Source organism: Fundulus heteroclitus, chromosome 10, assembly GCF_011125445.2.
Source record: "Fundulus heteroclitus isolate FHET01 chromosome 10, MU-UCD_Fhet_4.1, whole genome shotgun sequence".
NCBI lineage: Eukaryota > Metazoa > Chordata > Actinopteri > Cyprinodontiformes > Fundulidae > Fundulus > Fundulus heteroclitus.
In genome coordinates this window covers 15,768,332-15,827,777 of record NC_046370.1, presented here as the reverse complement: position 1 = coordinate 15,827,777, position 59,446 = coordinate 15,768,332, and the positions used below count along the sequence as shown (strand labels likewise).

General features: G+C 40.1%; 1 protein-coding gene across 1 annotated transcript; it reads right to left on the bottom strand.

Annotated features, from left to right (window-relative positions):
• Nucleotides 1-1,484: 1,484 nt before the first annotated feature.
• Nucleotides 1,485-49,964, bottom strand: si:ch211-216b21.2 (heparan sulfate glucosamine 3-O-sulfotransferase 3A1). The gene is made up of 2 exons (XM_012871683.3): nt 49,220-49,964; nt 1,485-3,365 (listed from the first exon to the last, which is right to left on the bottom strand). Exons 1-2 carry the CDS (start codon nt 49,726-49,728, stop codon nt 2,744-2,746), a joined length of 1,131 nt encoding a protein of 376 aa, XP_012727137.2. The 5' UTR covers nt 49,729-49,964; the 3' UTR covers nt 1,485-2,743.
• Between the last annotated feature and the right edge of the window lie 9,482 nt (nt 49,965-59,446).

Here is a 59,446-nt window from a genome sequence, read left to right as displayed (position 1 = left end):
CTTCAATTACTTGATACTGGTTTCCCTAAAAAGTGTGTTCCTGGTCTCCATGAGCAAAAATAGCTTCCAGCACACCCCAGAACAATAATCACGAAATTCTGCCGACAGCAGAGACACGTGTTTATACTGACGATGAGCAGCAGGCAATAGCTTTAATGTTTGGTCTTTAATGTTGCCGACCTGGTGTCCTAATAAATCCCACGCTTCCTGAGGTGGACAGAAAACAGAGTAGACACACGCCAGTATTTTCATATCACGTCTTTTATTCAAGCAGTGCCTTAATAACCCAAATGTTGTTTAAAAGAACGCGACAGACCCAAGCAGCACATTTTAGATGGGTACATCCCTTTTTAACCTTTCCCTTACTATTTTCTGACACTCACCCCAAAAACATACTGATTGTGTGTATTTTCAGGCATATCGCAACTTCAGGGGTCTCATATTGCGGCTAGTTAGAAATCAGGAACACAACTGAGCCCTTGTTCTCTTGTTCAATGGTTTATTAAAACAGACCTCCACACGAGCCCGGTTCAAAGTAAAAGACAACTGGTGGCATCGAGCGCGTTCACTTCACCAGGAGGCATGTTGAAGAAACCCGAGTCACAGTTTTGAAAGGCCTTTTTCGGAGGTCTTCCCCCCCCCCCCCCCCCCATTGGAGTCGGTGTTGGTTAAGTAACACTGAATGCTCTCTTTGCCTGTGGCTTCATTAACTGAGGACGGGGAAACGGCCCTTGAAATAACAAAGTCGCCGCTCTGGAACCGAGCACGAAGCAAAGTGTTCCCGCAACACATTCATCTCCGTATATCATTCAAAAACATACAAAAATGAATAACCTGGAAGTGAGGTGTTGAAGAAAATACAAAAAAAAAAAACATATAGCAAAACTCCAATGGAGAGGCTTAATAATCAGAGAAAACAGTTGCTGAGTTAATCAAAACATATAGATACCGCGTATACACTTTCTGAATAAATACATTTTCAAAAATACAAATACATATCTTTATCTGTTCTTATTATTCCCACTAAGAACAAAGCAAACTGTAAAAGCTTTAATATTTAAAGGAAAAAAACAACAACAGGGAACTCATAACTTCACCCCTGATTTCAATCGTTTAGAAGAACTGCATATACTAATACTCCTCATCTCTGCCTCACTCCACTGGGCTTTCAAACATTTCTGCAGATGAAATGGAGCGACGGGACTGGAATCTTTGCAACAACAACAAAACATGCAAAGAATAGGTCAGAAGAATTTTCTGATGATGGAAACATTGCATATTGTTTTTTTTTAATCCGTAGCTGTTGCATATTGCTTAAGTTAGTGCTGATTGACGAGGACAGGAGCCCTGATGGTAGGAGAATGACACCTAGAGAATGCAGTTTATATATATATATATATATATATATATATATATATATATATATATATATATATATATATGTGTGTGTATTAGTATGTGACTTTTCCAATTCACATGTCTCCGTACAAAAAAATTTGTGTTGAATAACTTATAAAAGCCAAGATGATGATGTAATGGTAAATTCACAAAGTATTTAACTGGGGGCACACCTGTAGATTTATCTAAAGGCAACACTTCATTCTCACCCTGCTTCCTTGTGTAGAAATGTGCATCTTAACCCTTGAAGAAAAGGCATGGCGCTGGTTGAGGCTGGTAAAACATTGTTTTCTGTACGAACAAGCTTGAAGCTTCAATAAAAACAAAATCAAAACCATATTTAACCAAATTCACTCATTGAAAAACATTTTAATTATGGTAACGTGTCAAATAGTGTGATAACCTCAACATCTTACTACTTGGATATAACGTCTGTTGTTATATATGGAGGAAAAAATAGGACTGTAAACTGTAATGTATGAATGGGGCTCGCAGCATCAGGTTTTGTGAATGTTTTGCTGCAGGAGGGACTGGCACACTTCTCAAACGAAACCATCATAAGGAAAGAACATAGTGAGGAAATACTGAAAGAACACCTCAAGACATCAGCCTGAAAGATCGGGTGCAGACGTCTCCTCCAAAGGGACAATGATCTGAAGCATACCACTAAATCAAATTACGAAGTGACCCAAGGGCAACAAGTTATATGTTTTGGAGTGGCCATCATAAAGCTCTGATCTCAGTCCCACAGAACATTTGTGGACAGAGAAGAGTAAGGCAACCTGCAAACCTGACACAGTTACGTCAGATCTGTCGGGTAAAATGGGTCAAAATTCTAGCAAGCTATTGTGAGAAACTAGATGGAAAAATACCCAAACTCTCTGACCCAAGTTTAAAGAGCAATTCCACTAAGTATTCAAGAAATGTATGTATATTTCTGAATGCAGATTATTTTTTCTTTTAGTTCTGAAGGAATTGGAACACTTTTTGTTATTCTAAATCACCCACAAAAGAAAAAGTTTAGTCTGATTTAAATTCATACAGTGAGAAAGAAAAAACACGTATTTTTTTATACTGCATGTAAAGTTTAACGTTGGGATTCAACTACTGTATGTACAACACAAGTGTATCTATATTTAAATTTTGGGGGAATAAAAAAAACTTTAATATCAAAGTAAATTTTAACTTTTTTTAATAAGGAGACAAAACTAAATTTAGTTACACGTTTACCCTCACTGCGATCCAACTTCAATCACAAAGTGTCAAATTCTCATACCATCAAGTTTATGTCTAACACCCCAAACTGGATTTCTGTCACTCCACCTTATAAAACACAAAAAGACATTCAGTTATCCCAGCCAAAAAAACGTCCCGTCATCTGGTAGAACTTCATGTTAAAGGGCCTGTAGAAGTCCCGTAGCCTCTGCACCACCTCGGGGTCAATGTTCGGATGGGTTCTCCCTTTGGTTTTTCCCAGGCAGTGGGGCTTGCTGCTGCCCTCCGCCTTCTTGAGGCACGGAAACCCCTTGGTCTGGTTGAAGTAAAAGTGTTTGTCCGTGATGATCCTCTTGAGGCCCAAGAAGTCCTGCACGCGGCCCAGCTCTCCGGCCGGGTCGCTGATCAGACGCTCGCCGCTAACAAAGAGGATCTGGTCCATGGGGAAGTACTGCAGCCAGTTGTCCAGGTGCTTGGCGTAGATGCCGATCTGGATCGCGCTCCATGAGGTGTCAATGAGCCCAGTAGTCCTGTTTTTGAAGGTGAGACTCTCAAAGGAGGGGATGTCAGGCTTCTTAGACAGAGTCTGCGTGTAGTCTGAGATAGCTCTGGTGACAGGGTCCCTCACTACCACGATCAGTTTGGTGTCCCTGGACATGGCGGATATCCTCGCCGGAGCCTCTCTGGTCACGAAGTAGCTGGGTGTTTTCTCCATGGTGATCTGGCCCTCCAGGGTTTTTGGCATCAGATCCCTAATAGAAGGCAAAAGAATGAATATGTTATTAGTTTGAGCTGCAGAAGATTAATGTATAAAGGTGATAGTTTTGAATCCAAACTTGCTGTTGATATGTTTATAGCACAACAAAACTAAGCATTTGATGAACTAAAACACATATTTTTCACTGTTTGACCTTTCAATCAGCAGTCAGAGCCAGTCAAACGCATATTGGCCAAGGAGGGTGGTTGATATTAAGTACAACTGAAAAAGAAGGCATCGGCCTTAAAATGGTCCTATCATACTTAGTCATAAAAAAATAAAACAGAACTGAGGTAAAATCACTTTGATCACCTTATGTGTTCATCATTTTCCATCAACTGTGTACCACGGCATCATGAGTAGCATAGACCAATTCTGATACCGAAATTACAAAACAAAGTTTTAAAGTTTCCTGGGATAACCTCCGTTTGGAAATGTTGGGAGACTTTAGAGTTAGGAATGATCTACATTATCTTGAATATAAACACAGAGAATGCTACAAATGTTGCCTGTGCTAATAACTAATAAAAGATGCTAAAAACTGGTTAAAATGTCAAATCAGGAATATTTTTGGCCTATGTTTCAAAATGTTATCAAAACCTTGTTTTCCTCACACGCGTGACATAACGTGTCACTGCTAGTAGTACAAATAATTAACAAATGCATGATCTACATTCTGATTAATTTGGCCGACTAGGGCTGGATGATAATTCAATAACGATGTATATCAATCGATAGATGTATGGTTCAATATAAAAAACGGGTCAATAAAAGAATAGTGCATTCTAGCCTATCATGTAGATTAATACCACAGTCATTGCATCCTCCAAACCAATCACAAACCCAGGAAAGCTCCATCAGCCTTCAGAGAGTTCGGAGAGCACTTGTTCTTTTTTTCTTTTTTAACACTTACAGTTTTTGTAAAAAGTTGTTTGAATAAAGGGTTGTGTTTGAATCCATTTATCTAAAAATAGGTCATCAAGCAACAGCATAAAATAGTCAGGGCTGCACTTAAAATGTATATCTTGAATTTTTTTGATAAAATCGATCAATATGATTTCTATTTTATCGATATTCTTTTTTTTCTATATCGCCCCAGCCCTATGGCTGACCACTTGGTGGTACTTATTGGGCATTGCTGTTTCATTCCTAGATGATTTGATATTTAACTCTGGAAAAAAATAAAGTGAGATGGTGACGTCACAGCAAAGGTAACGTATCTTATCCTGATGCAATCCCACTCTGTTAATTCCACACCCTTGATCCCCCGTTCATATCCACTATTCAAATTGGGCATGCACCAAGAAAACACATACTCGTGACAGGATTTGATGTGACACAGAATATTGCTTAATAGTCTCCCTTTTAGACTTCCATAACATGTATTTTAGTATGCCAGAATATATAACAAGAAAGGAAATGTGATAGTTGTAAGAGTAATTATCATGGTGCAGGCATGCCAGCACAGGAATGTGAAACAATTAAAGCAAAGTCTGGTATTGGATTATTTTACACTGTTTAATGACGACAAGAATGCAAAGATACATTTCACGCAGTTCTGTTTTTAAATGCAAACACTCAACAAGCTCTTTGGATTATCACCTAAATAGCACCCATTCAGCTGTGCTGCATGGCGGAGCAGAGTCAACTTCTCAACCAAAACTTGCTGATGTGCTTGGGAGGCGATGATGTCATGACAGAAAAGTTAAGGGAATTAAGTGGAAAAAAACCTGGAATATGATTTTAAAAAAAAGACATGTCAATAAACACGTTTTATGGAGAGGATTATAAGCGTTTCACTTTTTTTTTTCTCTATACGGTGCCCTAATAGGTTTCTGTTTCTTTAGATTTTATAATGTCTAAGTTTAATAATATGTGAGAAAACCAAAATGTGTTGTTTATTCAGTCAGTATTTAACACAAGTGGCACAATAAATTGTTAAAATTTAATGATTTGAACTTTTTTAAATTTTAGCCCTTCTTGTTATGGATAGACCCTCTTGATACAAGAGAACACTCAGGTTTTAAGTTAAACGCTGCTTATTAATTAATCGCTAGTCAATCAGTAAGATCAATCAACATTAGATTAACTCAATCAATATCTTGCATCCTTATTTAATACTTTTTTTAAACACTCACAGAGTAATTACTCTAAAATGCTCTAAATGAGGTTCATTGCAAAAAGAGTCATTACAGAGGATGAATGTCTCGTTATATTTACAGCACACAGATGATTCAGTAAAAGAAAGTCTTTTGGATAAAACAAAATGTGAGCGTGCATACATTTTGAGAAATTTAGCACATTTCTTTTTGCCCCAACTCTCTTCTACTGTTTTTCTTTCACCACATTCCCTCTGCGCGGCGGCCGTAAGGACAGTGACCTTAAGCAAAGCGAGTAAAAGCAGCCCATGAATGATTAACGTGCCTCCCCCTCTACCATTTAGAGTCTCTGCAGAATACAGCTTTAAAATTCACCAAAGTACAGAATGCAAGCGTCAATTATTCATCTGCTTGCCCGGTGTTGCTTGAAGTGAGGACGGGCAGCGGCTAAGTGGCTCAGGCCGCTCCTGGGTTAGATGAAAAAGTTTGCACACCTGTGAAACAACTGCAGAGATCACAAGACAGAGGAGGACGTGTGGAAATTCGGCAGATTACACAACACTTCAGCGGGTTGTTTATAGGATCAGCCAATGATCAAAGGACGGCTTGTGCCTGCCAGTCAGGATGACAGGCGCAGTTCTTTCCTGTTGTTCTGAGGCGGCTACAATCATGCTCCGTTTAACATACATGGAGGAAAATGAGGCGGAGGCCAATGAGATGTTTGCTGTGGCTGAGCTTTGCACAAACAAAGACGTTAACTGTCATGGTGAATGTGACGCCTGGTTCTGCTTAAGGCTCCGCTCGGATACTGTTTGTAATTACTCCCACCCCCCCCCGGGGCTGACGCATACACACTTTCTCTTCATCTGAGATGCTCTACGGCAGCGTTGTACCAAACATAACTTTCTGAAGCTGATTTAGCGTGGTACTGTTCTCTTAAGATAAAAAAACAACAATTAATTTAAGTACATTCAAGCTTGTTTCTGCCTTTCTCATCCCGGTTTTGTTTTTATCTTAGACTGTAGTTTTGCTTCATACTGTGTAGGTGTTGGCTGATTACTTGGATCAGGTTGCATTAAGCCTTTGAAAAGCCGCAAAAAAAACTGGTTTAAAGTCATTTTATGAGATGTCAAGAGTAAGTTTCCAGTTGTTTTAAGTATAGAGTAACATTGTCCTTCAATCCCATAGTTGCTGCTGGGCACTGCAAGTCAGCTGGCTTCCTTTGCTTATTAAAAAATACAAAGTGTACTGCTTAAATATATCTTCAGTCATGAAAAACAAAAGCAATAATGGCTTGAAAAACAAAAGACCGCCTCCGAATGAGCACTCTTTGTATGTTTATTTACAGATGCATGATAGGTTGTTGCATTTTTATTTACAGTACAGCTCTTTTAGAATGAATTAAACATAAACAAACACAAGATTTTTTTTTTCAATAAATGTGATGAATATTTAATTTGTGTTTACATATTTATACCATGATACAATACTGCACAAAATTGTTCTTGTAAGTGATAGTGGAAATGTTTTTGGAGCTGGGGAGCAAAATTGTAATTTACAATTCTGGTTAGTGACATCAGCTTCGAAGCATAGAAGGGGATAATATTGTAATGACTAATTTGGCCATTCAATTTCCAACTGCTGTGCATTTTGTTCCATTACCATGACAATAAGTTCAACTGAATGGGTTTATGAGGTTTAGTCTTTGGAGAGAAAACTTCAATTGACAGTTCATATCAGCCAGTAAAAACCTTCTCTGAGTGCATCTCTTGTATTTGAATAATTTAATTATATTAAATAGTATAATTCGGACATGTGTAATATGCTGGACATCTATTTGGGAAAATAATGATATTGGGCCTTATTCCTTTGATACGATTAATATTAACCTGGCAGCAACATCTGGTTAAACGAAGCTGTAACAACACAGCAGCTGTTCTATGTCAAGTAGTGATGTCACGTAGTTAGTTATTGCTCAATACACCAAGTGCTAAGCACAGCGTTGTTTCCCTCAACTTGTCATGTGTCAGGGCCAAAATGATACATTAAATGCTTTAAAGTTTCTTCACAATTTTTTACTTTAAAGTGCATTTATATGTGTGTGACAGATAAACAGCTGAAAAAGTTCATTATGCATTTTATGTGGACAAGGGCTAATTCCACTGGGAGCTGATAATGCCATTTTAATGGGTGGTACAACTGAATTGTAATGTTTGCAGACATGTTATTAGGGAGGTTGAACTGCCTAGTATTTTGAGGATATAGAGACCATTTTAGGTGATATACCTTGTTCTACCTCCTCAAAATGATGCAAAAGTGATGCAACGTGCAGGAAAAAAAAAAGTCAGCAAAGGCCTTTTATCTTCTGTTTCAGAAATTAACTGAATTCCACAATGAAAACTGGCAACTACAACCAAGGACTTGTGAAGAAGCATAAAACCAATAGTAAGCGTCCAAAATATTTTGGACGTGCACAGGGAAGTATCATGGAGTGAAGATATAACACAGCTGCTTAAACCAGAAGCGCTCCGCATTCACAGGCGCTGAAAAGAAAGGAACGCTTCCTTTGAGGCAAAACGTATCTAAAAGCCAGGCGTCGATATCACAACACGGCCGGTCCTTGTGGCTCAGCGTGCTGAGTCGGTCTTCTCTTTAAGGAGCCGTTCACGAGATCAGCAGAAGGGGAACAGGAAGGAAGTGGTCGATAAGAGCAGCAGCGTCGTCGAGGGCGCACCGATGTCTCGACATCAGCCTGCAACGCTGACCGTCTCCCGACCTCGAGAGCCCTCTCGGTATCTGGGACGTCTCTTACAGCTGTGTAAAAAAGCCAGAGAGACACGGCTCCTTCCCCTCTCACATTAGCTCTGCCTCATCGCACTAGCAGAGCACAGCACGATGGTGCTTTAAAACAAAACCAACGTCACCTGGGACTTCAATGGCTACTAAGCTGCTAAGCCGACGATAAAGAGCGGGGGAGACTAATTATTGATAAACTGGGACTCGCAGACGCCGACATGTCTGAATGTCTTCCTGCTTATATTGTAATCATGCTGATTTGGGAGCGACTCGAGTTCCAAAACATTGAGAAAAAGTAAAACTGCAATGAAAAAAAAGAACATTATTGTGTTATAAAAAAGATATGAGCCTGTCCAAAAGGAAGCATCCATATTTGATGGCGTGCGTCCAGCTGGCTCCGCGGTTCACGCTCTCTCATCGGTTGGTGTAGTGGAGCTGGGGGACTCGGGAGGGATTCTTAGGATCAGAAAGTATGTGGTATGTTGTGATCAACACAACACGAAGACAGCCTTGTTGGATGTCAGAGTATGGAAGTCGTAAACTACTCGTGTATTCCGCTTGATGTAAGTTTTATAGATTTGGGGGGAGAGTCGTGCAGTTCTGGAGTAGCTACAGTCATGGGAGAAATCGGCTGAAACACAACTTGTTTGTCTTGAAGACTGAGCATGCAGCGTTACTCAAAGATATTCACACCCCTAAAAAACCTTTTGTCCCAACCACTAACTTTGCCAAAAACCCTAATATTTATGGAAAAGTGATGAGAAGAAAGCCATTCTGGAGAGAAATTTATTAGAAGCAGTTTGCCACACATCTTAGAGGGGACAGATGATTCATTGGGGGAGAGGAAACACATTTTATTTTATTTTATTTTACTTTTATTTCCTTTTTTTGTCTTCTAACTTTTTGGTTTTTAACCAAAGCATCCTGTATTGATCCCCACAGTGACACGGTAGTAGCAGTATGATGCTGTGGGGATATCTTTCTTCAGCAGGGACAGGAAGGCTGAGCGCAGTTGATGGCAAAGAGGGTTGGACACCCTGAAAATGGGATGACCCAGGACGAAAACATACATCAGGTCAACCCTAGAAATGCAGCCAGAGCTACTGGAATGCTATAGATAAAAAGTGTTGCAGTGTCCAACCAAAGTACAGACCAAAGTCAAATAAAAATCACTTAAAAAAAAACTCTTAACAGATGCTCCCCTTGCAGTCTGACTGAGTAATGCGCAAAGATGACACAGACGTACCCTAGAAGCTGTAATTGCAGCCAAATGTGGTTCACAATTTGGCCTCAGGGGTAGAACACAAATGATGCCCACCACGGTTGGCATTTTATCTTTATTTTCTTGTAAAAGCACTACTTTGTGTGGGTCTATCACAAACTCCAAATAATATACACTTAAATTTGTTGTTGGAAAGTGACAACATTCAGAAAGCCTTAAGAACTATCAATATTGTTGGACGTTTGCAAGTAATTTTTTAGTAATGCTGCATCAGGTCTTCTAAAATAATCCGTACACGTAAAATTGAACAGTAGGTACATCTCTGATGCATGTCCAACGCTTCAGTGTTGCGCTTTAAAAGAGGAGCAAAGGACACTTCTGTTTTTGTTTTGCTGAAAGTGAATTAAACTTGAGTCTTTCTTTCCACTATGCAGCAGCAGCAGCAGCGAGCGGCCCATTCTGAAGAAAACCTCAGCGGCTTTAGTGCTGTAGGTGATGTAACAGATGACAACATGTCCAAGCGCCCGAGATTTACTGCAGCTCCAGAGTCTGCTTTTGATGTCTTTACAGCGCTGCTAAAATACAACTCCCAAAGCCCGCTGACGCAGGAAACATAGGCGGCGGGATCTGTTCGAGACACGAGACTCGAGGCCCCGAACTGAAACGTAGCAGTCTTTGATTTAAATCACTTTTATTGCTTTGGCAGAGGTGTAAAAGCTGAAGTGAAAAAAAAAGGCAAATATTAAGAGTGCCTCAGATGTTTAGATGGAGTAAATAATTTGTGTACCTGAAAGAACATTACAAGCTTTAATTATACATCGCTCCTTTTTATATAACCAGCTATTTGAATGCCAAGACACTTCCCCAGCAGCTTTATTCCCTATTCCAAAAGCAACAGGCACTACATCACTCAATGCATCCTTTGTAAGCTTGTCTATAAAGTAAGCACCTTGAAATAAAGGCTCTGACGCATCGTTGCTTTTCCGAACCAACGACTTTTACTTGCAAACTAACTCCCTCTGCAGCCACGGACAGCCTGTGACTCATGTCTCGCCGCGGAATGAACAAAAGCGTTGCAGGATGACGTTTTTTTTTTTTTTTTTTTTTTTTTTTTCTGAAACTGAAAACCATGTGCATGCATAAAACAGCGGCATTTAATGAATTAGCACTGAGCAAAACCGCATCAGCTCCGACTGGTCTCCCGTTCTTGTTGGCTTTGACCTTTTAGTGAGCAGTTTGGAACTTAGCCAACGTCTGTCAAGTGAAAGGAGTTGTAACAACATAGAGGCAAGTGGGCATGAGGGCTGGCTACAACCCCCCCCCCCCCCCCAAATCTTTGGTTCATTTTTCTTCTTCCAGCGGGGAGGCCTGGCAGGCATAAAAACACTCCCACGGTGTGGCCCTGCCATCGCCACCAGATAATAATCTTGTAATTGGCTCAATATTTCTGCTGCTTTCAGGAGATGGAAGGCGCGGCGCTGCTCTCGGTGGCTCGGACTCGCCAGACATTTTTCCAGGTCAACGGATGCAAGCGGAGGTCAATGGGCGAAAGGAGGAGGAGGAGGATGCAGGGGATGATTTAGAGTAACGAGCGATGTGCGGATGGTGGGGGAAGCCCGCTCGTTTCAGCTTGGAGCCCCGGAGCTTTCTCAGCCTTGCGTGGAAACGCAGCGCCTCACCTGCCGCGCGAGCTGTAAACATTGACCGCGCTGCCACATATAAAGCTGCTCAAAAGAAAATCGGCAACGCCGTAAAAGAAAAACGGTCTGCCCCTTTGCGGTTTCTTTTTTTGTCGTGTTTTTTTTATAGTCACATTTGATGGTTCAGAACATCTAAATCTAGTATCAAGCAATTTCATTTAGAAAGAGTAAAAAGCAACCAAAACCAACCTGGCTCTGTGTGAAAAAACTAATTGCCCCTAAAATGTGATATCTGGTTGCGTCACCCTTAGAGGCCACAACTGCCATTTAGCGTAACTGGCAGTGAGTCTTTTACATCACTGTGGAAGAATGTTGGCCAACTTAGCTTCGGAAATTAGTTTTATTTCAGCTACACTGAAGGATTTCAAGCATGAACGACTTGTTTCAAGTCACGGAAAGGCATCTCAATCAGTCCCGTCTTTTACTAGACTGCTCCTAAACCTTGTTTATGAGTTAATCAGAGGCGGAGATGCTGGCGTGCTTTGGATTAATGTCCTACTACTGCATCGCCCAAACGCACTTGAACTTAAGGTCACAAACTGATGCCGGGGTGTTCTTTGCAAAATGCGAGAAGGGCCCTTGTTTTCCTTCTTGGTAAGGAGTGATTATCTCCTTAAATCGCTCCTATGGAGGTCGTTTCTTATTGTTAATCATGAACAGGCAAGTGAAGTCTGCAGTGCTTTAGATGGTGTTCTGGGTTCTTTGGTGACCTCCTGAATGAGTCGTTGATGCAGACTTGGAGAGATTTTGGTATGTCGGACACTTCTGGTAAAATTCTCCTCTGTTCTATTTTCCTTTGACAATGGCTCTAACCCTTAATAACAACTTTATGTGCATTGCAATTCAGACTGGATGGAGGAGGCTCTAGTGTAAAAGCATTTTGAAAGGCTGGCATGATTAGAAAAGACCCATATGTTCAGCTAAAAATAATAATATATAAGCCTGCATTTATACCCGACATGACTTCATAAATGCTATTACAACAGTTGTTGGAGTTTCACAAAACTCTAACTCCTAACATTTTTTTTTTCAGAAAAATAAATAAATATCTGTTTAGGGAACTGCAATTAATATGAATAGCAGCCTCAATTATGCAACTGATATTTATTTAATAAATAATTGGCAAGTTTAACACTCCCATTTGGTCTTAAAACTCAGTAAACTCTGGTGCTCAGCCTGATGTTTTCATTTTATAAACTATACAGCACAATGATTCTAAAATGTGTGGTGTGGAAAATTATTCATTAGGCTCCAACAGAAATAAAACATGGCTTGTGGGAAATGTAGGGAGTTGGTACACAATTCTGACTCTGCAGATAAGAGTTTAAGTAGGAGGACATGGTGGACTCTTTTCCTCTAGGAAATGGCAACCCAGATCAGCGCAGGGGACTGTTTGCGATAAGACTGTGGCAGTAAATAAAAATGGCAGCTTTTAAACTACAGGAAATGTGCTGTCAGACTGATGAGTTGTTATGTTTCAAATGAGTCAAAAAAGATATGAATGGGTTTCATGTAGGCGTTCTAATTGGGGGAAAACAGGAAATTTGGCTGAAAATGGAAAATAAAAAACGATAACAAGGTGAGGTGACTGGTTTGGAAAAGCTCGTAAGCATTAATAAGCTGACATATTCCATCTTCTGTTGAGCAAAGATAAAAAAAAAAAAATTGGTAATGTAAAATTAGCTGTACTTTTTTTTAATAGCCTTCACACTCAGGTCTAAAAATACATATATAGTATCCTGTCCCAGTTTCATTTAACATAGTAAGAGTGTGGCTCCATTTAGAAAGTTTATATATTCTTTTTAGTATTTCACTTAAATCTAAATAACATAAAAATTAAGACTTGGAAGACAGAAATACCTCACGTCGAGTGATTACTGGGCATTGGATGATGTAATAAAATGTTATCATGCACAGTGATAAATCATTCTATTAAGCCGATTAAAACACATTTGCAAGATGGAAATGTGTCCGTCCATTGGCCTTTGAGGCTTTTCTTTTATTTCTTTCCGTAGAGGAACGACCACGTGATTTCGTAAAACATTTATAGTTAGCTTTGCCGTGTGTTCTTATAAATTTGTCAGCAGTATTTTTACAGAATCTGTCTTCTTTTTCTTTGCAACTAAGTGCCCCCCAAGTATATTGCGTAAGGGGGGGGGGGGGAAGAAGCTTTATCTTTATGGCAACGTGTTGAATTATTCACCCGCCTCTGTGGAAGAGTGACAGAGGGATGCAGAGTGGTTGGAGGGATGCGTTCAAGTCAGCTTGAAGCCTCTTTTTAGGCTTTCAGATCCAGGCCGAGTGTCAAATGTCAGGAAGGTGAGGTTCGAAATAGAGTGACAACAGCCAGAATGGTGGCCAAGACTAAACAAAGTTTTAACAGGATAGGATTCACTTAGAAAAAGGCCTCGCTATGATCAACCCAATCAGTTGAGAGCACGTGGTTGACGTTTTCTTTTGAAAATAGAAATATGCCAGCATTGCTGCAGAGGTTGGTGTGGGGGGGCAACCAGCTGAGGAGCACAAGGACAAGTTTTTCCAAAAAAAGTAAAAAACAAAGCAACTGGACTTTCCGTAGTTGAAGACATTTTCGCTTCCTCTCCAGGAAGCTTTCTCAAATCAAAATACTACTGCCTAACAAAGGCCTTGTAATGGCTTAGATAACATGCAAATTCAACAGAAACAGGTCCACCCCTTAGTAATGGGCGGTCGTTAAAGTCATTAAGCCAGCAGATTGAACCAAAACTGGTCCACTCCTCTGTAACGAGGAGTCGTTAGGGTCGTTATTGGCTTGGCTTAAAGGAACAATGTTTTGATCACCCATATGAGGGTGAGAACTAAGGTGATGATTGGCCGGAATTAATCCTATAGCTGTGTTGTAAGTTTTTGAGAGTTGGAACTTAAGGCATCCTCCTCTTGTTTTTCTCTCTTAATGTAGATGGCTTCCTTCACACCCCTTTCAAAGCATCTGTCTTCTTTGTCCAAAATCTGGACATTTTGGTCCTCAAAAGAGTGTCCTTTGTCCTTAAGGTGTAGGTGGACAGCAGAGTCTTGTCCTGAGGAGGTAGCTCTCCTGTGTTGAGCCATGCGTCATGTTGTCTAAACCATTACAAGGCCTTTGTTAGGAAGTAGTATAAAGCTTGGTACTGCACATTAATCTGCTCTTTAATCTTAAGACTTTTTGAATTGAGAAAGCTTCCTGCAGAGGAAGCGAAACGTCTTCAACTACGGAAAACGTAGAAAAGTCCAGTTGCTTTGTTTTTTTGGAATGACCATGACCTGGATGACTGAGAATCTTCACCAGCACAAGGACAAGTTTTTCTTGTCGACAGGCACAGTGGTGGGAGTGCCATCATTTTATGGGTACCTGTGTGGCGGCAGTTGTGCGGAGCTACAGGACATTGAGGGAAACATGAGTGGTAACATACTCTGCGACATACTGCAGCAGAGCATGATCTCCTCTCTTTGGAAACTCAACAACTCCAAACACACCTCCAACACATCCTCTGCCTTGCTTAAAACGCTGCGGCAAAAGCCGCTGGACTGGACAAGCGTGTCTCGAGACCTAATCTCTGCAGACGGAAGGTGGCGGAGCACAAGGTCTTTAACATCCACCAGCTTCATGATGCCGTCATGGAGGTGTAGAAGAGAGGAAACCTGTGAAGGTCTAGTGAACGCCGTGCCCCAGAGACTTAAGGCTGTGATGGAAAATAATGGTGGCCACAGAAAAAATTGATACTTGGCACAATTTGAACATTCTCACTTCAAAGTTTACTCACTTTTGTTCCCAGCAATGTGAACATTAATGGGTGTGTGTTGCGTTATTTCAAGAGGACAGCAAATTTACACTGTTGTACGAGCTGTACACTGACTACTCAACAATGTGTCAAAAATATTTAGAAAAATATAAGGGGTGTACTCACTTTTGTGAAAATTTGTAATTCGACATAGGAACAGGGATCAAAAAGTAGAGAACATAATATGCCCCTAAGTAGGATCTTAGCGTTCCACCACTTCAAGGATATATTTACGTTTCAACGGGTACATATGCCATATTGTCAGTCAAGTTAAAGAAACATTTACTTGTTATGAATTCACTGAACCTAAATGCTGAAACAACTTTGTATCGCATACTAACACATTTGTGGCACGAGTTGTTTTGAATTACTAGTCAGCCAACATTCTTGCTGTACATGAGATTAGCTTGTTAGCTTCCCAACACAACTCAATACTCAAGGATTGGGTTTCATTTTCAACAAGCTTGTGGTGATATATATTGTTCTACTCCTGTTAATGGCAATTATTACAGGAGATAGACTAGTTTGAACTAACTGTTTAATTGGTTGACGATGTAATCCTGGTGTGTCAGGCTGGAATGACTACAGAGGACTTACCGCTGTTTTGTTTGGGAGAAAAGAGGGGCTGCGTTAAAAGCCTGAGAACACCATGCTCCAAAGCAACAACTTAAATGATCTAAAACACTATTTCCTCAGGAGGAAGGGTCACTATTCTTAGCAACATCCTGAGGAAGTAATGTGGAAAGAGTACTCAACATGTCTGATGCAGACATACAGTTGTCAGAAATCAGAGCAATGACCACAGAATTCAACTAGACCAGCAGAGTTCGTAAAATATATTTATTAACAAAATCCAAAGACCAAAAGGCATAGAAACAAACATTCCAGTTGGGCAGACAATGCATGAACAACAGAAACAGGTGGCTCAGATCTCTGGGGACAAGGGGTCAAAAACCAAAGTAAACCAATAAACCGAAACTTGCAGGAGGAGACTCACCCATACTCAAACACGACCTGGCACTGATGTCGGGTCTCAACAGTTTATATGAGGATGAAGCAGGTGAAACCGGTCATAGATGATTGCCAGCAGGGGTGAGTAAGGCAGTTGCAGAGTAAGTAATTAGACCAACATCAGTGCAGAGGCTCAAACAGAAATAATCAGAACCAAACCTAAACTAAGAAGCTAACAGGACAAGTACAAACTCAAGCAGCCGATAAACCTCAGACAGGGGACTAAAAAATAACTAACATAGCCAGAACAAACCAGAACATTACACTTTGAAAGACAACGCAATCCTACCAAACAAGGAAATATATGTGACTTCTGCATAATTACCAGAACAAAACCCAGAACATTACAACAGTTTGAAAGACAACGCAACCAAACAAGGAAATATATGTGAACTTCTGCATAAAAAACCCCCAATAATCTCTCTCATAATTCTGGAATGAAAAGAAAATATGTAGGTAGCCCTCGCTGACCTAAACCAGGTGCGGTTAAACTGCCATATGATCTTGTGAGATGCATCTGAGTTGGAAGCTATATGAAATCCTGAGTTTAAATTACCTGAAAAAAAGGGAGCTGATTATGATTATTGCCTGAAGGGTCTGAAAACCCAGAAATGTGGATTAATGTAACATTAAACTAAATTACTATAAATGTTCAGCGCTCCATATAAACCTAAAGGAGCTCTGTATTACATGGACTGTCATCACATGAGTCTTTAAGGCTTTTCTCAGAAAGCACTGCTATTACTTTTTCATATTTCTCTGACCCACTTCGGAGTTACAAGCAGCTCGAGACAGAGCTCGTGGAAATGACACTTCAGTGGGATTGGCTTTGGATAAAAGCTCTGCTATTTTTTTCATTCTGCCAAGTCAGTTTTTCGGGACTCAGCAGCTTATAAAAGATAAGACACCTAAACTTGGCTTTAATGCCAAAGCTAATTTTCAAAGGTATTGTGGTTGGGAATGATCTCTTATACACCAGAGGTGGTTTCATTAGAAAGTATTAGGTCAGTCTGTAGCCCTCCTTATCTTTTTCTATGGCTTTTAGTTTTGAAACAATCTGGAAAATGAACTCCAATAGGACTCATTTCAATGGGTATTTAAATTCTTTATTTAAGCCTGATCTGAATGGAAAACTTAAAAGCCCTGTGTCAAATTTGTGAGAGCAAAATTAAATGTGAATTAGTTCAGCCCCAAATAAAAGGCTTTAAGGAGTCTACTTTATGATAATTAACCATGACAAAAGACTTGGGCTTTTGTCTTTCGGATCATTGCCATAGTCATTTCTAAGCAGCTGAAACTTTCAATATAAACATTTCAGACATTACAGATGGTACACAGAAGCTTGCTACAAAGATATCTACTGGAAGTCTACATTTCTCCAGGCCCAGATCTCACCTGAATGCCTCCACTGCTGCTGTTACAGCAGGCGGTTGTATTGAAAGACAAAATAACACAATTATGAATAAATATCCCAATAGCTTGTGATTTAAAGGGGACATGTCATGCTTTTAAGTTCTTCTTTTTCACATTTAGGTCATTTAGTTGTGGTCTATACAAAGTGGAGCTGCAATGCTGTGGTCTGAATTCCTCATTACTGTTGCCCCACAGCCCCTCTTATGCCCAAGCTCTGAGGTGCGTTTGAGAGCAACTCGTTTTGGTGCTGTCTCTTTAAATAAAAATGAGGCACTTCACACCCGGCCCCCCTCCAGGTCGCAGAGTGTTTCACTCACTGTGCAACCAACAACTGAACTTTTTTACTTGTCCACTTGTGGCTTTGGCATCCTTGAGCTTAGACTACAAAATCCCTCTGAGAAATAAAAATAGAGGAATCACAAACAGGCTAGTCAGACGTCCATGACCTTGTTTAGCAGCTATGCAGCAAATACAGTGACATAGTTGTTCAAAAAACGTAATAGAGAATATAGAAAACTGAATTGAAAAAAAAATCCACTTTTCTGCATTCCTTGATACTCCAACTACACAGCAAAATGTATTTAAAGGCTAAACAATTGGATCTTGCATGATATGTCCCATTTGAATAATATAAAAAGCAAACCGAGTTTTGATCCTTCTTGAAATACAGCGGCAGAAATGAGGAGCTGGCAAAAACACAATCCTGTTAAAGTTCTCTCTTTTTTACTGCCACAGAATAAGAGGCTGAAATCTTCAAGGTCATTTTCCCTACTCATTCTGGTGACACTTTAGTTACAAACTACTACACATTTCCTCTTTGCGTTTAGGTGTAAATCCTCTTTAATTAAGAATCAACTCCGAGAGAAAATTCTACTTCAGACGGACACTCAGTATTACTCCTTCCAGATGCAGCTTATTAAACAGCCTTATGAAATAAAATATTATGGGTTCATTACTTTTTAATCAGACAAGAAACACGAGAAGTCTCAAGAACACTTCTTATGTCAACAACTATTGAAACAGAACCAGAATAAAGTTTTTACAAGCAATCATATATCAATAGCTGTAAAATCTTGCCTATTATTGAAGCTAAATTAAATATTTACTAATGAAATGAAAGTGCTCTGAGCTGGCTTACATTTTTTTAATTCTTAGTCTTAAGCTGTAGTGTGAATTTGTATCCTGCTACATATTAAGCTCTTCAGTGTTTCCTTGCTGACAAGGGGAATTAGATATATTATAGTATTTCCTCTACAACACCCCTACTCATATCTGGTCTACAGTGACAAATTCTTATACCTCTTTCACTTTAACCTTTTGACCGATCTTTTAACGTGCTTCATCTTTTTGTGTCTTGGTTTTGTTGGGGTGTAAAAGTCTGTCTTAGCCCAGATTTTAGATCCTCTGAAAACTAGTGACTTGAAATATTACAGTCTGTCTTTTGGATAAATCTTTCCATAGAAACAGCACTCAGAAAGGCAGGTGATGATTTAATACTTGCTGTAGACTAAGGCTACATTCACACAGCAGACAAACATGACCCAAATCCAATCTTTTTGCCCATATGGGACCCCTATACGTCTTTTTCATGGCAGTGTGGAGAGCCCAATTCCATATGTGGTACTAAATAGAATACGTATGGGATGTTTTTCAAAATGTCCGTAGTTAGAACAGTCATGTCGCATTTCATCTGTCTTTTACGTCACTGCCGTAGCAACACATCCATACACACCTCTCTACAGCAGTATCAGTCACGTTTTCTTCTTCCCTTTGTGTTGTTAGGATGTGGTCTTAATATTGTTGACTCCCATTGCTCAACAATTTCATAATAATACAGAGGTGCTTTTATCTGCGATTACATTTTTTTGTTTGTTTGAACGATGCTGCTGTGTGACAACTCCTTCTGCTATATCTGTGCATGCTTTGGGGCCTTGTAGCATTCAGACAGAAGTGTAATGGCAGTCGCATTTAATAAGCGGTCTGAACAACCACGCAAAAAAAACAATTCAGTAAAAAGTCAGATCTGAGCATCAAAACTTGGCAGTATGAGCCCTCATTAATTGCATTATTACTGGTTCTGTATTTTGTACAATACATCATTGTATATTAATGAAAAAGACTTGGTAATTACTTTGATATCTCAGGCAATGTGTTGCACTGCTTAAAATCTGCTTGAAATATTTCAGTGTGTCCAGTTTCATTTTCAGACTGTATTCCTATTTCATATGGGGTCCCACAGGGGCCTGTATTAGGTCCACATTTGTTTTCCTTGAGGCTTGTGTTACTGATATGGTTTTCCTAATGATTTATTGCTCCTTAATGCAGCTAAAATTGAAATGACGTTCATTACTCAAGCTAATCTAAATAGCATTTTAAAAATCTGACTGTATAAATGTTCTATTTACGGTAGCAATCGGCTAAAAAAAGAATTGTGCTTTAATTTGACCTTCATATAAAGGAGGTGATTAGGTCAACCTTTTTTTCTGATTAATAATTCAAAAATACAATTAATACTATTGTTTAAACATGTTGAGATACAAATTGTGTAGCACCAAGTGATATAAACAACTAAAGTTTGACTGACAGAATAATAAAGAAATCACAAATGATTTGAAAGGGCTCTACAACATATACATTTATTGAATAGCAATATCACAAAAAAGTGCTTGGATGGCACTAACTATTCACTAATTATACAAGTATACATTCAGGCTCTCTATGCCAGTTTGATATCTGGTGATGTTTGTTGGTTAATGCAGCTGGAAACATTTTTAAGCAGGCATTGACGTAAAGAAATTACAACTAAGTTTTTTTCTTTGCCAGAACAGCATAGAGTATAAGTTGCAACATTTTCAACAAAGGCTTGTTATTAAGATACATACATTTTATTTTTTTCTCCCAGTTGCTGGATGGAGTACTCAATATCTGTTTTTGCGACAAATCCAAAGCGGATATATACTGCATTTCCACTGTTTAGTTAAGTACTTGTTAGTTTATCGCAAATCATACTGTCTCCCCAACACTCACCAACATGCAACCATATGCAGTCCTGTCTGAAAACTTTGCACAGTGCTGTACAAGTGGGTGACACGAGTCTGTTTTTCCTCATCCTTATTATCATAAAATATAACGGAGGGGATGAGGAGGATCTGGGTGTGGGTGGTGACTGTTTGTTTCTGTGTGTGTGTGTGTGTGTGTGTGTGTGTGTGTGTGTGTGTGTGTGTGTGTGTGTGTGTGTGTGTGTGTGTGTTAGGTGCAACATCAGACAATTTGTCTCCTTATTTTACCACACAACGCATGTTTGAACAAAATGAAAAGCTTGTGGAGACAATGTCATTTTCAATCCTACAATCTCTCAACTTCACAGTGGCTGCTTTTATCTTTAGGTATTTTCATCTCACATCCACAGCACAGATAAGCATATCAATGCATTGATAATAATACAGTGGCGCATCTACACTCAAAATCAATGTCCGGTAGGACACATAATTCAAAGACAAAATCTGACAGGTTGAGTCTGGATGGTGTACTTCTGAGAGCTTCGAACCGCCTGGGACTTTCTAAAATAGAACCACTTCTTAGAGGGCTTCATTGTTCTGCTCAAACGTTGGCATATAGAAGCCAGAATTAGTCAGGTAGCTTCTTAGCCAAGAGCGCTGGAGTTAGACGGGCTGTCAGATCGGTTCGCTGTGAACTCAGAACATCATTCCTCTCAGACGCTGTTGTCTACCTCACAGCAGCGAGCTGGTTTAGGTTTCAGCTTCCATCCTCCTGAATTTCATTACAGTTATTGCTCTCCTACAGTATGGTGTTTCTTGATCTATAGGCAGAAGGGGGAGAAAGGCGGGAGAACACGATTCCAACTTGAAATCTGATAGTTGTAGCATAATGAAACCCAAATATTTGACAGTCAAATTTAAACATTTTTGTGAGCATGTGGAGTCAAGAGCAGGAGCTTAACTAAAAAATTAGGAAGATAAGAAAACAGCCTCGCACTCAAGCAGTAAAAGCTAAACCTGAAGATCAAGTTTCTGCTCTGTTTAGACTGGGGTGCAGAGGGGGGGGGGGGGGGGGGGGATATTTGATGGAACTAGGGGTTACGTGTACACCAATATTACAAAGTGTAAAATTGATTACTGTCTCTTCTTCTCTCTACCTCCTCCCTCTTTCCTCCTGCCTGCGTCCTCCAGCTCCAAGGCTCAGAATACAAAGCGCCTGGCACATCACAGCGATTTCTCATCTCAAAGCCAAGCCACGGCCAAAGCACACCGGGGAAGCTTGAACCCCTTTCTGCCATCCCTCCACCGCGGACGAAGCGGAGCGGGGCCGAGATTAGCATGTATAAATGCTCCCCGACTTTATCTCTTCTTCTGATGTGAACACGCTTGAACACTCTCAGCGAGCTTTCGCTAAGATTCTGCTCCCAAAGACACAGGCAGGAACGGATCAAGATTACACAGCCTGGTGGCTTTTTTAATATTTGATGGGAATTTTGGGCTTCTACTTCAAACTTCCTTGGAGAATAAATAATCAGCGCAGTGATAATAAGTTACCCAAATGATTTACGCTCACTGGGGGTGAGAATAAAATGCAGCTCAGGAAGGCGTGCAGGGAGGAGCCGGGGTTAAAGAGACGGCGGAATGCGTTATTTCTATTCTGTGTCCCCTGCATTATCCATTAAATAAATAGCCTGGGGAAAATGGAAGTTCACGCAGCTTGTTTCTCTTGAGGCAGCCCTGCTGCGCATAACGAACAGGTGATGCAGAGGTGTTGTGACCACTGTGCTATCAAGAGTAGTTGCCTCAAGCTTGTTGTGGCTGTGTGTACTGCCAGCTAGGTTGGTTAGGACGGAGGGAGAGGTTATTGCTGGAAGAGAAGGTGAAAAATGACCCGATGTGGAATGTCACAGGAGCTAAAGCGACACAGAACGGCTAAAGTGCAGCCAGCGGTTGCCCGGGGCATGGCGGTGACCCAGAATCCATCAAACCTCCAGCGAGGAACCCAGAAGGCCACATCACGGCTCTGCTAAACCGGCCTCGCAACACCTCCTCTTTCTCCCCGGGCTCCAGGGAGGTAATTCTATCTGGGAAGCTGAGTTGAAGGAAGTTAATATAAAGTGCAACAGAGAGGTGCGGCGTCTGAGGAGCCGCTGACAACGTGCTAATGTTTTAACCTGTCAGCTCTCTGTGAGGAAAGACGAATGGATTTAGAAATAGAATGCAATTGCAGGGCAGATCCTTGTTTCTGGAGTTCGGACAATGGACGTACTGTATGGATGTTTTTCCTCTGTGACTTTTAGGGGCTAAAAAGACATTAACTAAGATTTCTCATGTTCAAAGAGCTTTTTTTTCTTCCTTCCTTTGAAATTTTATACATTTATTTTAATATATCACCCCCATAACTCTAAGCCCCAGTATGGCAACTCAAAGTTTAGTTTAATCAGCTTTCACATGTCAGCATAGCTACCCAAGATACCTAATGAGAGCAGATGTGTATACCAGTTACAGCATACACACCCGCTCAAACTGGTAAAAAAATGCAAGCTCAACAACAAGCTTGTCATTTCTCCTGATCTTACAAGCCATAATCTACCTAACCATAATTTACCTTTAGCTAGGGGTGGGTGATATAAAGATAATAGATTGTGACAGATTAGAGCGTGTCGGCGGTCTGCCAAAAAGGAGATTGTGGGATCATGTACAGTGCGCATCCTATTTAATTTTCCTGCTCATCCCTCAGCTTCCTGAACTAGCTTCTATTTTGTAGGGATGAAACAGTTACTGGTATAAATGATTCAAATCATTGAATTCTGTAGTAATATTCCGCCTAACCGTTTCAAACTGAAACCACCATTAAAACTTAAAACGACGTCTAAAACGTTTCACTGCATGCAGAAGCAGAAAGCAGGGAAAGAAAAACAGGGACATTCAATCGTTAAAGAGCACGAAGGGTTAAAAGTTTTCATCCAAACTTTACAATTACAGAAGGAATTCCAACAAATATCAAGTATTGACCTCCTAAATTATTATCAAACTGATATTTAAAAACTCTTTGAGAAAAAGATTCCTTTAACTCAAGTAAGTCATGCTGACAAACATTTGCCATCCATGTACCTTCAGTACCATCTTGCTGGTTTCAACAATTATCTTCGCACTGGTCAGGAATGAAAAGACAAAACCAGTAATGCTCTAAATACATTCATGAGTTAAAGGGTTTAAAAGTGCATCGTATTAATATTTTACCTGCAGTGTCAAATGATAAAGTGACTGAAAGCCTTTTACACATGAACGGCTACAGATTAACGCTTATCTCCGTTAGGAACGTTTCCATTTTTTACCCGCGAGCTTGTGATGCATTTATGCAGCATTACGGAAGTAGAGACCATGCAGCTGTTTTCCCGTAATAGTCAATAACGAATGGTCCAATTCTCACCAAGGCCCACCTGATTTCATAGCCAGCCCCATAACCCCAGCTTGTGCGAGCAGGTGATTGCTTGTAGGCTGCAACCCTGGAATATTATCCACAGAGATGGTAAATGAGGTGTTCCAAGGGGGAGGGGACACAGCCTTGATGATTCATGTTATCAATCAGTGGGTTATTTTTCAATATTTCACACTGATGTAATTGTCCACAAAACACATTAACATTGAGAGAGTGCTCCGCTGAGGGATAATGGCTGCATGTTTGCACTGTTACCGAGTCGAACTCCTCCATCCTTGAATGACAGATGTGCCTTAAATGCAGATAACGGCTGCGGCGTGAAGTAATACGGCCGGTCCAAACCACAATTAGAAAATAAATAAATACAGCATAAAGACAATAATGAGGAGGAGCTGAGCGTTCAATTATTCACATGTACAGACAATCCCAAACAGCAGCGGCAAGCCAAAACGAATATAATGCATATTAATGCCATTCATATTCATGACAGTGGAATGGAGGCTATTATGAGCCACTTTCAATCACATTTGCATTTACATTAGAAGCCTGCGGTTCAAATGTAAACCTAGAAAATAAATACGGGCATTGCCAACATTGCTCCAAACAATGTGGTTTTACTTTATGAGTAACACCTGAAATGTAGCAAAGATCAAGCACGCGTACGGTCTCGCTCTTAGCAAAGAAAATCTCTGCATTTGTGAAAATTAACCCTGAGATTTAAAAGCTCTCTCCCAAATTAACCCCCCCCCCACCCAACCACAAAAAAAAAACATGCATTGAAGAGGGCTACATCAAGCGCTGGATTTGCACACTGCCAGTAGACTGCCAAGAGTGTACGGCTTTGTGGATGAGGGGGAAATCCCTCCTGCTGGATTTACGCCCTGCCCGAGCCAACCCGGTTTTAAAGCAAGCCGGGTAAAACAAAGAGAGCGAAAGAAATGCGGGAGCAAAAAAAAAAAGAAAAATAATATTCACTGCTGCCGGGCTGTATGGAAATGATCATGATGTCATATGTTTTATGTCAGAAACAGCCACTGAATCTGTACATGTATGCTAAGCCTTTCCATTTGTGCTCAGGGATGAAATAAGAAAGAGCACTATCAATGACAGCAGGTATACCTGGGAACTCTTCGTAAAATAAGCTCAGCTATACATCGGTCTCTGGAGGCCAATAAACCCACGAGTATTGACTTTGAAACACTAACACCAACCTAAGTGTATTTTATGGGCCATAACAAGGATCCCTTTTTAAATAACAGCAACACAGCTATAGATGTAATGTCAACACCGATGCTACACATAGCTTTCATTAGGACACCACTCAGCATGATGTCTGTACTTTGCTCTTATTGAAACCGTTCTTATAGTCTGGATTTGAAATACAGTAGACCTTTGCTTGTTACGGTTATCACACTATGCCAAATGTTTATAAGTTGCGCCTACAAAACCTCAAACAATTTATTGAGTACCAAGAGATAGTGCAGTGACCTGAGTTTTCTGCAGATGCCGTACTGCCCATTTCCCCACTTGTCTGGTCAGCTGACTGAATGAAGACTGGTACACTTTTCCAATGCTTCCAAGTAAGATAAACTCAGATGTTTTGAAAGTCCTACACATGTGACGCACAAGGGTAGTCAATAGCTGTCTTTCCATAAAAAAACTTTATGCACATTTTGAAATATCGCATTAGAAAAGGTTGATGGAAAAGGCAAAACTACATTACTCAAAAAGTTTTTTTTAAACTTGCTTGAGCTGGCCCGAAAAAGTGTTACTGCGCTAAATGGGAGATGAAAACACATTTGTCGAATAAGTTCTGACATAGCGAACATTTATCTCACAAGAAGGGCGTCTTCCTGGATATTCCTATAATGCACAAAGAATAGCATTTTTTTTTCTCTATGTCTCCGAACTGCATGTAAACATCACCAGTACATGCTAGTTTGCAACCTCTACTTTCTATTTATTACAGCTATGTGCAGCATTAACGTAGCCTGGTTAATTTGCCAGTTGCGTAAAACATGGCTAATTTGCATTTTTTTAAAGGTTAGCTCAAAATCTGCGTGACGATCAGATGGAAGCATAGCTATTGTTTTCAAATAGCTTAGATAGAACACTCTTTGACCACTCTGTCAGTGTGATTTGATTAAATTTGAATTTGTAATGTGCCTTGAGATGACATTTGTTGTGAATTGGGGCTATATTAATAAATCTAAATTGAACTTAATTGGTTAAAAGAGCCTCACCCATCAATCCTATTTTGGTACCTCAATCCTATTTTGGTTCCTCTGTTTTAAAGCCATCATTGGAAAGCTACATTAAGATTGACATTTCTGTAAAACAGCTGACTGCAGGCTAGCTGCAACAGTAAATAGCTGTCCAAATAACGAGCTAATATCAGCTAGTTATACTTGTGTTACCCTCTATGGAACAGTAAGGAAAAATGCTCTGATACTCTGCATCATAAACACTTGAATAATGCTTCTAAATTTAGAGGTTGTTTATTTAAGTTTGTGTATCAAATAAAGGTTGTAAATAACAATGTTATAGCAGTAATACAGATTCTTACACTATTTTAACAGCAGTAAGGATTATTGTGACTTTCTGCCAGAAATGAAAACAATTAGATCGTATTTTCTTCCTTTTCGATTTTTATTTAGAACAATGAAAGTGTGTGAATCTCATACTGGTCGTGCTAAGCATATAGAGCCACGTAAGCGCTGACAGTTTAATTTTCGTTACTCACATACAATTTTCGAAGTAGAACACCAAAACTCTGTACGCAAAACTGCATAAAAAGAGTGTTAGTGTTGTACTGTCAGATGGAAAAAATGTGTAGTTTCAGCTAAACTTGGGGAAGCGTTGAGCTGTACAGGCTGTGCAATGACAGCAAGCCTCCAGGACACGATGTGGGACAGAGCTGATTCATATTTACTAAAGAAAATGGAAAAACAATTCGGCAAGACTCCTGCTTTCCAGTTACAACAACCACATCCAGATGTTGCCAGTTTTATATAAATCTAAATGTTTACTAAACTTTACCTTTTAGGCACAATTTTACCTCACAGAATAGCTTTGTTTATATTATCAATCAGCAAGTAATCAAAATTGGCCCGTTTTCCATTAATTGGCTTGGACTCATGACTGGGATGGCAAATACTTTTAAAAAAAAGCTGCTGATTGAATGTATAAACCTGACAAATCTTACTTTTTGTCTAAACAAACAACCAATACAAAAAATTGGGGCAGTAGCTTTGATTCAGATTAGTTTTTTTGTTTTTATACCTCCATTTTGTATTGGATTATAAACTACAATTTCCATCAGATTTACCCATAGCTCTTTTGTTTCTGTCAGTCCTCAGAAAATAAATTGGAATCCAAAAGATTACGACAACGTGACAAGATCATCCCTATTTATGCATCCAAAGATATGTCCCTACCTTTTTGCTGAGAAAATGGTTGACTGAAAATTATTTTTAGTTTTGATCAATTGAGTAGCCACAAAAAAACATTCAGATTTTTCATAATTCATGGCCAATCAGGGGGAAATCACTCAACACTTGTCTTTGACCGACTGATTGAACTGTAACTGAATTTAGAGTTTTACTAATGGGTCACCTATAGAACACATTTAACACAAACTTCAGCCAATTTGCCTATTGAAAATTTAGATAATTTAGTCATATTTTTTTGCTAAAAGGTGGATAAACTATACTTAAAGTTACTCCACTGAACAAAGATTTTAAGAAATGGTTAAGAAATACACATAAGGTTACAGTAAAGTGATGAAAACATTACATAGTGTCAAACTTTTTCCACTGCCCTTTATAGGGTCTTACCAGAGTGACAAGTTCCGCCTTTGTTCCCGTTTTCTTTTGGCTCTCCAGCAGAATGAAGGGTGAGAGAATGTGAAAAAGCAGTGACTCCCGATGTGTAGGTTAACACGTAAACTAGTGGGGTTGTTGCACTCCCATTTGTTTTAATCAAACTTCTCTAAATTGTTTGTGTAATGAAATTACTGCCGGCAGGGAGGCCTGGGGGGGATATCAATTAGCCAGATAAGCAAATGAAAATAAATCACTTTTTATCAAATGTGCGGAGGGCGTGCGTGTTTGTCCTGTAAACACAGGAAAGGTTTTGTTCAGCGTTTTGTGTCCCCATAAATCCCAGTGACAAACATTAGTTTATTTATAGAGCTGTGGGAAAAGCTCATTTACATCCGGTTTAAAGCTAAATATAAAGGATCACAGCGATAAGTATTAATATTCTATTTTTGACTCGTTGTTGCTTTGGATGATTTATGCCCACGGAAAGGAGTTCAGTTTAAGTTTTTTTCCCATTTCTTATTTCACCAAGATTACAGCGAAGACCACAGAGCTCCAGATAAAGGATGACAGATGAATTCATGATGGATTCAGATTACTGCTGGCACACTTTTTTGTTTGTGTGTCTTTGGGGGTGGATTTATTGTACAGGACTATTGTGAGGTCTGGAAGTTCTGGTCCATTTCATGCCTCAGACAGAGAAAACAAAGCCACAAGGCTGTGTTTGCTTTGGGGTGGAGGGACTTCATGCCTGGATTGAGGATGTTGTCAGGAGGTGGAGAGGGCCCTTTGGAGTACTTGTGAATCCATCACAGCACCCCCCCCCCCCCCCCCCGCTCCACCCTCCCTGCAGAGGGAGCGCAGTTTGAAGATTTGGAAGGACGAGTCAATCAAAAGCTCCCCAGCTGCAGTCGCCCGGGGTAAACAAGATGCTGAAGTCTTTGGAGGTTGTGGGGCTGTGGTGGTTGACATGCTTCTTTAATATCACATGAAGTGTTGGGACACCTGCATAAAAACAGACTGCGGTGGTGGTCCTGACTTTGGGAAATGGGAACAGAGAGTGAGTTCCAAGTACTGGGGGCCGTATGTTTCAATCCCTTGAGAAGCATTTTTGAAAACAAAAAGAAAAGCTCTGAACTATTTTGTCCCGGCCTTGTAACTGTGCAATCGGTTGTCCAATCAACATGTCTTCTGGATCTGGAGAAGGCTTAAGATCCTGTGCACCGAGGTCGGTCGGATAAGTTGGACTGCGCCACGGCTGCCCCTTGCCCCCGATATAAGTCAGCTCCTCTAAGTATGACGCCGTGGTTCTTATCCAGTGAAAAGGCGGACTGCTCCATCCAGATGTGGATTAGTCTGCATCGACTGGAGGAGCTGAAGTATCTTGGTGATTTGTTCATGAGTGACGGTCCGACGGAGCGGGAGGACGGCTGAAGCACTGGGGCCCCACGTGATGTAATGCTGGAGCTGCTCCTGTCAGTGACGGTGAAAAAAAGAGCTGAACCAAGAAGCAAAACTCAACTTAGTGGTCCATGACAGGTCATGGCAGAATGAACAAGATTCCACATATAAGCGTCTACAATTTACCTTCCTTTGTAGGATGGTAGGGCTCAGCTGGGCTAGCTTTAGCTTTAGAGAAGGAACTCCATCAACGAGATGTGCACCTCCCATATGAGGTTTGCCTATAAATCCTCAAATGGGAGAAGACCACCAGGGTAGACCCAGAACATGCAGGGAGGACCACATATCCCTTCTTGTGAGGGAATGTCTTCTGATCCCCAATAATGATTGTATTTGGAGAGTGTCTGGGCTTCCCCCCTGGTCCAGATAAGTGGAAGAAGCAGCCTGATGAACGGATGGCATTTGGTCAACCCCAATTATTTTTAGATTTGTTTTATAAATAAAGTTGATTTGACTTGATAAAGCTAATTGGTTTCATCATAGGATTTGACATGCATCACAGTAAACTGCTAATGATCAAAGATACATGAGTGACTTGATACATTTTTATTAATAATTAAACCAAGATTTACTCAGATTCATTCTTTTGCTTCCGAAGCATCGGAACATTAATAACTTGATGATTTATGACTCGATGAGAATGAGAATGAGAACTATCAGTTTGTTTTAAGAATGTAAGACTTTGTCTTACATTTCAAGAACAATAAGCCTCAAGGCAATATGAAAAATCTGCCCTCCAATAGGTGTCTGCCTGTCGGCCATTTTAAACACTGATCAGTTAACACAAAATATATTTTCCAGCTTATAAAGGATAAAAGCAAGTTAAAAGTGTCAAGAAGGGCCTTAAAACTGTCCGTAAATGTGAAAAGGTGAACTTCCACATAGAAAAGTAAACAAACACCGATCAGAGCACTTTGTAACCCGCATGCAATAAAACACAGTGTTTCTTCAGGAATATTAGTTGGGTGAATTAAACTGCTCTGGACTAATGAGGTCCTAAAACCTCCTGCACTTCCTGTACTTATTTTGCCATACTGACTGCAGTCCTCCTTTCCAAACAGCAGTAGCCATTTGCCGGGGCAAAAAATGCTGCTCCTCAGCAGGAATGGCAGCAGAAGAAGAATCTCGCTGCAGTTCATTTACAAACGTAACTTTCATACAGACATTTAAAAACTGTTGCATCTAAATTTGAACAAAAAAATTGCATCTATTCATGGCGGCTCCACCGATGCACATGCGTCAGAGACACGTGTCTCTGAACCTGAACAGGCACAGCTATCTGTTTGGATCAGAGTTTACAAATCTATAAATCCACATGCTTTTAAACTTTCCATCATAAAGAAAGCAGCAATCCTTCAAAAAACAATAGGAAGGGCCAACATATACATCATTACAGAGCAGTATTAATTCAGCAGCTTTCCTTCTGTGCTTAATATTTCTTAGCTTCTGGGCTTCATGTGCCTCAGGCACATTGCCACAGATCTAGACACAAATTTGGAAATTGAAACTATGAATGAATGCCATAGTGCTATCGTCCACAGTTCAGGCCAAGATATTGTCCATATGACTGACATATATTGGTTAAAAGTAACCTTTCAATATTGCCTAAATGTTTCCATTGACTGGAAGTAACTTTAACGTTTTGGAGTGTCCAACCCAGAGTCCCGCCTTGAATCTGATAGAGAATCTGTTGAGGGAGCCGAAAATTAGGGTGATGGCAACAAGACCTTCTAACCTCAAAGACTTACCAAAAGGAAATACTGAAATTACCAGTAGAAACATGAAAAAAGCTGCCCAGCAATTATAATAGGGGCTTGGATGCTGTAATACCAGCAATTTTCTATTGATTAAGAAGGATACTGATCATTTTTGACATGCCATTTTCTGGGACATTTGTACATAATATTGTACATAAACACTGACATTTGTACATCTGTACGTTTTCAAAATCTTACATTGATTTATTAACATTTTAAAGATATCCTGCCAAAGGTATGAGGAATTTGGGGCTTAACGGTATGGTTCAGTTGTTTGTGGACACTTTTAAACTGACTCACCACATGGTTTATAAAACTTTTAAATTAGGTAATGTTTTTTTTTTAAATAAAATACTTGAGTGGATGCATTTTCTGTCTGATACAACATATGGTAAAGACTTGATAAGGCCTTTTAAAAAACAAAACAAAGAGAAGTCCTTAATGGAAGAACGCTTCAGTGCTGGTCTGAGCTGTCCTTCATTTTAAATATCCCTTCACTCGAGTCTTTATTTTTCAGAATTAGATTGGAGAAGAAACAAAAGCTGCAGCAATGTTGAAAATAATGCCCTTAAAGAGGTCTGAACACAAATTTAACAAAATCATGAAAGCTTTAGTGATTGGAAATTGATTTAATGTGCAATTAACAGGCATGGGTAAGAGTCCTTTATGGTTTTCTTTATATCCGTAATGTTGAGTTATAACAACATTTAGTTTCCCTTTAGGTTTAATAAAGTGCTTTTGAATGTGAAATGAGTTTGAATTTAAATAAAATACCAATGAAAGTCCTGCAGGGGGCGGAGCTCCTCCCTAGCGTTTTGGCCCGCTAGCATCACACGTGTCTCTGTTTTACAATGAAATAATAATGGTATGAAAACTAAAGGAGGGCCACCCATTACTATTGCTAAGGCAGTGCTTTCTGACAGTACTTTATGCACGCTTACAAGCTAGCTAGTCATGTGTGTTAGACAGCAGAGAGCGGGGTAGCTATTGGTGCTATTAGCTCATTTTATTAGCCAGCTAATATCAGCTTCTCAGTCTCCCATTGTAACACTCTAGAAAGAGCAGAACCACAAAAAATATTCTGTGCATCAGGAATATCTGCTTAAAAAAATTACTAAATTCAGCTGGGTCTATTTCATTTTTTGCTCCAGTCTGTGCAAGAAAGTATTTTACAAATATCTACCGTTTTAGCAGACACCAACTTACTACTATGTTACAAGTAGAATAAGGATTCTTGATTTTTCTTAGTACATAGCTGAAATAAGTTATTTGTAAATCATTGTCATGAGTACATGAAACAGCTCACTCCCATTTTAAGTAGAATATCGACACTGTGTGCTAAAATGAATTAGATTAATTTATACATTTTTGTTTGAATTTATTTATCTAATCCTAATGTTAAACCACTAGATTTTTACGCAAGGTTGTCATACTGTAGAAAATCTCCAGGCAGCCCATGTAATTCATGTTCTCTCTGGCATGCTGCTGTTTGTAGATGAGGATCTCTGGCCAATTGTTGTGAGGTGTCAGTTGTTGAGTGCAGAGTAAAAGTTAAATAAAGCATACGTTGTAAATATATTCTTTAAAAAACAGCTGGTTTATCTTCTGAAAATGTCATGTTTTTCAATCCTTTTGAATGTATGTGTGTTTTAAACAAGATACGTAGTTGAGCTAAACAGGAAGCTAAGGCCCGGATGACAGCTATCATCCTCTGGGTACATCGGAAGCAAATAATCATTGGTCACTTCCCTTTGAGACATGGCTGTTATACCCAGTGGTTTCCCAGACTGCTATGGAGGGGGTAAAAAAAAAAAAAAGTTGTAGTAAAGTGTAGCACAGTAAGCAGAAGGTAAGCCAAATGTCTCAAGCAGGTAGAAAGAATTCCACATGAGATGACAGCAACGTTAACGGATGTGATCACAGCTTCTGGGTGAATAATGCAGCTCTGCTAATTGGGTGAATTAATAATTAATGCAAGCCTGTTCGAGGAGGGGCAGAAGCTGCAGTGGATAAAGCCTGGCTACCGTCTTATTGGAAGGACTTTGAGTGCTTTATCTTGTGCATCTGTCTACGCTGGTGGCTAAATAAGCAGCTTCTTCCTCCTCCTTATTGACGCTTCGATTGCAGGAGAGGATGTGCCTATGTGGGACGAAGATGTCAAAGTAAACAATCAGCCTGACAACATAATTACATAATAACCCCCTGGCCCACCACAAATTTGATGCTTAAATTGTCTCGGCCCTCATGTCATGTCCCACAAGGTCCCACAATGTTGTCACACCAGCAGTTCCCACTGACCGTGGCTGACCCAGAACCAGCCAGCTTGACCGATAAGCACGACTACAGTAATGCAAAAAAAAGGAACAGCGCACACGATTAATTATAAATCCTTTGCTTTAGTTCTCAAACCTGACTCTACAGCTGCGGAATCTGGTTACAGGAATAAATTTTAAGTGACACAAGCGGTAAAGCAGACGTGTATCTAGCAAAGGCATTCAAGAAAAAAAACGGGGCAAGAAAAATAGATTTTACTGTAAAGTTGATTTATATGCTTTGTTCAAGGTATCCAATTTCCAGGGGGTGCATAAAATCAAAAGTCTAGCCTCTTTGTCTCCTGAACACCTTCAAGCTCCGGTTGGGATCCTCCAGGAAACAATCAATACTTCTGGCTTTGGTCAATGGATTTCTGACAGTCAAAAATCATTTGTTGCAGTTTAATGGGAGCTTTGGACACGAGAGAAGCAGAAATGGAAAGCTAATTTAATTGTTGAAGCCAATCAAAGGCTGAGCTTCTAGTCTAAAATGCTCAGAAAGAAATGGCGTTGAGGTTTTGTGGTTGTGCCATACTCTTTCCCAGGGGCGGTGCTAGCCTTTTGGGTGCCCTAAGCGCAAATGCTTTGTGGTGCCCCCCACCAACCACACACACGGAAAGAGAACAATAATGCGGTATTTATCGATGTTTTTCTCTTGATCACCAAGATAACTTCTCAATTTTAGTGTTTAGAACACAGTTGCTATTAGAGAAGAAATAAAAACCTAAACAAATTTCGCATCAAGATGTTGCAACACATTATTCAGTTAGTTTTTGTTTAAATTTTATTCTTAATTTTCCCTCAAATCTATTAAGAATGCACTTTGTTTCATCCGATTAACTGATCGACCTTAGACCAGGGATCAGCAACCTTTTAGAAGTTGAGAGCTACTTCATTGGTACTGTGTCACATTACCTGTACTGACCTTTGAACTACAAGGGTCAGATATCCCCTTAACTTTATGTAATATATGCCTGGTTTTAATGCATTTATTTTAAATATATGTGGATACAGGTATGACTAAAAAGGAAGAGCTACTAAATAAAATAACATTTTAGATGCAGCTCACTGGATGGTTGTGCTATTTTTTTTAAATAGTTTAATTTAAAATTTTTATATTACATTTTTTAAATAGAGTCCAGCTGGCTGAGTATACAGGAACTGGTAGAGGCAGGGCACATCACACTAGACAAAACAAGTTGAGATGAGACGGTCTAACAGTGAGTGGATGACTGAGGCAGGTATATATAGGCAGGTGAACAGGTGAGCAGAGTTGACAGTAATCACTGGCAGCAGGTGGAGCTGATCTGGGCTAATAGACTGGTGACTGAGCTGATTGGATAGTGGCTGATTCAAGTCCAGAAAAGCCTAAAATAAACAAACAATAACCTAAATCATGACACGTTATGCAGTTCTGGTTTTAAATATAAACACTCAACAAGTTCCTTAGGATGTCAGCTAAATAGCTCTCATTTGGCCGAGCAACAAAAACTCATGGGTTTGCTCAGAAGGAAAAGATGTGATGACATGTAAAAGCAGAGGGGATTACACAAAAAAAAAAATTAATATGATGCTAAAAGCTCAGTTGATGGTGAGGGCTTTTGTGGAGATTATTAGTGTTTTATATATTTTATTCTCTTTAACTTGTTTCTATTCCGTGAACAAAGAGGTTTCTGTTTTGATATTTTTTATAACTATGTCCAAGTTTAATAACGTGTGAGAAACCCCCAATTTCTTCTCAGTATTTAATACAGGGGGCACAATAAGCTGTTAAAATATAATGACATGCCCTTCATGTTATGGAATCACCCTCTTGATACAAAAGAAAAGTAGGGTTTTTAAGAAAATGGCCATTTATCAATTAATTGTTAGTCAATCAATAAGATCAATGAAATTTGGATTAATTTATTAATCCATAACCCACATCCCTGGTATCTATCTATCTATCTATCTATCTATCTATCTATCTATCTATCTATCTATCGATCGATCTATCTATCTAGAGGGATTAAAACAAGGAATCAAATAAAGCACAATGAATGAAATGTAACAGTATATTACAGAACTAGGACCCTAAAATTAGCTTTTAGAAAAATACTTTTTATGCAGATTTCACATGTTCTATTTGTTTGTTGCAAAACCCCAAAAACATTGAAAAGGTCTGACTTTACAGAGGAAGCGATCCAGATGGTCATGACAAGTTTAGTTTTCCCGAGGGAGATTCATGAGCAAGAATTTATCAAAACCAAACATCCTCCGTCTTGCATACTTCGATATATTGTTTTAGATTCACAGACTTAACCACTGCTGTTAGGAGTAAATCATTTTTAAATTAGGATAGATGTAACAGGCTAAACATGGAATAATTTCTCATGCCGTGTTGCTTTTGAGCTTAATTTTTGCACCGTTCTTGTTTTTCATTTTCTCAAAGTTTAGTCTTGCTTCAGTAGTGAATACCTACATGTGAAATGTTGCTTAGCTACGCTATTTTTATCTAAAAACTCCATAGGTTCTATAGATTCCTTCTGTCTCTACCTGTCAGCCGCTAGTGAGGGGCATCCACAGCCCCCCTGAGCGCGCTGGGTAGGAGAGGTGAACAGGAGGGCCAGAGAGGACAGTCTCTCTGAATGATTAAGACACTGGAGAAACCGCTGAAACGGGCTCAAACTACAAGAAGACAAGTCCTTTACATTAAGACGTCATGTTGATCGATCAGGAAAACAATGAATGGCCGTTTTTCATTCATCAACTAGTTTATTACAAAAAATCTCAGTATCAAAGTATGAAAAAGTTTCAAGGGTGCCAAAAGTTTAGTGAGACACTGTTTATGAGCATAGTGATGGTCTTCTTTACTCGTTCTAAGCGAGACTCCAATGACGGCGTTTTAGAAATTGCTTTGACAGTTTAGTCAGATACAATTACAGAATTTTATTATAAAAATGAATGCAGCGTACGGCTTGCACATTTGAGATCCTCAGCTTCCAATTCGAGTTCACAACTGAGAAAATATGTCTCCCAAATGTCTCATTTGCAATGCAAAAACCTAATTTTAGGCTATAGAATAATGACAAGAAAAGCAACATTCCATGCATGTCTCTTCCTTCTGCTATTAGTTGGACATGCTCCTCTGACAGCAATCTCCTCCCTGCCTAATATACAGTCAGACCAAGTTACAGTAGCAATTACTAGTGTTCAGGTTAAGATTAATTGAATTACTGTGTGGCTTCTCTGCACTCCCCTGTGGGGCCATCAATCACAGGCTCTGCTGTTACCGGGCCCCTTTATCACCCTTTTCCATCTTTATGTAAAAAAGGCCGAGGTTGCGCCGTTGCACGCCATCTATCAACGAGCGGGTCCAGGGTGGCAAACTCAATTTCTAACAGATTCCTCCCTTTAATCAAGCCGCCTGACGTTGGGAGGTAGTTAGTTTGGGAATAGTTATTTTTTTTATATTTTTTTTTTATTATGATGATGAGAATGTTAAAAAGCTGAAACACTTAAGCAGGGATTTGAAAAAAAAAAAATCAAATTCATCTGAGATCTGCAGGATACACAATGCCAGACCTGTGCTTTTGATCAATTTCATTTGATCATTTGCAGAAGGAAATCTTATTTCATGCAGTGAATGGCTCTTTTACAATTACAGCTGCAGCCGCTCGCTTTTAAAACACAAAAGACTGTGTTTGAACAGCTGGATTTCGACTTGAAGAGTCAGGTAGCTCTTTTTCGAACCGCACGTGCAACAGATCCGCCGTGCTTCTGTTTGAATAGAAAAGCTCTCACAGCAGATTAAATGGCACTCTGTCATTCTCCCTCCAATCACCACCTCCATTATTAGATATTTAAAAAAAAAAAAAAAGTGTACAGGATTTCTAGTTGTGGTCAATACTAATGCCAAACCCTAATCTTCAGCAAGTTTTATTTCTCTCATCACTGCTGTGAGAGTCTTTGTTCGTCGTGTAGCTGGAATATGCAGAATACGCTCAATGCAGAGGTGCTGAAAGCTTGAAAATAACATCTGAAAGAAAAGATGTTGGTCTCTTTGGTGGCGGTGCCAAAAAAGTGCCAATCCCCTCAAATGGACTCACAGAGCTACGCACATGCTTCTCGAGCGCTGCTGCTGCAGTGGGCTGCGTGTAGATGGAGGTTGGGCAGTCAAGCTGAGGTTGTGCCGGGGGTGCCGTCTGCTGCAGCTTTCGCCCATGTCTGCCGGGCGGACTCTGCCAAGGCGGCTGGCATGGCCGCAGCCCCTAATGGAGCAGACTCAAAGCGTTCGCTGTCGTCCTATCGCCACACAGGCAGCTGCAGATAATACACATTGTGAATGTGACAGCGTCCATGCCTTTAAGCGCTGACACGAGAGGAAAAACAAATCCATGTAAGCCAATAAGCTCATGGAAAACACTTGAAAAGGCTTTCCTGCTCAGTGAACACACATCGAGCGCTGGCGTGTGGAGCTCCACGATTACACACAACGCTTTTTTTTTCCGGTTTACGTAAACTTTTAATACCTGTAGTGGCCACACATATCTGCGATTTGAGCTTTCACCTCCTTATACTGCTTTTATCCAGGTCACTTCCAAGTGTCCTCACTACACTTTGGGGTTTAGCCTAAATAACCTCTTATTCCATTAGGATGGTGTCTTGGAATCCCGTAAATATGAAGATTTCATGGCCTCTGTAAGTGTTGTGTTCAACAGAAGTTTGGTCTGAATACCTGTTGTTGTATATCAAACTTTGTCTTGCTTTGCTAATGTTGGAATTATGAAGGTTATTAAATAAATCACGTATTGCTATAGGTTTGATAAATGTATTTAATCAATTGAATTATTACATGTTTAAAATGCTTGAAGGTGAAAAGAACAAAGTGTTAAAATTTTTTTTGGCCTGTGTCCAGTGTAAAGACAGCAATGTATTATAGCTTGTACAACATTACACTGCTTTCACTTTGCCCCACGTCCACCTCGTTGATCAGAACCTCTCGATGACTCCCATCTCAGAAACTTGTTCCTGCTGAAAGGAAAGTTGAATCCGGGAAGATTTAGCTTAAGACATGCTCAGCAAACCTTTGGACTTAGCCATGATTAATGTTTTTATTTACATCTTAGGCGTGGCGGTTTTTCCCCGATTTGTACAAGTTTCCATTCCCGCCATCCGCCTCGAACGTGTGGCTAGCATCACTTAGTAACTTCCTTTAAGAGCATTTCCTTTTGTATCCAACTATGATCCGAGTCCAGAGTAGGGAAACGCCAAGACGTCCGAAAGACCTGGCCCAAAAATCAACCCCTTCCAGTCGGAGAGACCTTCTGGCAAAAACAACAGTTCTTTGTGCTGAGATTTTCATCACCAGTCAAGTCGGGAGATGAATGTGTGGCTACGCCCAATAGCAGAAACCCAGTCCGTTCTGCAGGCTAAACAACAACCTGATCTCAAACCACAGTTAGCTGCTCAATTCCTTATTCAGTGGCGACTTTGGTGCTATAAGGTATCGATCGGGTCAGGGCGGTCTTGAGGTTCTGAACTCCCCTACACTTAACTTTCCCCTCTTTTTGTATTAGAACTTGGTACTATAACGTAAAATCACCTTCTCTAGATTCTAGATAAACCCTTGATGAAAGTTAGATCTTTGTGCAAGTCAGGATGAACTGAACTGATTAATAGTGCCATAGATTCTTCTTTTCATTAGTTAAAGTGTAATTTTTAGCGTTGACCCTAAATAAATCTGAATTATAGGAAATCTACATGTGCTTCTTTTGTTTGTAATAATGATCCCAGAATGAAAAGGCCAAGAACTGACACTGTTGTGACTTTGAGCTTATGAGACTGATACTGATTTTTGTCATATTAAAAAAAAGGTACTGATTGCTTAGTTTAATCTCACTACATACTAAATTGTGAAGTTAGCAAAAAGACTGCACGGTTAAATGGTATTTGCCCCCTTCCAGTATTTTCAGTTTTTTGGTATTTTTAGTCACACTTGATCCCTACAGCTTATCAAATGTATCTTAATAACATACTAAGATAATGAGAGTGAATTAAAATAGGAGCTTTTTGATTGTCATTTATCGAGGCATTGGATTTTGACAAAGACCCTACAGACGGAGAGAGGGGGGGACACAGGGGAAGAGGGTTTCCTTCTTTTCATCGGTTCTCAAGCTTTCCATAGCTAAGGGTCTTCCTCTCTTTCTGTGGCTCAGTGTTCTCCTCTTTAGTGGAAAATATAGAAAGCTCCCTTTCCTGTGATAAAGCTGCAGCCTGAGAGATGGGGAAGAGAGATCCATCACACTAAGGCATAGGCTTACCCCGCCAATCCACACCACAGAGAGTCGTAAAACATACATGCTCCAACCATGCATCATTTACCGAGCCCCTCCGTGCCCAAATAGCGCGGTTTGGCCTCACTGTTCACAAATCCTGATGTTCTCTGGCTAATCCTCAGAAAGTCTTAATATGCATGAATTCTGGGGGTTGTTTGAGGAAGGATAATACTTAACTGCCATCAACCTTTGACTTTATATATAGTACAGGAAATTGCAAACTGGATTTTTTTTTTCAGCTATTCCCTGGAGAGCCAAAGCCCAAAGTTGCTGTAATGTTACAAAACATTACTTGGCAGGTTTAGATGGATTTCAGAAAAAAAAAATAACATCAATGACATTCAGAGGGTTGCTTGAACAGTGATGGCTCCAGATACAGTGCACTGCCTGAAAATAGCTTTCTGGGCTTCAGACGTGAAACAATTGCTTTTCAAAAAGGTCACACATCTTAACTTCAGACACAACATAGTGATATAAAAGATTACACTCCATCATAGCTTTACAGCGCTGCGTATTTTCGTACAGTCAAGCTCAGTGCAATAAAAAAAAAAAAAAACCTGACCTCGAGTTCTCATTTGGAAATACGAATCCCAGAATAAATGCCTCATAAAGTCGGGACAGAAAGCTCATAAAAAGGCCAACAGCTGCTAAGCTGAGACACAACCGGGTCAGACAAGTTGCTGACTTGTGTACACATAAACCCAAAAGTGAATAAACAACTGAATCCTAGAAACAATGTAACCTGATCCCAGTTTTAGCGTACCATCTGTTGGCACTGTGAGCTCTGAAGCTGTCGTGGTCCATTGGAGCCCTCCGGACGACCCTCCTGGCCGTGATCAATCACCCGTCATTTCTTCACATGTTCATCAAAGCCGCAGGAGGTGCTGATCCCTGACACCTGAACTAGCTGCACCAAAGCAGGAAGCCGGCTTTGGCTAACAAATAGTCTTATTTTAGGTGTGTCAGGTGAATGCATCAGGTGTGAGCAGTGGAGATCCAGGTGGGGTCTGCACCTGCTGCCTGTCCTCACCCACCCATTGGAGGGCGGATTCCCGGGATGCCGCAGGGCAGCTGCTGACAGGCAGTACTTTGCATGTTTTCCTTGCTTCTTTCTACCTCCCCAACGTGGGGCCTCCAAGGGTCAGCTGCAAAGATGTCGGTGGGATGGGGTGGGGTGGGTGTCGGTGGAGGTCAATGAGTTGGCCGCGATGAGCAGGCTGCGGCGCTGTGGTTGTGGTCCGCATACCTTCAGCGAGAGGTGAGCATCCCAGCTGTACAATTATACCCCCCGATAATCACTTTTACAATCCAAAGGCAGCTCAGAGCTCATGCTCAAGAGGTCTTTTGGTGATCGTATTACGTCCTGTCCGCTGAGTGCGTGCCCTCTGCAACCCCCAGTCACGACCCCCTCCACCTCCGCCCGGACCTTCCGCTCCACCTGCCCCGGACAAGTCTGCTCCTTTTAACAGATGCTCTAGGAAATCTGAATCGCTCATCTTAACCTGCCATACGCAGAACACTTGTTTTTTTGCACCATTTATAGATCCAATAAACTTACTATTTTACTTACGTTTCTAATTTTGAGAGAAAGCTGGGACTTTTTGACGGACTAAACCTGAGATGATCAAGTTTTAGTCTCTTTAAAATGACGCAGAGACCAGTCAGTGAATTTTCACAAAAATACATAGAGTATGCTAAGGACAAATGATCCATAAACTACTTCTTGCCATGAGACTATAGAGATAGGCTTTAAAAATGTCCATAAAGTTGTAAGGTGTTCCTTAAGTTCTCCGAGCTTTAGAGAATAACTAACAGCTGTACAGAACAGGACTGAGAACATTAACCTGTTGGAAGTTGTTGTTCCTAGACCACTGCTGCTAGTCTTGCCCGTCAAAGTCAAAATAATTTTTTTTTTATGACCTGCTGCAGAGTCCACCATTAGAGGCTTTAGACCAAGGGGTGTCAAAGTCCAGTCCATTCAGATGAGTCCTTGGTCCAACACATCTGATTTAAATAGCTGAATTACCTCCTCTGTACGCAGTCGGGTTCTCCAGAGTGCTTCTTACCTGATCACCTGACTCAGGTGTGTTGAAGCATTTAAAAACTGCAGGACACCGCAGCCCTCCAGGACCGGAGTTTGACACCCCTTGGTCTAAGCAGCATTAAGCTCACTGCTTCTCATTGCCCCTTGCTGTGTTCTTTTGTTTGACTACCATTTGCATTACTCAGGAGGCTGTTCCCATTCCTCCCGTTGGTTTTCTTGAGTAGAATCTTTTCGTAATCTCTCTTTAGTTTTCCTTTTAAACACAAGTCTAACTTGAGTTCTCCTCAGCATCTGAGTCATTTATGACCCAATCGTGACAGTAGTGGCCTTAAATCACATCAACACAAATAAAGGAATTCTATGACTGTCCTTACCATTTATCTGATATGAGCATTAAAGTAAACACTCTAACTTGGTGGAATATGAGGCTGTAATTAATGGAAACTCTTATATTTTAAGCATTTTAATGTAAAAAAAAAAATAGTCTCCAAATAGGTTGTTTTATTAAGCTGGTCACTGGCCAGTTTGCACTTTTTAAAAAAAAATAAAGATGAGGCCAAAATAAAAGACCTACAAGCATGCAACCAATTAATTTACAGGTTTTTTCTTTTTTTCTTACAAAGTATTTAAATTGTTTTTGTTGTTTTGTTTCCTTCAATGAAAACCAGTTTTCCGAACCAAAGCCGTGATTTTTTTTTTACTTGCAGTATAAAAGTTAAAATAATAAATGACCTTAATACATACAACACTAAATCCTTTACAAAGACTGTGATCAGTTTTTCTCACTGTCTTCTCGGTTTTTGTTCTGTCTTAGCATTTCAGTGTCTTTAGAATACGCTTTATTATTTGTTTGATAGCTCAGTCTTTTCTTAGCTATCCTACTTATTTTCATTACATCGAGTTTTCCCCTGGTCTTCTTGTGTATCTTATATTTAATAGATCGGCCTTGTTTCAGTTCCCTTCTGTACAGTCTTTAGTTTATTCCCTGTGTCTAGTTATCCTCAGTTACATTTATTCTCTTCCTTGTTCCCCTGTTGCTCTCTCTCGCCCCCTGTTGCCACTCTCTCTCTCTCTCTCTCTCTCCTCAGTTTTTCCTCCAGCTCCTTCTCCACACCTGCTATCAATTAGTCAATCAACCCCTGGCCATCGTTCCAGCTCTCATCCTCCCGGTGTTTAACCTCCTCTCATTTTCTCACTAGCTGCTGCTTTCTACTGTTTGGGTCCTGTCATTTTGCATGATCGCATCCTTGCTTGCGTCCCAGATCTATGTCTTGTTTTTGCTCTGGCTCCTGCATCCTCCAGTGTGTTTTTTGTGAGTTTTGATTATTAAATCCACCAATCACGACTCTCTGCATTTGGGTCCTACAACAGCCACTACAAATCATGACGGTTTTAATGGCTACACAATACAAATACCCGACACCAGAAAAATAAATCTAGAAGGTTCTTCATATATTGATCAGGACCTAACAGAATTAATCGCAAAACGGTGGACCCGACCATTTTATACTCTAATTAAAAGATGCAATTCAAAGTTGTGAAAAAAATAGCACCATTGGAAATGCTAAAGTATCATGCAGGTAGTAATATTAAGGCTATATTTTCCCAATAAATGGTTCCCAAAGAAAGGGTTTTCTGTTAGATCGGGTCTTTAATCCCAGCTGCTGTGTGCTTTGTGCCAAAGCAACTTAATACAGCCGCAAAAAACAAGCGATGCTCACATGCATAATTAACGGTATTTTCTTCTGCTGTGATCCAAGAATTGCAAAGTTTCCAATGTTTTTTTTTTGGGCTGATTAAATTACAGAAGGCTTTGTACGATCTGAGCACAGCATTCCTCTCGTACAACGAACAGAAGACGGGTTGGGTCTTTAAAGTATAACCTCTCCCACTTGGAGCTGTGTCATTCTTTCCAACTGTGCGCCAAACTTCACAGAACGACAAGTGGAATATGAATCAACGGCAGACGAGGACAGAGTTCAAACTCAGCCAGCCAGTTAACAGGGCCAACATGTTAACAATGCAGCTAATTTATGAGCTTTCTACCAACAGAAATTGACAAATGTTACCCTATATTCTTTTTGTTAAAAAAAAAAAAAACTCTGCCAAACTAACCTGATGAATCAGTTAAGGTCGCTGGGAAAGAACCTTGATGGCTTTTTGAAAACCCTTATGTATTTCCAGTAATTTTTACGAGCTCAAAGAATTACATTTGGATGTTGAATTGTTGCGGGAAAATCAGAAATAAAATCCCTAATTTGCTGTGAGTTTCTCCACATCTAACACTGTCTGGCTGCACTAATCAAACAGCGGCCTGAAAAAATAGGATCTGGGTACAGAACAGTCGCGGTCACAAGTCAGCTCGAGGTCAATGCACTTATAATCAAGAACAGTTTCTTGCTACCATTACAGGACTCTGTCTTAAATACCTGCATTGTGATGAAAACGCGATACCTACATTTTATTGGAATTTTTAGTTATTTTTTTGTTGGGTGGGGTTCTACGCAAACATGCTGATTTTTGTTGGCTTTCCCTTGGTTTTAAATGGATAAAGATAAAGAAAATCCACTGATAAACCATGAAAAACACCTCTCCAGCAACGCAAGCAACCAAGGAACCTTTTTTTTATTTTATGTTTTACATATTCAGCTTTTTGAGCGCGTCCGCACACGGTTGCGTCTGTTCTCTTGTGTGGTCACGCGTGTTTTTATGGAGCGTAATTAGCCCACTAAGGGATCAGGTGAGGGCCTAATCCAAGCGGTCTTTAGCCGTCTGAAGGACAGGTGAAAGCGCGGGTGTTCAGTAACCCAAGTCGGCCAAAAGCATAATAGTTACTACTCTGTCGCGCGGACCTCCGCCTTACTTCACAGTGCCTGCGCTTGACCTGCTTGTTCACTCCGAGTGTCCATTTCCACAACAAGGGCCGGAACAAGAACAGGTTTGTGTGTGGTTAGACGGAGCCATGTGCGGTGAAATGTAACACCGGCCGACCGGGTACTTAGTTTGTTTCCTGTGTAAAGAAACACTCGAACTGTACGCGACATCAGAAATGGGCGTTAGATCAAAAAAAGTTAAGTGAAAGTGAACTGAGAAAACGCCAGCGAGTTTGTCTTAGATCCAGTAGCGTATAGCAGCCTCTATATTGCTTTGGTTTCCCTGGTAAGGAAGCGTAAAAAGTCTTAAGTGAATATTTTAGTTGGAGAAGCACAACCACACAATGAAAACCTTAGCAAAATCCAACAGCAAAACTGTTCATTTGAGTGCGTTTATTCAAAAACAGCTGCGATGATTAGAGGAACTCCTAGCAAATCCTGTCAAAGAAATGTAGCTAAAAGATTTTTTTCATGTAAGCTTTACTATTTAGATTTGAATAATCCACCAACTCCTGTTTTAGTACGACATGCCAAAGAGGTCCATTTCCCCCAGGCTGCTCTTAAAAACGGGAAAGGCAATGATATTAACCAGTCAACAATTAAAAACAGCGTTAATCTTCATCCGTAAGGAAAAATCTTCAAGAAAATAGCTACTGACCTAAACCTGCTTTGATGACAGTCAGAGCAGAAAATAAAAAAGGGTTCCAGCTGGAACCAACGGTAAAGCATTAAATAAAAAGCTAAACATTTATGAATTTAAAACATTGTAAACATTTTAAAAGTTATCATGTAAGATTAAAAAAGTTTTGTGATTAATTGTTTTCCGAAATTTCACCCAGGGAGAGCTGGAGGGTTTCACACTGAGGGAAACACTAAAACATGCTTTTTAGGGTCTAAAATTGCTCGCAGTTAAATAACCCGAGATAGTGAATACCACTCAATAAAATCTTGTCATTTTAGTAAATAAAGTCTTAAAATGAGATAAAATAGTTTTTTTTTTTTTTACAAATATTAAAGCTTAACAAGCTTATAAAAGTTTGAAATAGATAAACGATGCAAAATCGGTTTGAAATTAGTCAGAAAATCGTTGTACTACCAATGGAAGAAACACTAGAAACATCACAAACCAGTTTTAAAGCCGCATCGCTGCCATAAAAATAACTCTCATCTGAGGATTTCTTAAAGTTGCAAAACTAATTAGGGTACCATTAGGTTGTCTACGTGTATAAATCCGTACTTTCAGCTTTTAAACAATCCTATTGCAGATATTTCATAAACACACCACAGCAGTGGATTTTCTGAAACCGGCTCTATAGCCCAGCAGCATGGAGGCTGCTGCAGCTCTCCCAAAGACCTCGTTGGTTTGAGCAGCGCAATCTGGCTGACTTCTTGGTTTCGGCAATCATCGGTGAAGCACGAGAAAACACCTTTGTATGCCCTCAAAGCGACAACGAACGAGCCCAGTTCAATCACGATCTTAGAGGGAGGGAAAAAAAACACACACAAGAGCCGTAAACAGGAGGACTCCCAGGCATTGTAGAGGAGAGCTGACAAGACAAACTCCTGCAGAGAGGGCCGTGTTCTTGCAATAATTAATTCTTCCTCTTTCTAATTCACAGGTTGTTGTTTTTTTGTTGTTGTTTTTGTTGTTTGTTTTTTAATGGGCAGCGTTAAGGTGGGACCGGCGCTGAGGTCCGTCCTTGGAGCCGCGGTCCGGATTCCAGAGAATCTTGGCAACTCCTCGGGATAGATGGGACCCTCATGGATATAAAACCCCACAATGGATGAATAGGTAAACAGAAGAGTGTGAAAGAGTGATGGCAGAAAGAGAATGTTCACTCTCAGCGAGGCACAAAGAGGGCGGTGTGTGAGTGGGAGATGGGAGAAAGCCAAAATGCTTCGGAAAGGGGAGGAGAAGGGGTGAGCGAGAGAGAGGCTCTGAGGGGAGTTGTTGGTGAGTGAGAGTAAAAGTTTGGTCTTGGGGCTTTTTAGGCGGTGCGGCGCGTAGTGTTAACTCAATCAAAGGGTGAATTATACCTCCTGAGACACTCAGGTAACCTTTCATTATGGCCCTAATCCTTCTTAATAAGAGAGCCGAAATGTCGGCAATGCCCCATTAGACAGAGAGCCACTGAGAGGAAGAGCCATTATTCCCCACAGGCCTGCAGAAAATGTGAACACACCAACATTCGCTCACGGACTCTCGGCAGTGACGGATGAAATCAATCACGAGTTCGACGTGAGCTGCGGAAAGTCCCTCGGCGAGGAAAAGGAGACATTAAGGGAGGGTAAATGTGTGTTTACGCACAATCGCACACCGACTCTCTCAAAAGCAAAAGCAAACCAGGAAAGCCGTGAACGGACGTTCAAAACTTTATGGATGTCGGAGCCGGTTCTCTAAAGCTACAATTTCAGAAACGCGACCCTTTTCCGACGTATCTTTTTTTTTTTACGTTCTTTCTCGGAGACGCCAGAGTGGCCGAGCGGCGAGGAAAAACGGCACTGAGCCTTGTCGCCGCACACTGCTGGCCAGCAGGCTGTAAAAATGCTTACTACTATTTCCCTTTATTTGAAAGTAGGACAAACTCAAGCTGCAAATGTTTCTGGTCGTGGAAAAACTCAGGCGGTCACAGAATCAACCATCGCTCTTATTCAGCTATCGTTGCTTTAAAACTACAGCTAGCAAGCTACGAGCGACTTCTTCATTAGGCGGTCCATTCCCCGATCAAGCTAAGACTGTTTTGTTTAACTTGTTTAACAAAATATTGACAAAAAGGTTTAATATTATGTGCATTAGGTACTTCAAAAACTATTACAGTTTAATTCAGACTTTTGACTCAAGTCTATGTATAGAGATTTAAATAATACGTACATGCTACGGATAAGGCCAGTTATGTTAGAAGCTATAGGAATACATGATCAATTTCTGTGTTCTGTTTTAAATAACAAAAACTGGTTTGATCATGTTAAAGATTTTTGAAGTGTTTGCAAATACCATGAGCTTCAATGAACATTTCTGGCTTCTTAGCTAATTTAGTTTGGATATCTGCAGGAAGAAGGCTTTAAAAAAGGTCCAGTCGCACACAAAAAAAATACATGCTTACGGTTAATCTGAAGGCTCCGTTTAATAGAACAAATAGTTAAAGTATGTGTTCTGAAATAAATAGGGTTTTAAATGATCAGAGAAAACTTCCGCATAAACTCTTGACTCAGCAGAGAAAATTTGAGCCACAAATGATCTCAAATTTGTGGCTCATATGAGCCTACCCCCCCCCCCCTCCCGTTATTCCCAAAACAAACTTTGTTCCTACTGGGTCCGACTGAAGAAGCTAACGGCGCTCATGCCTTAAACGTGACACAAAATGAGGCGCTTGATAACATCTAATAAAACCAGGCCCGATGTAGCTTCCATAAATCAACAGGCTGTGCTGATTTCAGCAGCAATTAGGCTACTTCTGAGAGTTGAGATTCAAAATAAAGATTTCTGGACCGTGACATGTCTTTATCAGTGATGTATGGGAGGCCAAATAAGACACAAGAAAAACACTATCTATCACTGTGGCAATTTAATGACTCGGAACAGCATAAATCAGCTCTTTTCAAAGATTCTCAAAGACCCCGATCGAACGCCAAGTCCGTCCCGGACTCAGGCCGCGCTTTATTCATAGGGGAGAGAACCGAACGCAGTGCAACATGCGTGCCTGAAGACCAAAACTCATCAGCAAATGATGGCGTTCATAGCAAAGTGCTTATTTGGAGAAGCAGCAGAATGGTTCCTTTCCTTGATTAATTAGAAGTGCTAAGAAAACAAGCTGTGAGAATCATTATCAAAGAGTCATATCAAAGTAGAGAGGAACCAGGCTAATATTAGCCTAGCATCTCTTGTGTAAACATCCTCAACATGGGCCGTATGTTCCCGAGCCGGACGGCGCTTTATATAAATCTGAAACGGAAATGATAAGAACAGCTTTCGCTTCAAGCAGCGAAGGCCGGAGAGAGGTGGCCCAAAAATTCTGAAAGGGTCAAAATATTAGCCACTCAATAATAAAAAAAAAAAAAACATCCTTATATAAATCTGAAAAGGTCTGGTGAATCATGATGCTTTTGCAAACCATATATCACACATCCAGTTTTATTTGACATTTGATTTTTTTTTAGAGCTTTGCAAAAATATGAAGTTACCTTAATCAATTTGGGGGTTATTCTTATACTGATCCATTGCATCTCTTTTGAGATTAAATAATGAGCTTGATTTGTAAAACATAGAATTTTAAAATGGAAATACTTGAATTTGGAGGAAAAAATACACTAAATTTAAAAAGAAATATAACTATAAATAACTTGGGCTAAGCAGCTCATTGAAGCTAGACAACGTTTATTAAACTGTCTTGTCAACTTTTACTTCAGTTGCTTTTATGTTACAATGTGTTGTTGCACTTTAAGATGCCTTAATATCCTTAATTCTTGATTGCAAATCAGAGAAGTTTAATTTGTTGAAAAGTGGAAAAATAAACACGTCTCTCAAGTTTAAGGTATTTCATTTCTAAAAGTATAGCGCTTATGACATTTTACCGTCATGTATGCTTTGTATAAAGTTTTGCTTGCAATATAATGCATTACTCGCTTGCTTCGATTATACAGCCTAAAATCCGATTTGGACATAAAAAAAACAACAACATCCTGACATAAAGTAGGTTTTATTGCAGTTTGAGGAACGTTTACGCAAATTACGTTGTATAAGTTTGGTTTCCCCCCTCAATACATTATTTGTAAATAAATATTCACCTGTACCACTCCAGTCCGTAGTCGTAGTTGCGGTCGAAGAAGTGCGGCTCCGCTCCCACGGCCCTGATGTCCGGGTGCACCCGCAGGAACTCCAGCAGAGCCCGGGTCCCTCCTTTCTTCACCCCGATGATGAGAGCCTGCGGCAGCTTCTTGCTCCCCTCCCCGAGCGGGCTGACTTTACCTGCGAACCTGGGTGACGCGACCAGATCCGGCGGCGCCGGCGGAGCGGGGGACTCCTCTGGAAGCTGCCAAACCATGGCCCCCGCGCGCGCACGCGCCAGAGCCCCTCCGGCGACCGCGCGGCCAGCCGGGTCCGAACCGGCGCTCCATTCGCTCACCAGCCGCTTGGTCCGCGGGGAGCCTCTGACCGGCGAGGGCGAGGCGCAGCGCTCAGCCAGGAGGTGCAGGAGGATGAGAGGGGCGAGGAGGGAGCAGAGCATGACCACCGCCTTCCTGAAGAGGATGCCTCGGGACCGGGCGTCCAGTTTGCGGACGCGGCTAAAAGCCATACCGGCTCCGGTGAAGGAGCCACGGCCATGCTAAGCGAACATCACTGAGTCCACTTTCCATGAAGAAAAGTGCGGAGAAAAAATGTTCATCCGCGTGCGATGCGGAGCATGAACCCAGCAGAAATAACATGTAAGGCTGAAGCTGGACAGAGCAAGGTTAGGTAGAACTAATTTAACCAGTCAAAAGTGCTGCTTAGACTTAATAAGCACTCCGGTTATAGTCTGCTCCTCTGTCTGGATGTAGGATGCTCCTGATTCACCAGCTGCACGTGTAGAGTTGTAAACTTGTCTCACACGTCAAGTTCCATGACGGACACTTCTCCTGACCAATGAGAAGGAGAGGGGGAAACCAAGCACCCAATATGCTTCCAGGTAGGTGGAGACCCTGAACTATTTACATAATTTATGTAAACAGAAAAAAATAAAGTTGAAATCATCCATAAATAAGACAGCAGGAACCCTCTAAATTGTTAACAAATAATAATAAAAAAAACTGGAGAATACAATAACTGAAATGCATTTATTTAACTTATTTTCATCTTGAAGACACTCTGGCAACGTTGAATTGGATTTCCTAATTTAGGTAAAAACTAAATGTTTATTGAGCAAAGAAATTGAAGAGGATCTTACATGTATTTCAAGAAATAAGAGTTTTGTCGTTGTTGGGTTTTTTTGTGCATTTGCATCAAATGCACAAAAGCATGCAAAAAAAAATAAGTTATATAATTAGGTATGTAACTTCAAAAAATGTCTTCACAAATCAATGTCTAATCATTTTTATTTCTCTTTTGAAAGTAAATTGTTTGCGCTCAACAAAAACTGACCTTGTTTTACTCATTAAACAAACAATGCAAACAAAAATAGTTTTTCTTAACTAGTTTGGGACTACCTAGCCCATATGCTTGCCATTTTTTCCAAAATAACTAGCAAGATGCTTCTTATGACCATTTCCCAAACTCTGACATCACTTTTAGACTCATTTACGCAAAAAAAACACCATTGTTCCACAACTCTTTGTCTTAATTCAGGTGGTGTTTGGCAAACTTTAATCTGGCCTTCGTGTTTTTTTTAGACATTAAAGGCTTTCTTCTTCTCCCAGGAAAGTTAAACTTCCTGATGGCACAGGTGTCCATCTTCCTGCTGTAGTCTAGGGATGACATTTTAGAGTTTTTGGAGAAGTGGCTCTGACCTCCAGATTGAAACATGTGAACTCCAAATCAACTCTACAAATGAGGTTTTTGCAATATTTTTAATTACGATGTTAAAACTGTAGTAATAGATAGATCAAACGTTGAATAACTAACTTATTATTATCTTTTAAATATTTCAAACAGGTCTCAAGTCTATGCCAGTTTATTGCATGCCACAAAAAAACTGCTGGCCCAACAATATTCTTTATGCAATAATTCAAGAAAACAGTGGACAAGGTTAAATTAAGTGGAACATTTTATTTATTTATTTATATTACAATGCTTGATTTTTATTTTTTTTTATTTTTTTTTATAGTTCCCCTTGTTGAAGATCTATCACTCACACTTTTTGGCACCATCGCATGACACCAGCATCAAAGATTTAAGTTTAAAAAAAGAATAATAAGAGAGTTACATAATTTTAACATCACACCCACAAAATTTAGCTTGGGTTTGAAAAGCGCGTTAACATATTTTGGTACATTTGCCCTTAAAAGACATGAAATTACAAACTGTTGGAATGTTTAAAAATACTAAACAGGATTCATGGCCATAGTGGCATGCCTAAATAGAACATTCTAGAAAACACCTTGGTTGCCATAGTTGTTTTGTGGGGTGAAAACTAAATACTTTGGGGCAGAGACATACAGATCAGTTCATAGCACAATATTAAAGCTCATGAGACCAAGTTTAAACTCAGAAATATAATTGTCTGTTGTTTTAAGCAAAGAGCGTTACTTTAGCATCCCGCTTTAGTGTGAAAACCCTCAACACTAACGCCACTGAGTCAGCTTAGTAAGGCCACCAAGGAAGATGGCCTCTGTCAAAAACCGCTTTATATGACACACAGAAGAACAAAAAAAGTGAAATAATGATAGCGGAGCACATAATTCCTTTACAAGTGAACAAGAACAGAACCAAATGCTTCACATCTGCTCCTGCCATCCGAGTATTAGCATGAGAATGTGCAGGCAGTGCTTCAATGCTGCACAGCTCACTGCCCGAGAAAGCGGATGGAGACCTCAGCAGTGGGCCGCTTTGCCGGTGCCAGATGTCCCCCCGTGTTGTCGGGACAATGCAAGAGGGTGTCCGGCGTTTAACAAATCACACCCTGTGTCTTTTCTGCATGTCCTCGACACTGGAGACGTGTTCAGCCCCCTCAAACGAACCATGATGACATTTAACATTCCCTCACAGAGGTCAAATGGCTTCATGTCCTTAAATAGCAAGAATTCTTTCCATTTATGACAAATCCAAAGCTGAAGTTCTGTCAAATCGCGTTTGGAATACCTTCCAATTAAAAAAATTTAAAATTAATATTTAGGCTCCACCCTAATGCGCAGTATTGAAGTCTCCGATCCGTCGGCCTGGACCCAGAGGTCGCTCAATAAAGTGAGGGGCTCAGACATGATTGATGGGAGAATAGCAAAGAATGCAAAATGCATTTCCACAAGAAAGGTACACATTTATTCTGACATCTGCATCTTCACTTTCAGTGACTTTCTGTAGGAAGGAGTCGGATCAGAAACAGACATACAGTTGACAAAGCTTTAAAACGGTGTCGTAAAAAGAACAGAAAACACATTAGTTGTTGCCCCCCATATCCTGTCTCGACATTTTAGGCGTACCGTAAAGAGTAGCATGTTGACTCCATGTGTCAGGGAACATTTGCTCTGTAAAACAAAACAAAAAAAAGATTTCTCAAGACATTGATTGGCTATATTAAATCAAGTCTGCATCCAGCATGAAAACAGGCAGGGCCACATCGCTGTAACAGCAGCTTTCTGAACTGTATGGACTTCCACCATTTTTGATTATTTGTGTGTCGATGTGTGTCATTCTCTGTGTGCTTGTGGCTGGGCGGGGGAGTCGATGCACAGAAATGGGTTTGTCCAGCGCCGGGGTAAAGCGAGTGAGTTTGTCACCTGCAGGTGCGCAGCGGTAAGTGAGCCGAGAACTGTGGATGGCCTGCAAACCCGCAGTGCCCAAGAGCAGCAAAGGACAGGTGGACTCGCCTCCGGCATAGACACACACACGCGTGTGTTTGTCTGCCTGGGGGGGAGAGACAGACACAAGCGTGTGCGTCTATGGTAATGGGAAATGCTGCAATGAATTCAGATGTGAATTTCTAAAGTGCGTTAAAATTGTTGTTGTGGCTGAGGTGCGCGAGAGCCCATCGCTCGCTGGCAGCAGAGTCTCCCCCTGAGTTTTCCTGGGGAATTGTGGATGTAGACACTAGACTAGACTTCTGCTCTGGCCTGTTTATTGAATTTAAAATCTGAACCCAGGATCACCCCAAGACTCCTTACAGGCACTCCTTACAGGGCAGTATTGTAAACATAACCAGCCTATTATATCCTTCAGGGGGTTGTTCCATTTTATTTTTACTCATAGGGATTATTTCTGAAGTGACAGTTAAATAAATAAATATTATAAATATTTTACCAGAGCCAAATCTGCAAACTTTCCAACCCAAAGGAGCCACATTTCGCTTCCCAAAAACTAATTACTAATCATCCCAAACTGTGCTTACTATTTAGAAAGGAGTAAGAATTTCAAGCTAGATAAATATATACTTTCTTTTTTTTATTATTTTATTGCAGATTATGAAAGCTGTAATTGATTTTATTACTATTTTAAGGCCTTAGAACCAGAAAACATTTTAAAAAAAATTTTACAACACATAACAAAACCTATCTTGAGTTGAGTTTAATTAGCTGAGTATGTAATTCTGCCTATAAATTCAATCCATTAGTCCTGTAAGATTCCTTGCACTAACATTTGTTGAACTGAAGTCAATTGAATTTATTGCAGGGAGCTTATAAAATCTAAAGTACTGAATTAAAATTCCTTTCATTTTGCCCTTAGATGTAAGAATTTTTACAGTGTAAAACACAAAAAAATGCTAATTTGGTTCATTTTCACACTGCACAAATAATGCATAAAGCAATGAATAATCTTTTAGGTGGTAACATTCAAAAATTGTTCTTCATTTGAGATGGGAATAAGAATTTTAAAAGGAATTGATTTTGCAACACCCATTTGTGAGTGCAGCATTAAAATCTTTCAGTATTTCTACCTGGAGAGTGAGACTGCTTAAGTGTGGCTCTCAGACAATTGTCGAAACATGATACAATTTAAGAAGCTGTTTTGTTAGAAGTGTTAGGCCTTCTTGAGGTGTTATCGCTCCAGTTTTTTTGTTTGTTTTGTATTCTCTTTTCTTTTTAGGGGTTTCCTTATGTGGGTGTAGGTGTGCGTGTTATATATTGTACTTAGCGGTGGGGAAATAGGCAGGATTAAATAAGCTTATGCTTCTTTCTGCTCTTTTTCAGACATGTCAAGTTATTGTTTGTTTTCTGTTTGTTCACTTGATTGTTATTGATGTGACTGCTTTTAATTTGCCAGAACTATGTGTAATTGTATATTTTTGAAACATAAAACTCATTCATTCATTCATTCAGAACATGGCTCTTTTTTTTCTCTTTTTTGGGGGTCAAAGTTACTGAGTACCACCTTGGAGGGAGTGAAAAGCCACATGCGGCTCTGGAGCCACAGGTTGCAAACCTCCGTGCTTAAAGAAACGCCACAGCTCAACTTGAAGGTAGTAAACTTTTATTGCAGATCCGGATCTGGATCTGTTACCTAATCTTCTTATTATATTAGTCAAAAATCATTGTGCTATTATAGAATTTGAGCCAAATCCTAACATTGCAGCTGGTGTGAAATAGTTGCTGTGATTTTAACTCTAAACAACATACTCCTAATTGACTGGTGTGAGGCTAAAAACAAAATCAAAGTGCAATAAATATAGAACTGTAAAACTCTATTTCACTGTAATGTATTGTTTAGAAGGTAAAAACTCTGATCCCTTATTAAATACCTTCATTTTATAACCTGAACACAATACATATCCTGTGAAAAGTTATCATAAAGACGTGAAAGGTTTAGAACCCCTGGTAAAAAAAAAAGTGAATATTGCAATGCCGCTGTCGACATCAGTGGCGTCTGAGTCGGGACTCTAAAGCTAGGGCGTAACTGGTGCAATGTTTGTGCAGTGACACACATTGCCTTGAAAAAAAAAAAAAAAACAACAACAAAAAACAGCATTTAGTGTGTAATTACACACCCAGACATTGGTGCTTTAAGAAAAATGTGCAAGCAGTCTGGAGGGCATGTAAAAACGTAATTCGGCTTTCATCTTCGCCGTTTATCCAAATTGCAGCGCTATGGTTACACTGACGCAGCCGTTTTGGAATCTTGGATGCGGAGCTGGGCTTTTTAGGTCTAAATGGGAGTCCAAACACAAACTGTTTGTTATCCTTTTACAATATTGTTGCATTTTTTTTTTTTTTTACTTTGCATAATGAGCAAATTCTGGTGGAACGTCATGGGAAAGCGAGCGGGGTTCCAGGGCCAAGCCAAATAAGGAGCCACTGAGTTATCTGTGTCTGACGGTTGTTTCACAGAAATGTTTAAACCATCCCTAAAAAAAAAAAAAAAATGGTGCATCAGCTCTCCCTCAAACCATCAAGAGTGAGAGAAACTGTTTCCATGCCTGAGTCGGCCAAGTTGTTTGACTCAGTGCCTCAGCCATGCACATAATCTCCAGACAGGTTTATGAACTGAGGTTTGGGACCTGTCAGTTTGGAGGAGACATCTTTACTACCGACATTACAGCTTGACGTTTCGCAACTTGAAACCTGTAGCAGTAAAATTCAGCTTTTTACGTTATTTTCCAGACAACCTTATTTTTTATGTTTGGAAAGAAGATTAAAAAAAAATGTAGGAAGAAACAAACAAAATAGGTGTAAGAGGTTCTAAGGTGCAGAAATTGCATGGATTCCTAAATTTGATTCATTTTTTTTATTAAACTGAACCAAGAACTCAGCTGGACCCATTGGTGTAAAGTTGTGGAAGTTATAACAAATTTTTTTATTTTATTTATTTATTTCTGATAGTTATTATAGATAATATACGGTTCATTCAAAAAGAACATACCCTTTTTTATTGTCACACCAAAATGTTTTAGATCAGTAAGTAAGCAGTAAGTAAACCAAAAATTTAGTTTTCAAATGCAGCGAAAAAGTATTTATTCCTTAAACCATATAACTGGCTGGGCTACCCTTAACAGCAACAACTGCCACCCAGTGTTTGGGATAGTAAGTTGTGAGTATTTGCCATCACTCTGGAGAAATTCTGGCCCAGTCTTATTAGTAGTAATCGGCCCTAGATGTGACTGGTGAAATTCATCTCACTTTTCTAAAAATGCAGTTAATTCAGAATTTCAGAAAGGGGAGCAAATACTTTATCACGTAAGGCCAGGTTGGTTTGAAGAATTCTCTTCCCTCATTAAAATCTGAAAACTGTGTCATGGGTCTGATTTCCCTACTTGTTAATGAGCGGCAACAAAAAAGGCTTAACATAGAAGAAGTTTGTAGCTGGGGCAATTGTACATTTACATTTCTTTTTTTTTTTTTATTAAAACTAGCAGTAACATTCTTTTTATACATCCTTTAATATTTGCTCTTTCAAGTAGTCTAATTCCAAGTGTGTTTTCTGTGAGAGTACTCACTAAACGTGTAAGTAAAAACAGCGTGTTCTCTTTTTTTCCCCCCTTGTGCGAGGGGAAATATACTCGCTCTTATATACACAGCTGTTGGCAATTCGTCGAGGTTGGATTCGTCTGCTCCATTGGCAGGCCATGCGCTAAGCAGGAAGGGTTTCTATTGAGCACGGAAACCCAAATAAATTGTCCTCTTAATCAGATTAACGCACATCTGAAGTGGGCCGTTTTCTCGGAGTTGTCTCGAAACGTCAACATACATGCCTGTTTGAATGAAGCATACTAGCCATCACCTCTTGTTCTTTAAACCTTCACCTGCCAATTTTTTGTTTTCTAACAGGAAGAGAAGGTAGTTTCATATTGGAGACTTTTTTTGTTGTTGTTGTTGTTGTTGCTGTTTTTATATCCTAAATATCTAAGCTCTTATTATATCGTCCTTTTGATTGTATTGTTGGACCACAAGCCAACAGTTTATGGCTCATGGGTGCTTTTATATTTCATGTCACATTCCTTCCTCCAAGAGGCAGCAGGATGCAATTGATTATGTGAGAGGCAGGCAGAGAGGGTGAGGAAGTGCTCTGCTTGGCTTCTGCGGTTGTCCGTCTCTGCAGGCCGGTTATTAGATTTAAGCACAAGCTGGTGTGGGTACAGTGAGGTTAATTACACATATGGGTGGCTATGATGAGAACAATCATCCCAATTAATCACCTAATACGCTTGTCGGCTGACTCTTGAGCCTGGCGTCTTGGCGGTGTCAGCTTTCAAATGGTCTACGTGGTAAAGTATAGCCAGTGTTACAGTTTACACTGTTCCATCCTAAAATAGATTACCAATACATTAAGTGAATGGGCTTGTAGTTTGCTTTGCATTTATTAGTAACATTTAGGAAGCAACAAGAAAATGGAGGTCTAGAGAAAGAGTTTATAAATGACGGGTCAACCCAGTTATATGGTTTATTTCACCAAAATAGTGCATTTAAGAATGTTTCGCTGTAGTCTGGGATGTCTAGAACTACAACCAGGAGTGTGCAAGTGATGGCATCAAGATTGGAGCATGTTGTGCTTTCAGCCAAGTGGTATATAAAATCAGATTGTACATTGTAAAATACAAAGAAATGTGAGACTTTTACAAGAACCAAGGAACTCAGCTGTTGCAGGAAAGCTGAGTACGGCTCAGCCTCCACAAAAAGAACACAGCCACGTCAGGAAGGCCATGTGGAGGTCCCCGATGGTGGAAAGGCCATGCAGAGAACCCACTCTGCGCACACACACAGCATTGTAGGTGTGTGGAAATCAAATGGACTTTCATTTGATTTCTGTTAATAAATTATTGAACTTGAACAGAAGTTTTCCCTCCTTTATTCCATATGTGTGCAGAGTTTGCCGTTAAAAGAATGCCAGTTGCTCGAATCACCCTTTCAACTATTGTCCTAATATTAGCTGTTTGGGCTGTTATTCACCGGACAATACCTAATACGAGAGTTGTTTGTGCAACATTTAATAACTTAAAAAAGTGCATGAGGGCACAACAAGCAACACCCTTATCAGGCAGTTCCTGGAGTATCCAAAAGTTAGAAAAAAAAAAAAAACAGTTAAAATCACTAGGCCTATATGGTGCCTTGTGGATGGATCAGAAGCATTACAAGTACTTTGTAGTGTTTGGTAGTTGTTGTTTTTTTGCGTTTGTGTGTGACTATGTGGGTTTATGCCATCAATTGCCTAGCATGTGTCCGGCCAACACATCAATTTGGATCCCATTTGGGCTTGATGGGAACTAGGTGTTCCAGGGCTCATAAGGCGCTTGTTGTATTGGATGATTGGATTGACTATTATAACCTACATCATTAAAACCAATTGGGCTCCCAGTGAAGGTCTCACACTGGTCTAAAATAGATGTAAAGGAAGTCAGTTCAACATGGGATACTGTCCTAAAACCCCTTTTAGTGGCACCTTTTATCCAGAATTGATTGATATAAAAGTGAGAACTCATTCTAGGCAATGTCAAGGGAAGAAGAAGAACAATTATCCCTTCAGTGAATTCTGGTTCTGCTCTGTGGTCTCCTTCCAGTGGAGCATACCTGGAAAATGTCCAAATGGAGGCGCCCAGGAGGCATCCAGATCAGATGCCCAGACCACTTCATCACACTCAACAGTGACTCCACTTCAAGATCCCCTAGCTGACAGAACTCCTTAAAGTCTCTCTAAGGCTGTATCAAGCCACTCTAAGGAGAAGACGCTCACTTTGGTATCCCGGATCTATATAGTTAGGACATACCCACAGATATATCAAAAGCTTTCCTTGTTGGCTCAGTTCTTTTTTTTTTTTTTTTTTTTTTAACTATGACAGATCAGGTCCTAATCCATCTGTCTATCTTCCACTCCATCCTTCCATCACTTGTGACAAGACACCAAGACACTTTAAATTCTCTATTTGGCATAGTGTGAGCCCCAATGTGGAAGAAGCAGTCCAGCTTTTTCCTGTTATGAACCTGGGCCTTAAACTTGGAGGAGTTGATAATCATCCTGTCCACTTCCCAATCTACAGCGAACAGTTCATGTGTGCCCTAAATTCTATGTAAACCTAAAAGTGCTACTTCCGTCCAAATGATTTCATATGTATACCCAGCACGGAAAATTAACTGTCCAAACTGAATCGTTCGCAAACTCCAGAGCCAAAGCCACATAGTTCTGACACCTTGACCCGGCAGTGTTCTTGGGACTGAAATGTTGAGATGGTGTGGGACGATAAACGATTGATTGGTGTCCAAACAACCAGCACAGATGATGCCTCACAAGTGAGCTCATTAGAGCCCCATTAGACAGCGCCATGCTGCTGTTCATTAAAAAGCAATATGTGGAGTTCTGATCCGCCATTTCCTCCAGATGAGTATCTGCTCACACATTCAAGGACAACAGCAAGACAGTGTGTTGTTTCATCCACCACAGGGCACCGTAATCACAAACTA

Bases quoted from the DNA above. Each gene is read 5' to 3' on its own strand.
- si:ch211-216b21.2 (XM_012871683.3), bottom strand. From the start codon at position 49,728: ATGGCTTTTAGCCGCGTCCGCAAACTGGACGCCCGGTCCCGAGGCATC. The intron at 3,366-49,219 runs GTGAATATTTAT...GCCTTCTATTAG, and splicing joins TACGGACTGGAGTGGTACAG to GGATCTGATGCCAAAAACCC.